The sequence below is a fragment of the Lactuca virosa genome, chromosome 6 (assembly GCF_052849685.1).
Source record: "Lactuca virosa cultivar CGN04683 chromosome 6, Lactuca_virosa_CGN04683_v6, whole genome shotgun sequence".
In the NCBI taxonomy this organism is placed as follows: Eukaryota; Viridiplantae; Streptophyta; class Magnoliopsida; order Asterales; family Asteraceae; genus Lactuca; species Lactuca virosa.
In genome coordinates this window covers 212,553,958-212,626,046 of record NC_136431.1, presented here as the reverse complement: position 1 = coordinate 212,626,046, position 72,089 = coordinate 212,553,958, and the positions used below count along the sequence as shown (strand labels likewise).

The window sequence follows — 72,089 nt, the reverse complement described above, 5'->3', positions numbered from 1 at the left end:
TAGCAGGTATCAGGGGAACCCTGGCAAGGCACACTGGAATGCGGTAAAGAATATCCTCAAGTACCTACGGAGGACTAAGGACTGGGTCCTTACCCTCGGTGGGGGTGATGACTTGAGAGTTGTAGGGTATAGTGATGTTGGCTTCCAGACTGATAGGGATAATTTCCGCTCTCAGTCGGGCTAGGTCTTTACCCTAAACGGAGGAGCAATCACTTGGTAGAGTTCCAAGCAGGAGACAGTAGCTGATTCCACTTGTGAATCAGAGTATATAGCAGCGAGCGAGGCAGCAAAGGAGGCAATATGGCTGAAGAACTTCATTGGAGACCTTGGAGTTGTACAAGCTATAAAGGAGCCTATGGAAATTTTCTGTGATAGTGAAAGTGTTGTTGCCTTAGCCAAGGAACCAAGGGATCACGGGAGATCCAAACACATCAACAGAAAATATCACTTTCTCAGACATCGCATAGAAGAAGGAATCCTCGTGGCAAAGAGGGTATCATCAGATGAGAACCCAGCAGATCCCCTCACGAAGGGACTGAGTCGGGTTAAGCATCTTCAGCATGCTCGGAGCATAGGGCTAAAGGATGATATTAGTTTTAGTAGTTATATAATTTTGGAAATTTGTAAAGTGTAATTGACATTTGATGATGAATAAAATTTGTGTTTATTTATGAGTAAAGTGTTGCTATCTTCTGTCAATCGTTTGCTATAATTTCTTTTGCATGTTTTGACTTCCAGAATATTATGTTTTGTTTTACATATTATTCAAATTTTCCACAGTCGGTCATATATTGGAAGTAGATATGAATTAAGACTGTCATGAAGTTGGTTGTAGGTGTCAAGTTTTAGGACAACACTTCATGAGTACTCATAAGTTCTGAGTACTGGAATCAACCCACACTCACTGGTATCACTTCATGGAATTTATCTCGAGTGATCGTGAGATGGTAACATCATATAAGTCTTCAAACCTAGAGATATGATTTGTTGCCTATGAGTTGGTTATGCATTAATTGTATGAAAACACATTGATAACTCGATGTTATAAAACGTGCTTTTGTGTATAATTCAACAAGTAGTAGAGCAAACATATGAGTCGAAGTTTATCTGTTCCTTCTTGGATTAGAAGCTGATATCTGGGCCCCTCGATGATTTTGTTTTGACCTATGTACCGGGCCCGGTCAGAACTAAGTTGATGTGTTCAATTAAGTTCTTTGTCAAACAAATCGGAAATCGGGAAACAAACTGCTGGACAATAAGTAAGACATTGTTCCATGTATTTGTCCTGCTGATATCTAGAACAGAGGATTATATGATCACTTATCTTAAATGACGTATCATCATCTTCTCAGTTCCGAGAGACCTTGAAAGAGCTACGATTTCCGATCGGTTCCTGAAGTCATACTTGCAGTTATAGTTATTATTCTTATCCAAGTGGGAGACTGTTGGATAAGGTGTCTAAGTCCATAACTATTTCTGGTATGTACTTGACCCGACCCGGCATGGTCCATTTGGGTTGCATGGCACCATGCATTGGATAAACTAAAGGACAAAAATAACACTTATGGTTTATTAATATATTATAAGTTCTAATATATTAATAATATTATTTAATTAGTTTGATCAAGAATTAATTATAATTAATTAAGTGATCAAAAGATAACTAATTAAATATATGGTTGATTATGTAAATCATCCATAACTTATATAGTGGGCTAAGAGGCTCCATGGATTATCAAGTTGGGTTCCACCCATAGGATGCTCCATGGATGCTCCATGGAGTTAATCCATGGATCATGGAAATGAAGAATCATGTTACATTAGGGTTTACCTAATGCAACACATTATATAAACCATGTGACATCTCCCAAAATCGGCTACACTAAGCAGAACAAGAGGGCTAGAGCCGATTTTAGTGTGTTATACATTCTCTCCAAGCTTACTCCATAACATTTGGTGTTGTGTGAAGCATTTGAGGCATCACACTTGGGGTGCTAGGCTCACAAGGTTTCAAGGAATCAAAATCAATAACAAGGTATGTTATTCTATCTTACATTTAAGTTAAATGTTCCCCATGTATGCTAGATAGGATCATGAACCTTGGAAATCATCTTGCATGAATTTTAGACAAACATAGATCCAAGGTTTATTAGGGTTGCATGTACACTTAGGAAGTGTTAGAAAGCTCAAAACCCTTCATATACAAGTATGGGTGATTTACACAATCAACCCATATATTTAATTAGTCTTCTTTTGATCACTTAATTAATTCTAGATTAATTCTTGATATATACTAATTAAATAATCTTATTAATATATTATAACTTATAATATATTAACAAACCTTAAGTGTTATTTCTCTCATTATAGTCTATCCAAATGCATGATGCCATGCAACCCAAATGGACCATGCCGGGTCGGGTCAAGTCTTACCAATTATAGTTATGGACTTAGACATTAATCCAACAGTCTCCCGCTTGGATAAGTCTAAAACTATTATTGCGTATGACTTCAAGAACCGACTGGCAATCGTAGCTCTCAAAAGCTTCCGTCGAACTCTAACCTTGTCGTTGATCTTTGACCTTTGTCAATGACTTGTCCATTAGATAAGTGATCATATATTCCTCCATTCTATATATCATATGGACTGAGACATGGATTGTAAATCATTCTCTCTGTCCATTTGTTGTTTCCCGATTTCCGATTTATGATGACTAACTGATTGAACAAATCAAATCAGTCCTGGCTTGGCCAAGCACTCACATGTGTCATCACTAAATCATCGAGGGGCCCACATATATCTCTTTTATCCCGAAGGTAAAAGGAATGGATAAACTTCAACTCATATGGCTTGTTCTATTACTTGTTGAATCATACACAGAGGCACGTTTTATAACATCGAGTTACCAATGCGGTTTCGTGCAATCAATGTAGCACCACTTTGTCCAACATCTTAGACCTCTACAAGCCAACCCATGACAGTCTTGATTCATATCTACTTCCAACATATGACCGACTGTGGATAGTTTGAATAACTTAGTTATTCAGGAAGAATGACCTAGTTTATTCTGGAAGTCAAAACATGCAAAGTGAAACACAAGAATAATTGAATCTAATATGGTATCAAAACCTATGAATATAAATAAGACACTTTTATTTATCACCATACTGATTACTCATTATTCATTGTTTCGGTTTTATCAACTTTATACTTGAATTAAAAACACTAGTTGTCCCATGCTCCAAGCAAGTACACTATGTTTTTCAAAACAATAGCTTTGCCATACACCAAGTATGCACTCTATGTTTTTCTATGATCCTTACTTTGTGAAATAAACCAATTAAACATAATTTCAATGATTCTAATTTCACACTTCCAAATCCTTATTGAAAAATGTGAGAATTTCAAATTCCTATCATTTATCGAAATCTGTTTAGATTTTAAACTTATATGCACTGACCCTCCTATAATGAATATGTACAAAGTCACAAAGACTTGTCAACAGTCATTATAAGGTATTCCAATGGAGATCAACTCCATGGAAACTAAGTCTCATATTCAAAGTACATTGCTTTGGACATGCTTCTTGCATTAAGTTTTCTAATCTTACACAGATAACTTCCACCTGTGGAGACAACTCCATATTCTCATTTTGACTATCACTTCTGAACAAGAGATGCCTCTTTTCAGAATATGTCAATATGGTCCTTCCAAAATTAGCACTATACTTCCAACTGTCCCTGAGCAACCAATCTTTGGTAAACCTTAGATTGTCCTCGACAATTGCTTAATCCTTTTAGTCATATCCAATTCTAGACCTTTTCCCTTCTTAATGCCCCATGCATTTGGAAAATTTTAGAAAGGACAAATATTATAGCACATGCAATCGATCCTGTACCCAAAGCAAATGGGACACGATTCATGATGTCTCACATAAAGACATGATTTTAGACCAGTCTATTGCTACAATATTTTTATTTGCCATGTTTTCAAAATTTGACTATGAAGAGGGATGTCGTAATCATAATCGAATTTTGAGAACACAATATATAGAATTTCCTTAAGTTGAACCAATCCAACATGAAATTCATATATATATTCTTGACTAAAGATGATTAAGGTCTCAATCTAAGCCTTTAGAACTGAAATGAAGTATATCCTCTCCCTTAATTATAGCAAAACAACTCTTTCAACCCATGCAGCCTCACGAATTGAAACTTTTGTTTTCTATAATTAACATTGCTAACTTGCAACACTAACATAATTATAATGCTCCCACTAACATGATGATTATTAGCATAACACTTATGCTCCCACTAGCTTTGACACGTAGTCCGAAATCAGCTGGACTTCTAGAAGTCAATACTTTACTGACTTTCTTACCAAAGTTCAGATTTCTGAGACGAGATTTCCTTGATAAGACTTTATCAAACTCATTCACCTTTCCTTAGATAGCATACATGTGTGTCTAAATAATTTCAGAACTATGAAAACGGATGTCGTAATCATAGTCTCAATTGTTTAGACCTTTTGCCATCTGCTTGAAATCTACTTGGTGGAAGTGTTTCCTCACCATCATTTTCATGAATCGGAGAGAAACCTTATGACCCTTAGATTTTATGGTGTATGTGTTCTTATCCATGTGAATCGTCAGCACCATAGTCACAAGACAAGGATAATGACAAATCCAAACACATATGGACTGAACTCAATCTTAATTTCTTACCACCTGGCAGCTCAAGGGCCTGTCATTGCTTCCAAGTTGTTATGCAACCAACTGAGAACTCTAAGAACTCATATCCAAAGCTAACTTTAACTAGAATGGGCACAGAAATAGAAATATGTCAACACGATAGGTTATAAACCTCAAGTCGTGTGCTAGTGAAGAACCTCGGGTTTTATTCTTGATTAGTTCTTGAGACTTTCAAGACCTTTAAGACTCCCAATGTCCTCTTGACATATAAGACTCTCTTGTCAAATATTCAAGGGATAGTGTGGATTCTTTATCAAGACAAACACTTCACACAGTTGGCCTTAGTTGGTCTTTGTTTAATCCAAAACATCGCATCTTACCAACTTCAAATGTACAAGAGTAGGACACTTTAACTCTTACATTTGACAAGTGTTATAAACCTTTCTTTAAGATATGTCACTCAACTTATATTCTTGGAGTATGACTCTAAGACTTGTTTTTGAAACGAAGTATGACTCATCTTCTTGATTTAACCATTTCAACAATTCATGACTCCTCTTCTTAGTCATAAGAATGCACTAAGATGTCCTTAGAAGACCAATTGTGATGTGGTTCTTTAATAATTAAGATGATCACAAAACATGATACTAAAGTACTCTCCCATCTTTTCAGATTTGAGAAACTTTTATCTATCTGCCTAATTTGATTCTTCCCATTCGTTCTGCCATACATTGAGACTTTTCCAATGTCTCAGAATTATACTTAAACTTGTAAGTAGAACCATATTTACTAAACTTTAGTAAATCATGACGAATAGTCTTAACGATCTTTGTGGTGGACATGACCAGTGCACAAGAATGTGTACTCGATCTCTTTAGTCCTTCACTTGATTCACACATCCATGTGAACAAGTCTTAATTTTCCAATGCTTGAAAGTTCTCATTCATCATACTATTCAACTTGCATGATTCCAAGTTTCTATCCAATTAAAGCCTTGGGAATGAGAATCTTTCCTTATTTGGTAAATTATGACACTACCACAAACGAAAGAATCAAGTCCATTTTTTTTTTCAAATATTGCTATCAATGGAATCATATAAAGAACTATTTTTCACAAATGCCATTGTAAGGATACTTAAAATAAATAAAAAATTAAAACCTTTTATTTTATTTCAAAACTTTGCGGAAAAAACTTATCCTTACAGTGCAAATGCATATGAAAAACTTGTTGTTATCTATTCCTAAGCAATATATCATAACTCCTAAGTAACAGCTTCAAAAATTCTGATCACCAAACCATGCGATCGAAATCCATCTTCGTGATCAGAATCAGCATATACTTCCTTTAAGTTTCTTCACTTTTCTTTGATTCTTAAAGCATCAACATGTGACCCAGTCACATCATGTAATGAGAATCTCATAATAGAAACTTAACAGCGTTAGATAGTGGACTTTTGAGTCAAACTTATTGACTTGATCAACTTTATGATCTTTCAGATAAATAGGCAGCTTCGCAATCAATGCCCCTTCCTTTGGCAAGAGAAACATATGGACTCTTTGGGAATGGTGTATTGCACTATCACAGACTAGCCTTTCTCTTTACCATTTGGTCAACCGAGTTGACTATGGCCAATCCCTTTCCATTGGGAAGCGAAAGCTTTTCTGGATATCCAATGTTACCATTTTCAAAGTCCATGGAAGTTTAGGAAGTTGATCTTCTAATCAAATTTGCTTTACTAGTCCTCCAAATCATTGTTGATTCAGTAGTACCAAGCAAATAGATATGATCATTAAGGTTCATGTCATAGTCTGTTTCATAGTAGTCCCAAAGGAACTCACTATGTGACTTAGAAAGTGATTGAACATCCAACTTTCTCAAGACTTTGACACCCAACTCTCCCGGCTTGTCAATATGTGACTTCATCTCTAAGATGTGATCACACATAGACCTTGCTTGCCATTAGGGTCTGAGTGACCTTAAACTTGTGGGTTAGGGAGAATAATTGGAAGAGGTGGAGGAAGTAAAGTTCCAAGAGATTTGGGAAGATCATAGATGTCTGAGCTAGACAACTTTTGGGAGATATTCAAGATAGTTGATTTAAAGTCCTTAATATAACACCCAATATGAAATATTCAGGCTAGGACCCAACACAATATTTTATAACTTGGAAGAGGGATGCCGTAATCCAGGCTATAAACTATTTGAAGGTAGGTGAATGACCATTCACCAATTTCCACCAAGATAAACGAAATAATTTATTAGGTTTTTAATTGGATTTGAAACTCCTAGATCTTTTGAGATTCATTGAACTTTTCAATGGCATGTTTCAATCTCGAGTGTGCCCTTCAGGTTTTGTGACTGGGATGCCGAGGATCACAAAACAAGGTGTGAAGTAACCATGCAAATATACTTGGTACCCTTAATAATTTACCCCTTAATCGATGTGCCAGTTAACCACACGCGCTCCACCGATACTATGATAAACATTAAGTTACCCTTTGCCTACCTTGTTAAATCCAGGTTAGTGTGCCGGTTAACCACACACGCTCCACTAACGGTTTAAACAAAGTGCAAAGTGTAATTTCATGGATTAGCACCTTATTCACATTTTCCTAAGTAACTAAGATTGGGAATTTATAAAGGTTTAGTTACTTAGTATTTATCATTAATACTTTTAATGAAGGGAGAATTATAGTCCTTGTCCTACCTTTTCAGCTAACGACCCTCCACCAGTCAAGGAAGCGGTGGGTGAGAGTGGACACCCATTAAGCTGCCATTTTATAGGCAACAACCTTATACCCCCCTTATAGACCGGCTTCGTGAATGAGGCCTACTAATGGTAAGACTGACTTGCTCTTATACATATATATATATATATATATATATATATATATATATATATATATATATATATATATATATATATATATATATATATATTATTAACTTATAATATTATAAAGTATAAGGGTTGAATTTTAACTTTTAAAATTCTAAGGGCTTAACTTGGAATTAAAGTATTCATAAGAGAAACTTTACAAATTCCAAAACTTGAGGGCAAGTTTTGAAAATATTCAAAACCATTTAATTCCATAACTTATGTGTTTAAAGTAGTTTTAATTAAAACTCTTCAAGTTCCATAACTTGAGGACAAGTTATGGAAGACTTTAAACTATTAAAGAATGTAACTCTTCTTCTTTTGTAACTTATGGAACTAATTAAGGTTACACATTTTTATTATTTAATGAAGTGACTCTTGAACTTCCATAACTTGAGGACAAGTTATGGAGTCATAAAACCATTTAATGAGGACAAGACTCTTCATTTTGTAACCTTTGCCAACTTTTATGAGTTTTAAGAAACTTAAATGTGACCTTTCATGTAACTTGAGGACAAGTTACACAAACACATTTTAGAATCAACTCTTAGATTAAAATGGATTAAAGACACCTAATCAATTAACTTTTTCTATTAATCTAAGCAACTCATATGAACAAGATAATTGGAATCAAACTTTTTCATGTAATTAGCATAACACTTAAACTAATACAAAACATGAATCTATTGACAATTATCTTTGAAATTGGATTAGTATGAACATTACCACATCAAAAACAAGTTTATAAGTTCAAAAACAGCTTAGGGTAATGTTCCTAGTCCATTTCTAGCCAAAACAGTCGAATATATGCTGTCAGGGGGTCCAACTCGGCGAGTGCATGAACCAACTCGGCGAGTTGGATGCATTTTGCCTTGGACTCTTCGAGTCCCTTCATGGACTCGGCGAGTCTGCTGTTCAGACAGCAACAAAATTCGATTTTTCAACCATTTTTGCAAGTATAACAAGAAAACAAGACTTGGCTCTGATACCACTATTGGGTTTTGAGCATTCTAACACTCCTAAGTGTACATGCAACCCTAAATAGCTTGGATCTATGTTTTCTCTATTATACATGCAAATATGAATATCCAAGGTATTATACTAACTAGCATACAAAAACTTTGATTTATATGAAATATAACAAGTTAGAATACATACGTCTTTGATGTAGAATGACTCCATGAAGCTTGAGTGCCTAGTGCCCCAAGTATGACACCTCAAATGGTTCACACAAAACCAAATACACTTGGAATAACTTGAGAGAACATACACACTTCATGAAAATCGGCTAGCCCTTATTATCACTCTAGTGGCCGATTTTGTCAACAATAAGATGCTTATATAGTTAGTGACAATTAGGGTAAACCCTAATTGTCATGGCTTTCCATTTCCTTGGATCCATGGGTTCAAATATACCATGGAGCATCAATAGAGCATCTTATGGGTTTTAGCCCAACTTGATAATCCATGGAGCATTAGCCCACTATACAAGTATGGGTGATTTACACAATCAACCCATATATTTAATTAGTCTTCTTTTGATCACTTAATTAATTCTAGATTAATTCTTGATCAATACTAATTAAATAATCTTATTAATATATTATAACTTATAATATATTAACAAACCTTAAGTGTTATTTCTCTCATTATAGTCTATCCAAATGCATGATGCCATGCAACCCAAATGGACCATGTCGGGTCAGGTCAAGTCTTACCAATTATAGTTATGGACTTAGACATTAATCCAACAGTCTCATGCATGACTTAAACACTAGTTAGGTCAAAAGATGGGTGAAAACATCAAGATTCAAATTTAGAGTCCAAAACTTGCACCAAAATCCAGATCCAGTGGTTCTAATACAACAAATGACTCAATGGTCCATAAAGTTGCCAACTTTATGGACTTCATGTATGATAATCCAAGATCTCATGCAAAGAAGGCAACCATAACCTAGATCTAGCAAGCTTAACTCAAAAAGATAGGATCTTAATGACTTACAAAAGCTCACAAGCTCATAAAATCCACAATGAAGGGTTTATCTCGTCAAAAGGAACCACCACAAGAGCTTCTTCTTCTTCTTCAAGGAAAACAAAACAGCATTAACACACCAATACCACCAACAATGGCTCAAGGACTCAAGAGGGCTGAATCTAGGGTTTTTCAGTGACTTGGGAGTGAAAGAGGCTGAGGATGGGCGACCCTAGACTCCTCATTCCGTTTTATACTCGATTTTTAGGGTTTGGAACCATCAGTCCTGGCTCACGTCGTGAGATCTTACGCCTCACGTCGTAAGGTTCGTGAACACGGGTCAAACGGTCAATGGTACTACTCACGACGTGACCATTATGGCTCACGTCGTGAGCCTCTTCTAAATGCAAAAATTAATATTTTTAATACCTCAGGATTCAGATGTTACAATTCTCCCCCACTTGAATCAGACTTCGTCCTTGAAGTCCGCTGTCTCAAATAATCCTGGATAATGCTCCCTCATCTCCTCCTCTGGCTCCCACGTCCACTCTGACCCCTTGCAGTGCAGCCACTGCACCTTCACTAACTGCACAACCTTGCTCCTCAAGGTTTTTGTCTTCCGATCCAGAATCGCCACTGGTTTCTCAACGTAATTCAGGCGATCGTCCACCTGAATATCCTCTAAGGGCACAACTACGGAGTCATCCACTAAGCACTTCCGCAACTGGGAGACGTGAAAAAGTGTTGTGGGTCTGACTAAACTCGGCTAGCAGATCCAGTCGATACGCAACCCGGCCGACCCGAGCCAAAACCCTGAACAGACCAATGAACCTGGGGCCCATTTTGCCCTGCTTCCTGAACCAGCTGACACCTTTCCAAGGTGACACCTTCAGGAGAACCATATCCCCCACCTGAAACTCCAGGTCCGACCGGCGCTTGTCGGCATAGCTCTTTTGCCGACTCTGAGCAGTCTGGATTCTGCTCCGAACCACTGAACGACCTCGCCCTAACAGATTGGGGTCCTACACTTTCTTCAGTAGAGCGTCTCAAAGGGAGGCCGATCTATGCTAGTATGGTAGCTGTTGTTATACGAAAATTCCGCTAACGGAAGATACGTATCCCAACTGCCACCAAAATCCAATACACATGCGCGTAGCATGTCCTCGAGAGTCGAATCGTCCTCTCGCTCTGCCCATCTGTATGAGGGTGAAAAGCGGTGATGAAGTGGAGACGAGTACCCATCTTGTCATGAAACCGCTTACAAAATCAGGAAGTAAAACGAACATCCCAGTCTGACACCACCGAGACAGGCACTCCATTTCATGCCACTACCTCACATACGTAGATCTCGGTCAGCTTCTTAGCTGATATACTCTCCTGGATCAGTATAAAATGAGCACTCTTGGTCAACCGATCCACGATGACCCATATCAAATCCACTCCACGTGCGGTCCTGGGAAGCTTCACGATGAAGTCCATAGTGATATATTCCCATCTCCACACAGGAATGTCTAGCGGCTGCATCTTTCCGTGTGGTCTCCGGTGCTCAGCCGTGACCTTCCTGCATGTCAAGCACCGCTCTACATACCATGCTACGTCGCGCTTCATGCAGGGCCACCAATAATCAGGGCGAAGATCCCGATACATCTTCGTCGCCGCAAGATGGATGGAGAACCTCGACTTGTGGGCCTCATCCATCAGAACCTATCATACCCCGCCCTAGTACGGAACCCAGACCCTCCCATGCAGGGTCAACAACCCACATATGTCATAATCAAATGAGGCCACCCGGTCTACGATCCACTCGCACTTTAGGCACTCTTCCTTCAGGCCCTCAACCTGCGCCTCTCTAATCCGCTCCAGCAATGGAGTAATCATTGTCATCCCTAAAAATATGTCTCGAATCGGGGCCGCCACTGCCTTGCGGCTCAGATCATCGGCTACCACGTTGGCCTTCCCTGGGTGATAAAGGATCTCACAATTGTAATCCTTCACCACATCTAACCACCGACGCCGCCTCATGTTCAGATTCGGCTGATCCATGACGTACCTCAAACTCTTGTGGTCCGTGTAAATGGTACAACGAACCCCATAGAGGTAATGTTGCCAAATATTGAGGACGAAAACCACAGCCCCTAGCTCCAAATTGTGCGTCGGATAGTTAGCCTCGTGAGGCTTCAGCTGCCTCGAAGCGTAAGCTATCACATGACCTCGTTGCATCAGTACCGCACCCATACCCGTGATCGAACTGTCACAGTAAACCACAAAATCATCGACGCCCTCCTGCAACATCATAATCGGTGCCTCGCATAACCTCTTTCTAAGAGTCTCGAAGGCTGCCTGCTGCTCAGGGCCCCAGCGGAATGTCAGCGACTTCTTGGTCAGTCGGGTCAGAGGAACAACAATATTGGAGAAATCCTGGATGAATCTCCAATAGAAACCCGCCAGACCAAGAAAACTCCAAATCTCAGATGGAGACCTCGGAACCTCCCACCGCATCACAGCCTCTATTTTGGCAGGATCGACCAGAATACCCTTCTGGTTAACAAGGTGGCCCATAAACTGCACCTCGCGCAACCAGAACTCACACTTGGAGAACTTTGCGAAAATTCTCTCCCTCCTCGGAGTCTCCAGCACCTCCCTCAGGTGCTCCTCATGCTACTCCTGAGTCTTGGAGTAAACCAAGATGTCATCAATGAAGACTATCACAGACCGGTCCAGCATCGGTCTGCACACGCGGTTCATGAGATCCATGAACGCGGCAGGAGAGTTGGTGAGCCCAAACGGCATCACCATGAACTCATAGTGACCATAGCGAGTCCTAAAAGTTGTCTTCTGCAAATCCCTTTCTCTGACTCGCATCTGGTGATAACTCGATTGCAGATCAATCTTGGAGAACCAAGATGCACCCTGTAGCTGGTCAAACAAATCATCAATCCTCGGGAGGGGATAACGGTTCTTCACCGTTACCTTATTCAACTCCCGGTAGTCTATGCACATCCTATGTGACCCGTCCTTCTTCTTCACAAATAGGATCGGGGCTCCCCATGGCAAACTACTCAGCCTGATAAATCCCTTGTCTAGCAGCTCTTGTAGCTGCGTAGACAATTCCTGTATCTCAGGAGGAGCCAACCGATATGGTGCCTTGGCTATCGGAGCCGCACCAGGGACTAGGTCAATCCTGAACTCAACCTGCCTCTTCGGAGGTATCCCAGGCAAATCCTCTGGGAATACATCCGGGTACTCTCGCATGATCGACACGTCATCCACTGTCGCCTTACCCTTATCCAGGGTATCCATCACATAAGCGACATAACATGTGCAACCCTGCTGAAGGTAGCGCATTGCTCTTGCTGCTAAACATAGGGTCAGTCCACCCTGCGGCCTCTCGCCCTGAATCACTAACCCTCGCCCACTAAGAGTCTGAACCCTTACTAGCTACTGCTCGTAGTCGATCACTGCTCCATTGGGACTCAACCAGTTCGTACCAATAATAACCTTATTCCCCCGTAGTGGAATAGGGACTAAGTCCACAGAAAACTGCTCATCAAACAAATGTAGTGTACATCCTCAATGAACCCTCGCAACCTGGACGGTCCTATCGTCTGCTATCTCTACATCTAGTGGACAATCCAGCTCCCCTGGAGCTCCTACGAATCGCTTGCTGAGCGCAAGCGACACAAAAGATCGGGTAGCTCCCGAATCAAATAAAACCAGAGCAGATATGTCGTTCACAAGGAACGATCCTATAATAAAACATATAAACATCAGCAATAATCATAATAAATAAAGAGATAAGGAGAAGATATATACCCATCACCACGTCGGGAGCTGCACGTGTCTCCTCTGCTATCAACTGAAAGGCCCTGCTCTTTGCCACTGACGCCTCTGTCCGGCCCTGTCGGCCGTCTGTAATCCTCAACGTAGCAGGAACGAGTGTCGCCACCTTCCTTGCTGCTGCCAAACTCGGACACTGGGACCTTTTGTGGCCCCTCTGATTGTACTGAAAGCAAATTAAATCAGATATTGTGGTGGTAGTGGTGGTAGAAGCAGCAGTACAATCCCTGCTCACATGCCCAGTCCGGCCGCACTTAAAGCAGGCCGAACTACCCACCTTGCACGCCCCATCGTGCAACTTGCCGCACTTGCCACAGTGTCTGCGGCCCTGCTGGCTCCTCTATCGGTGATCTGATACCTTGGGCTTCTTTCCCGCACTCTTTGACTGACCCTCCTCTGGTTTCCTCTTCTTCTCCATCTCCAAATCCAGCTCCCTCTCCCGAGCCCTAGCAATCATATCCTCCAGCGTCTTGCGTCTGGATCTGCTCACAAATTGGCGGATATCACTCCGCAGTATCTCATGATATCGGGCCTTCTTCATCTCCTCGTTTGCTACGTACTATGGAACGAGGATGGCCCTCTCCCTAAACATGGTGGTGATCTCTGTCACCGTCTCAGTCGTCTGTTGGAGATCCTGGAACTCCCTAGCAAGATGTTGCACCTCAATCACCGGTGCAAACTCGGCCCTGAACCTGTCCGAAAAGTCACTCCAAGTCATAGTATCTAGGGCTACATCATCCCCAATGGCTCGTCCGACCTCCTCCCACCAGTCGCGTGCCCTGTCCTTCAGAAGACAGGAAGCAAGTCGGACCTTGTCCCCCTTGGGATATCGGCTTGTACGGAAAGCGTTGGCGACATCAACCAACCATCTGCTGCTAGCAATGGAGTCCCAAGACCCATGGTAGTCTGGAGCTCCACAAGCTCGGAACTCCCATAATGTCAGTGTGCGCGACCCCATCATGGTCGTCACCTCATTGCGGAATACACTCAGTCTCTCATCTAAAAGCTCCAGGAGACCCTCATTGATCGTACCGAAGATCACAGGAGTCTGGTCTAAACTACTGTGTGTGACCTCATACGAAATGAACTCCCTCGTATGCTCGTCGAGCTGCCCGACTCCAGAGCTTGAGCCTGATCCCTCACCGAAACCGGAACTGTCGACTGGCTTAGTGCGTAGCGTCACCATACGGAAAATACACCATAACAAACATCAGTATACACATCATAACTCGAGGGATCTCACAAACTACAAGTTTCATGGATTCATCTCAGCATTCCTTAATTTGAGTACGGATCATCTACGTTCAGTAGTACGGGCCCATACTACCTTCCACATCTATCCGTACTTTCCTCAAGAACTGCCTTGACTCCACCAAGTCCCTTCTACTGCTACTGCTGATCTCATGCTTTCAGTAGTACGGGCCCATACTACCTTCCTAGAAACATCGTCATTTCTCCTAGAGAGCTCATCTCAAACCTCATCTTCATGACCTTTTCAAAATCTTTGCATAATTCATCATTTGTTGACCCAAAAACGATATCATCCACATAGATTTAAACAACAATGAGGTCTTTCTTCACTCTTTTGATAAACAGTGTCTGATCAATCGTGCCTATTTTGTACCCATGAGTTAATAGATGCTCGGTCAAAGTGGCATACCAAGCTCGAGGGGCTTGATGAAGACCATAAAGTGCCTTGTCCAACTTGTACACATGATTTGGAAATTTTGAGTTGACCAAACCTGGAGGTTGATCAACGTAGATTTCCTCTTTTACTTCTCCGTACAAGAAGGCAGTTTTGACTTCCATCTGATATACGGTGAAACCCATGTAGGAGGCGTATGCTAAGAAGATACGAATTGCTTCCAGTCGAGCCACGGGAGCATATACCTCTGTGTAATCAAGACCTTCTATTTGCCTGAAACCACGAACAACTAAACGCGCCTTGTTTCGCACAATCACCCTGCTTTCATCTTGCTTGTTGCGAAAAACCCATCTTGCGTCAAGAGACTTCTTTCCTTCAGGAAGTTCTACCAGTTGCCAAACCTTCAGCTTCTCAAATTGATTCAGCTCTTCATGTATGGCATCCACCCAACTTGGTTCATTAAGAGCCATCCCAACGTTCTTTGGCTCGATTTGGGATATGAAGCACGAATATAGACATTTGTTAACATATCCGCTCTGGTTTCTGGTTTTGACTCCATTTGCCAGGGAACCTATAACATTTTCGATGGGATGATCGTGTTGAACCCTTGAATAAATCTCATGATCCACTGCTTTGATGGGTTTTGCGCATTCTAACACTCCTAAGTGTACATGCAACCCTAAATACCTTGGATCTATGTTTTCTCTATTATACATACAATTATGAACATCCAAGGTATTATCCTAATCTAGCATACAAAATAATAAATATAACAAGATAGAATACATACCTCTTTGATGTAGAATGTCTTCATGAAGCTTGAGTGCCTAGTGCCCCAAGTGTGACACCTCAAATGGTTCACACAACACCAAATACACTTGGAATAACTTGAGAGAAACTTGAACACTCCTTGAAATCGTCTAGCCCTCACACTCACACATTAGTGCACGATTTCTTGAGCCATGGGATTCTTTTATATGGTGGCTATTAGGGTTACACCATGTAACTCATAACTTTACCCATTCCTTATGCTCCATGGCTTTTAACCTCCATGGAGTATCCATGGGTCACCCCATGGACGTAGTCCAACATAAGGAATCTTGGATCACAAGCCCACATATATAAGAATGAATGATTTACACAATCAACCCATATATTTAATTAGTCTCCTTTTGATCACTTAATTAATTCCAAATTAATTCTTGATCAATACTAATTAAATAACCTTATTAATATATTAGAACTTATAATATATTAACCAACCTTAAGTATTATTTCTCTCATTATAGTTTATCCAAATGCATGATGCCATGCAACCCAAATGGACCATGCCGGGTCGGGTCAAGTCTTACCAATTATAGTTATGGACTTAGACATTAATCCAACAGTCTCCCACTTGGATAAGTCTAAAACTATTATTGCGTATGACTTCAGGAACCGATCAGCAATCGTAGCTTTCAAAAGCTTCTGTCGAACTCTGACCTTGTCGATGAACTCTGACCTTTGTCAATGACTTGTCCATTAGATAAGGGATCATATATTCCTCCATTCTAGATATCATATGGACTGAGACATGGATTATCAATAATTCTCTCTGTCCATTTGTTGTTTCCCGATTTCCGATTCATGATGACTGACTAATTGAACAAATCAAATCAGTCCTGGCTTGGCCAAGCACTCACATGTATCATCTTTAAATCATCGAGGGGCCCACAGATATCGCTTTTATCCCGAAGGTAAAAGGAATGGATAAACTTTGACTCATATGGCTTGTTCTACTACTTGTTGAATCATACACAAAGGCACGTTTTATAACATCGAGTTACCGAATGCGTTTTCGTGCAATCAATGTACAACCAACTCATAGTAACAACTCATATCTCTAGGTTTGAAGAATATAAGATATTATCGTCTCATGATCACTCGTGATAAAATCCATGAAGTGATTCAAATGAGCGCGGGTTGAATCCAATACTCAGAACTTATGAGCACTCATGAGTGTTGTAGCACCACTTTGTCCACCAACTTGGACCTCTACAAACCAACTCATGACAGTCTTGATTCATATCTACTTCCAACATATGACCGACTGTGGATGGTTTGAATAACTTAATCATTCAGGAAGAGCGACTTAGTTATTCTGGAAGTCAAAAAATGCAAAGTGAAACACAAGAATAAATGAATCAAATATGGTATCAGACCCTATGAATATAAATAAACACTTTTATTTATCACCATACTGATTACTCATTATTCATTGTTTCGGTTTTATCAACTTTATACTTGAATTAAAAACACTAGTTGTCCCATGCTCCAAGCATGTACACTATGTTTTTCTTAAACAATAGCTTTGCCATACACCAAGTATGCACTCTATGTTTGTCTATGATCCTTACTTTGTGAAATAAACCAATTCAACATAATTTCAATGATTCTAATTTTACACTCCCAAATCCTTATCGAAAAATGTGAGAATTTCAAATTCCTATCATTTATCGAAATCTGTTTAGATTTTAAACTTATATGCACTGACTCTCCTGTAATTAATATGTACAAAGTCACAAAGACTTGTCCACAGTCATTATAAGGTATTCCAATGGAGATCAACTCCATGGAAACTAAGTCTCATATTCAAAGTACATTGCTTTGGACATGCTTCTTGCATTAAGTTTTCTAATCTTACACAGATAACTTCCACCTATGGAGACAACTCCATATTCTCATTTTGACTATCACTTCTGAATAAGAGATGCCTCTTTTCAGAATATGTCAATATGGTCCTTCCAAAATTAGCACTATACTTCCAACTGTCCCTGAGCAACCAATCTTTGGTAAACCTCAGATTGTCCTCGACAATTGCTTAATCATTTTAGTCATATCCAATTCTAGACCTTTTCCCTTCTTAATGCCTCTGGCATTTGGAAAAATTTAGAAATGACAAATATTATAGCACATGCAATCGATCCTGTACCCAAAGCAAATGGTACACGATTCATGATGTCTCACATAAAGACATGATTCTAGACCAGTCTTTTGCTACAATATTTTTATTTGCCATGTTTTCAAAATTTGACTATGAAGAGGGATGCTGTAATCATAATCGAATTTTGAGAACGCAATATATAGAATTTCCTTAAGTTGAACCAATCCAACATGAAATTCATATATATATTCTTGACTAAAGATGATTAAGGTCTCAATCTAAGCCTTTAGAACTGAAATGAAGTATATCCTCTCCCTTAATTATAGCAAAACAACTTTTTCAATCCCTGCAGCCTCACGAATTGAAACTTTTGTTTTCTATAATTAACATTGCTAACTTGCAACACTAACAATAATTATCATGCTCCCACTAACATGATGATTATTAGCATAACACTTATGCTCCCACTAGCTTTGACATGTACTCAGAAATCAGCTGGACTTCTAGAAATCAATACTTTATTGACTTCCTTACCAAAGTTCAGATTTCTGATACGAGATGCTTTGATAAAACTTTATCAAAATCATACACCTTTCCTTAGATAGCATGCATGTGTGTCTAAACAATTTCAGAACTATGAAAAGGGATGTCGTAATCATAGTCTCAATTGTTTAGACCTTTTGCCATCTGCTTCAAATCTACTTGGTGGAAGTGTTTCCTCACCATCATTTTCATGAATCGGAGAGAAACCTTATGACCCTTAGATTTTATGGTGTATGTGTTCTTATCCATGTGAATCGTCAAAACCATAGTCACAAGACAAGGATAATGACAAATCCAAACTCATATGGACTGAACTTATGCAATCTTAACTTCTTGCCACCTGGCTGTACAGGGCCTGCCATTGCTTCCAAGTTGTTATGCAACCAATTGAGAACTTTCAGAACTCCTATGCAAAGCCAACTTTAACTGGAATGGGCACAGAATATGTCAACATGATAGGTTATAAACCTCAAGTCGTGTGCTAGTGAAGAACCTCAGGTTTTATTCTTGATTAGTTCTTGAAATTCTTTTTAGGATCTTTAAGACTCCCACTGTCCTCTCGACATATAAGACTATTTTGCCAAATATTCAAGAGATAGTGCGGATTCTTTATCAAGACAAACACTTCACACAATTGGCCTTAGTTGGTCTTTGTTTAATCCAAAACATCACAACTTACCAACTTCAAATGTACAAGAGTAGGACACTTTTACTCTTACATTTGACAAGTGTTATAAACCTTTCTTTAAGATATGTCACTCAACTTATAGTCTTGGAGTATGACTCTAAGACTTGTTTTGAAACGAATTATGACTCATCTTCTTGATTTAACCATTTCAACAATTCATGACTCCTCTTCTTAGTCATAAGAATGCACTAAGATGTCCTTAGAAGACCAATTGTGATGTGGTTCTTTTATCATTAAGATGATCACAAAACATGATACTAAAGTACTCTCCCATCTTTTCAGATTTGAGAAACTTTTATCTGTCTGCCTAATTTGATTCTTCCCATTCGTTCTGCCATACATTGAGACTTTTCCAATGTTTCAGAATTATACTTAAACTTGTAAGTATAACCATATTTACTAAAATTTAGTAAATCATGACGAATAGTCTTAACGAGCTTTGTGGTGGACTTGACCAGTGCACAAGAATGTGTACTCGATCCCTTTAGTCCTTAACTTGACTCACACATCCATGTGAACAAGTCTTAATTTTCCAATGCTTGAAAGTTCTCATTCATCATATTATTCAACTTGCATGATTCCAAGTTTCTATCCAACTGAAGCCTTGGGAATGAGAATCTTTCCTTATTTGGTAAATTATGACACTACCACAAACGAAAGAATCAAGTCCATTTTTTTTCAAATATTGCTATCAATGGAATCATATAAACAACCATTTTTCACAAATGCCACTTGTAAGGATATTTAAAATAAATATAAAATTAAAAACTTTTATTTTATTTCAAAACTTTGCGGAAAAACTTATCCTTATAGTGCAAATGCATACGGAAAAACTTGTTGTTATCTATTCCTAAGCAATATATCATAACTCCTAAGTAACAGCTTCAAAATTCTGATGCGATCGAAATCCACCTACGCGATCAGAATCAGCATATACTTCCTTTAAGCTTTCTCCATATTCTTTGATTCTTAAAACATCAACATGTGACCCGGTCACATCATGTAATGAGGATCTTAGAATAGAAACTTAACAGAGTTAGATAATGGGCTCTACCTGAAGTAGAGTCAGACTTATTGACTTTAACATCCTTAGGTAAACTTGGCAGCTTTGCAATCAACGCCCCTTCCTTTGGCAAAATAAACATATGGACCCTTTGGTAATGGGACTATCTCAGAATTAGCCTTTCTCCTTACCATTTGGTCAACCGGGTTGACTATGACCAATCCCTTTCCATTGGGAAGAGAATGCTTTTTCTGGATTTCCAGTGTCACCATTGTCACTGTCCATAAAGTTTTTGGGAAGTTGATCTTCTAATCAAATTTGCTTTACTATCGTTCCAAATCATTGTTGATTCAGCAGCACCAAGCAAATAGATATGATCATTAAGGTTCATGTCATAGTCTGTTTCATAGTAGTCCCAAAGGAACTCACTATGTGACTTAGAAAGTGATTGAACATCCAACTTTCTCAAGACTTTGACACCCAACTCTCACAGCTTGGCAATATGTGACTTCATCTCTAAGATGTGATCACACATAGACCTTGCTTGCCATTAGGGCTTGAGTGACCTTGAACTTGTGGGTTAGGGAGAATAATTGGAGGAGGTGGAGGAAGTAAAGTTCCAAGAGATTTGGGAAGATCATAGATGTCTGAACTAGACATCTTTTGGGAGATATTCAAGATAGTTGATCTAAAGTCCTTAATATAACACCCAATATGAAATATTAAGGCTAGGATCCAACAACCTATTTATAACTGGAAGAGGGATGCCGTAATCCGAGTTATAAAATAGTTGAAGGTAGGTAAATTCCACCATGAAAAACGAAATAATGTAATTAGGTTTTTAATTGGATTTGAAACTCCTAGATTTTTTTGAGATTCATTGAACTTTTCAATGGCATGTTTCAATCTCGAGTGTGCCCTTCAGGTTTTGTGACTGGGATGCCGAGGATCACAAAACAAGGTGTGAAGTAACCATGCAAATATACTTGGTACCCTTAATATTTACCCCTCAATCGATGTGCCGGTTAACCACACGAGCTCCACCGATACTATGATAAATATTAAGTTACCCTTTGCCTACTTTGTTAAATCCAGGTTAGTGTGCCGGTTAACCACACACGCTCCACTAACGGTTTAAACAAAGTGCAAAGTGTAATTTCATGGATTAGCACCTTATTCACATTTTCCTAAGTAACTAAGATTGGGAATTTATAAGTGTTTAGTTACTTAGTATTTATCATTATTACTTTTAATGAAGGGAGAATTATAGTCCTTGTCCTACCCGTTCGGCTAACGACCCTCCACCAGTCAAGGAAGCGGTGGGTGAGAGTGGACACCCATTAAACTGCCATTTTATAGGCAGTAACCTTATACCCCCCTTATAGACCGGCTTCGTGAATGAGGCCTACTAACGGTAAGACTGACTTGCTCTTATACATATATTTATTATTAACTTATAATACTATAAAGTATAAGGGTTGAATTTTAACTTTTAAAATTCTAAGGGCTAACTTGGAATTAAAGTATTCATGGGGAAAACTTTACAAATTCCAAAACTTGAGGGCAAGTTTTGAAAATATTCAAAACTAATTAATTCCATAACTTATGTGTTTAAAGTAGTTTTAATTAAAAAAAACTCTTCAAGTTCCATAACTTGAGGACAAGTTATGGAAGACTTTAAACTAATAAAAGAATGTAATTTTTCTTTATTTTTGTAACTTATGGAACTAATTAAGGTTACACATTTTATCATTTAATGAAGTTACTCTTGAACCTCCATAACTTGAGGACAAGTTATGGAGTCATAAAACCATTTAATGAGGACAAGACTCTTTATTTTTGTAACCATTGCCAACTTTTTATGAGTTTTATGAAACTTAAATGTGACTTTTCATATAACTTGAGGACAAGTTACAAAAACACATTTTAGAATCAACTCTTAGATTAAAATGGATTGAAAACACATAATCAATTAACTTTTCTATTAATCTAATAAACTCATATGAACAAAGATAATTCACATCAAATTTTTTTTCAAGTAATTAGCATAACTTTTAAACTAATACAATTCGATTTTTCAGCTAATTTTGCAAGTATAACAAGAAAACAAGCATTGTCTCTGATACCACTGATGGGTTTTGCGCATTCTAACACTCCTAAGTGTACATGCAACCCTAAATACCTTGGATCTATGTTTTCTCTATTATACATACAATTATGAACATCCAAGGTATTATCCTAATCTAGCATACAAAATAATAAATATAACAAGATAGAATACATACCTCTTTGATGTAGAATGTCTTCATGAAGCTTGAGTGCCTAGTGCCCCAAGTGTGACACCTCAAATGGTTCACACAACACCAAATACACTTGGAATAACTTGAGAGAAACTTGAACACTCCTTGAAATCGTCTAGCCCTCACACTCACACATTAGTGCACGATTTCTTGAGCCATGGGATTCTTTTATATGGTGGCTATTAGGGTTACACCATGTAACTCATAACTTTACCCATTCCTTATGCTCCATGGATTTTAACCTCCATGGAGTATCCATGGGTCACCCCATGGACGTAGTCCAACATAAGGAATCTTGGATCACAAGCTCACATATATAAGAATGAATGATTTACACAATCAATCCATATATTTAATTAGTCTCCTTTTGATCACTTAATTAATTCCAAATTAATTCTTGATCAATACTAATTAAATAACCTTATTAATATATTAGAACTTATAATATATTAACCAACCTTAAGTGTTATTTCTCTCATTATAGTCTATCCAAATGCATGATGCCATGCAACCCAAATGGACCATGTCGGGTCGGGTCAAGTCTTACCAATTATAGTTATGGACTTAGACATTAATCCAACATGCTTGTGAAGAGGCTGGAAGATTCGTGATGTTTTGTACCCTGCCTGTGGCTTAATCACATCTATCCGATGATCGAAAGTCGTATGAAGTACTCACCACATACTCATCAGGAATTCTTTCAGGAAAGAGAAAATCGATAAAAGTAGAATCAAAAGATTCTGCAGAGTCAGAGGTGACATTTGCAGTAGAAGCGACATTTTCTTCCAGAACCAATGAATCGGCAGCCCCTTTTGAAGATTCAGCAGGTGTGTCATTATCTGATGGTTGGGAATCCGTAGTGCCATCATTTAAGCTTGAAGATTCATTCTGCAGTATTAATGGCTTGATAAATTCAGCGATGATCACTTCTTCTTCATCATCTCTACTTGATCCACACGAGTTTGGATGGATACCTGAAACATTATCATAAAACACATAAAATGGTTTAAAAATTCAGCAAAATCAAATAACCAATCAAGGCCGACTCGAGCGTCTATCTCATTTTCTTTTAGCCAGCGGACATCAAAGGATTCCACGATCTGCTAGGTAGCTTTATTGTAGACCCGATAAGCAGTGCATCCAGTATACCTGACGAAGTAGCAGTCATCAACCTTTGAATTGAACTTTGGAATGGCTTCGAGATGAAGAAGAGTGCATGGGCATCCAAAAGTGCGGAAATGAGCAACAGTTGGTTTGTGACCGTAGAGGATTTCATACAGAGTCTTCATTTGATGTTTGTTGATTAGGATTCAGTTCTGAACATAACATGCCGTATTGATAGCCTCAGCCCCGAAGAACACTAGTAATTTTGATTCAGGCAACATTGTTCTAGCAGCGTCAATTAGGGTTATATTCCTTCTTTCAGCAACACCGTTTTGTTGAGGTGTGCGAGCAGCACTATATTAGCATTGTATCCCTTTTTCAGCACAGAAATGGTCCATAATAGAATTCTTGAATTATGTCCCATTGTCACACCGGATGCCTTTCACCTTCTCATTGGTCTGATTCTAAATCAGGATGATGAACCTCTTGATCAGCTCTGCTGTCTCACTCTTATTCTTCAAAAAGAATACCCAGGTAAAACGTGAGTAATTGATATGTGCATTTTTAGTCATATATTTTGTCTAATATCTTAATACTTTTTGGCTATTTTGTCTCATTAATTGGACAAAAGGTACTTAATTATGTTTAAATTGTATTTTCAGCCTAAAAGACATGCTCGAGTTAAAAAGGAAGCAGGATTAGAAATCGGAAGCTCGGGAATTGAAGAAAGAAGAAATTAAGATAAAAAGGTGAAGGACTCGGCGAGTTGGTCCTCAACTCGTCGAGTAGATAGGAATATTCGCGAACAAATCAAGACTTGTCGTACACGGGTTTTTAAGTGATGGACTCGAAGAGTTGCCCCTGTTTTCAGAAAACTATATAAAGGGCATTAATCCCAGAAACCAAAGATTTCCCCTGGATCTTTTGGCGACTTATCTGCGATTGGAAGGATTGCTGAAGCTCTGGAATTCGAAGATCAACCCTAGAGACCAATTTGAAAGAGATCGAAAGGCAAAACATATTCTCTTTTCTTAATCCATTGTTTACATTATGCTTTTATCTTTGGATTTTGTTTTTTAGATGTTAGCTGCTATAAATATGAGCTAAAAACTCATCACTTCTGTTTAGGGTAGATTAGCTTGTTTATATGGATTGATCAGATAGTACGAGCTTTTGTTGATGCTAAGAACATTGACTGGTCCAAAGAGATCCATATGAAGCAATTGAAGAAGTGTGTCGATTGAGTTGACTAGATTTGGCTTGTGTGGTTTTCGATGATGCTTTCCCTGTGCACAGGCCACATACTTCTCGAAGGTGAAAAAATCTTTAATAGGCAACCCTCGAACAAGATCATTTTTGGCAAGACGATTTAGATTCTTTGCATTTGCATGACCAAGGAGACGATGCCAGAGTATAGCATTCTATTCAGAAGTCTTTGAGAACATGCAAGTAACATTCTCTGGGATGTTGTGATTCATGTCGATGATATAGGCGTTGTTTTGACGTTCTGATCTCACTAAGATCCATTCTTCTGGTATGACGATACCAGGCTTTAGAATTAAGCACTCCTTCTTGGTGAAATGAGTTGAGAAGTCTCTATCGCATATTTGAGAAACGCTCAACAAACTATGCTTCAATTCAGGAACGAAGTTGAAGTTTTCGAAATTCAACACACCATTAGTAACAGTCCCTATTTGAGTGATCTTTCCCTTTTCTCCTCCCGCAAAGTAGACATAACCACCATTAACGTTTTGAATGTCGTGCAGTTGGGATATGTCTCCTGTCATGTTCCTGGAACAACCACTATCAACATACCAATGTCTGATGATATTCCTCCATAGATGTTCCTGTACAAGTTGCGGGATTAATTAGTTTTGGGAACCCATTCCATCTTGAAATTGGGTTGACCATTACTATCAACTCGGGATACTCTTACCCATACCATATCTTGTTTATCAAATAATGATTTCAAAGAATTTGTAGAACTTTTTCGACCAATTGATGATTTAGAAGAAAGGACTTTAGGTACCTATTGGTAATTTGGTTTGTGTACTTTCTTGTTGGACTGAATGGGACCATTTTCACTTGACTTTGGGATGGGAATACCTTTCAGTTTAGGCTTGTATTGTAAGTGTGAGCTAGAAGACGACCCTTGAGATGACTTTGACCTCACCTGATTTGATTTGGTTGAGCCATCTCTTGACTTAGCTTTTGTTTTGTCGTTGAAGGCCTGATTCTTGGCCTTGTCATCATTCCAATTGTTATTATGGGGATGTGACCTTGAAGGATTTCTTTTGGAAGATCTCCCACTTGGCACTTTCGTCCATCCGAATTCAGAAAAGGGAGCATGTGAATGATGTGCATAGTTTCCAGCAATGTGACCTGGAGTCCCACAATTAAAACAAGTCTGTGTTTTCAAGAAACTGTTATTGGAGCTTGGTCCTGGCCCAAAAGAGTCTTGTTTCAAAGAATTTCCACACGCTCATTTACATTTATCAGACTCTTTCACAAATTTATGTGGTTTAAATTTTTCAAAAACAAGACTATTTGAATTTGAATCAAAAGCAACATCACCATAACTTTTAAAAGAATCTAAAACATCATTTTTAATATCTTTGTTCACATAATTATTTGAAACAGAAGAAAAAGAAACGTTAGTCTTTGAAAGTTTTTCAACAGAACTAGCATTATTAATGTCCTCCTTGTCCTCATCTTCCACTAATACTTGATCTGCACATAAGGTAGAGACATCAGTATCGTTCACCTCAACACTTTTAGTGGGGTCAGATTGTTCAGTCTTAACTGAATTTGATACAGGGGGATGGTCATATTGAGCAGGTTTTTCTATTTCTATAGTCTCAGAGGTAGAAATATAATTATCATTAAAAGGAAGTGGAACACTATGATACCCTAAGTCATTTTCTGGTTATCTTTCCATTTCAATTGTTTTTCTATCATAGATTCAACTATCTCACTTGACACATCAAATTTCTTAAAGTTAAATTCAGCATCTTTAAATTTAGCTTTTAACGAATCAAGTTCGGTAATTAATTTGGCAATTTCCTCTTTAGCATAACGATGGTGAACATATTTGGTGCTATATTCCTCCCTAAGCCTAATTAAATCTTTATTTTGAGCATGTAGTTTTTCTTTAAGAGGCTTGTTTACTTTCTTAATTTCATAGATTTCATTTTTAAGATCGAAAACTTCTCTAACTAATAACTCATTTTGCTCACAATATTTATTAACTTTATCTACGCAAGATTTAGAGCATGAAACTTCACTAACCTCTTTGATGGTAGGAGTGGTGGAGACCATGAAAGCGAACTGCACCTCCATCATCTTCTCCTCAGCCAAAACAACATCCTCACCATCTTCAATCTGGGCAAGATTAGCTCCTCCATCTTCAGTAAGATTGAGAGTCTGCATCTGATCTTCCTAGGAAAACTGTTGTGCCACCATAGCATTCTTATTATTCATAGGCGCTTCTCTGTTGTTTCCAGCTGGAACCAAAGCCCTCTCAACATTATACTCCACTCTTGGCTTGCTGCACTCACGAGCAAAATGACATGCCTCGTGACAGTTGTAACACCTCAGCTTACTCTTGTTGAAGCCCACTTTCTTATCCACATTCACTCCCCAGTTATTCTTTCCAGTTCGCTGAGTGAACTTCTTCGCCCTAAACACCACCATAGCAATTTGCCAAGATATGTCCATCTCTTCAACATCCTCATGGTGAATTTGATCGAGTCCTCCAATCATAAATGGAGGAACTAATTCACCGGCAACAAAGGCATTGTAGTATTTCATGAATCCAGCCATCATAGCCATGTTTTCTTCAGCTGCTTTGGCAGCGGATGGAATCTGCGAGGTGGATTTGGTGGTGGAATTAGACGCAGAGGAGTTGGGAGATGTCATTGGTAGACCAAATGATGGAGGAGCATGATGCGATGGTACAACTGAAAATACATTGTTAGAGGATGCTCCTAAGCTTGCAGTTGAGTAGGAATTGACATGATTAATTTCTCTCTGCTTGTCATCCATGCCACATGCCTTGATGATAGTCATCACTTCAGCAAGAGAGAGTTTGCTCAGGTCCTTTGTCTTTTTTATCACAGACACATTCATATCCCAATTCCTGGAAAGTGAATTGAGCAGCTTCTTATTTATCTCAGAGCGAGACAACACAATTCCAGTAGTGCTCATTTATGTGTTGAGAGTAATAAGACGCTGCAACTGGACTTCCAGAGTCTCCCCAAGAGCATGATTAAACATGTTGAATCTTTGACGAAGCAAATCATGTCTGCTTTGCTTCATATCCTCATTCCCTTCATACACCTCAATCAAGGCTTCCCACAGAGCCTTAGCAGATTTATATTCCCGGAAACCTTGAGCAATGTCAGGGGACAAAGCCATGGTAAGAATAGCCAGAGCTTTCTCATCATCTTCAATCTTGTCGAAATCCTCATTAGTGTAATCCTCGATTGGCTTATCAACCATAGCTTCATCATCCAAATTGGTTGTGATCTTGACTGGACCTCTCAGGAAGCTTCTCCACACATTGATATCCTTCATCTTAACATACTTCTCAAATCTGAATTTCCACTCAGGAAATCCATCAGCAGTTAGCAACCGGGGAATTCGAGTTGTTGTCCCCATAACTGAATCAAGATCACTTTGCATAGTTGAAAGAGAGGTGTTGTATGAGTCCATTGAAAACCGAAAAGTATATGATTTAACCGAAAACTACTAGGTTTGACCAAAAAGTCAAAAAGTCAAGATTGTTGACCGAAAACCCGTTGACCGAAAATGTTGACCGAGATCGTTGAACGAAAACTCGATCTGAAATCTTGTCTAACCGAAAACTAGACGTTTAACCTAGTTGCTGACCAAGAACTCCAGTAGCCGCCGAAATCACTTGACCTAGCCGAGAACTTGAACTTCGCCACCGAAAACGTCCAGACCTGACTAAAAAACTCCCAAAAGCACCAAAAACACAAAATTGGAAATTTATTAAAACCAATTTCGATCAAAGTTTCCAATGTAGTGACGAACACGAAGAACAACAACAACAATTTTTCGTCAAAAAGAACTCAAAAACACCAAAAAAAAATTCCAAGAAATGTTTAATATCTTGCCAATTCAATTGATACCAATCATTGCTCTAATACCAATTGTAAAACCCGATCTAATGTATCAATCGAAATCACTAGAATTGGTGCAGAATCCTAATCTAATGATTAACGCAAAACATTTATGATGAATTAAGAACACAATATCGAATCTTCAATGCACACTATATTGATCAATAGTCTAGTACATAAGATCTCTATGTCTCTCGGTTCTCTCTATCTCTCTCTAAACTCGAAATCAGCTAAATTAGAATCAACCAAAACTGAACATGGCTGAATCAATACATTATATATACCTAGACCTAATTACAAAAGCCCAGCCCAAAACCCAACCGAAAGCATCATCAAGCCCACCGAAATCACATGGTGATTTCGGTCCAAACACCACCGAATTCATGGTGTTTTCGGTCCTAGACCGAGAACTCTAAAGCTGTGTAAAGTAAAGTATAAAGCACAAATCATGTCCTAACAATAACCATCAGAGATAAATGGTGCAGGCCCCCACAAGTCACGGTGAATCAAATCCAAAGGGTGCAATGAACGTTTAGAATTTAAATTAAATGATAAATGTTGACTTTTAGAAATTTGACAAGGTTTACATGAAATCGGTTTAGGCAAGACAGAAGTAACATGTAAAACACCCAATTTATTTAGTAATCTAATAACCTCAAAAGAAACATGTCCTAAACGATTGTACCATAATTCAAAAGGAGCTTTCTTCGAAACACCAGAAGTTGCCATGAAATCCATTGGAATGTCTCGGAGAACATACAATTCGTCTTCACATAGGTCCTGTGCGATCACTTGTTTTATTTTCCTGTCCTGAATGTGAAAGAAGGGTTGAGAAAACAAGACATCAAATGGGTGATCTTGCTAATTGATAATAAGCTTTTGGTCAATTTGGGAATAACAAGAACATCACGTAATAGAAGGTTTTTCGAAATAGAAGAGTGACCAATATGAGAGACAGGTAAATGATTACCATTGCCAAAGAGAACTTGCATATTACCAGTGTGAAGAGCCGTTTGAGAGATATTATTAGTACAGGCTGTCATGTGAGTTGTGGCCCCAGAGTCCACGTACCAATTGGGACTTCCATTATTGACATGAAATTGAGATATGAACGCTTGTGCCAAGTTGGAATCATTCACAGGGGCATTATTGGAATAATTGTGCAAGTTTGGGCATGAGGAGGCATAATGCCCATTATTTCAACAAAGCTGACAGTGAGGAGGGTGGCTGCCTCCCCTTCCTCGTTTGCTGTTTGAAAACCCTCGAGCGTTGCCACCATGAGAACTGCCACGACCATGGTTTTTGGAGAATCTGTCCTGTTGAGAAACAAAGGCAACTGGTGGAGTAGTGGTTACGTGTAGATTTTGGAGAAATAATTCATCCCCCTCGGCTTTAGCTACAAGATCACGAAAACTTGGTGTGGGTTTGGAATTACTTATGGCGGTGGAAAAGGTCTCAAAAGAAGCACCCGGTCCACAGAGAAACCAATGGATTTTATCCATGTCATCAACCGGGTATCCAATTGCAGACATGTTGTCACATGAATGTTTAAACTTTCGACTATAATCAGAAACTGAAGAAGTACCTTTGGTCATGGTTCGTAGAGAGTCACGTAGAGAGTGAATATGTTCAACAGAGGAGTTGTTGTATGCTTTTTCCAGGGAAGACCATATGACATATGTTGTAGATAGGCCAAGGATCTCGGTTGTTTCTTTTTCGGTGAGAGATAAATTTAGAAGGATCAATGCACGCTGGTCCAGTTCTAGCCATGTAGAGTAGGCAGGGTTGGGGTGGATTTACCTTCAACCTCAATCTGTTTTGGTGGGGCAATTGAGGTGCCATTAATATGGGAAGCAAGCTTTTGATAGAAAAATAGGGGAATCATTTGATTCTTCCAGAGCAAATAATTAGTAGAACAAAGTTTGATAGGAATCATGTGTAAGAGGGTATTCATGGTAAAAGTGTCGTCCTGTGAAGCAGACATGATGAAGGTACCAGGAAGGAAGAAAAAACGATATAGGGTTTGAGGAAGAAGAAGAAAGACGAAGAGGAATATGATAAGAGAGTTTGTTAGGCCGATACCATGTGATGATAGATTAAATGAACCACACACATAATCTCGTGTGAGCTTTGTATATATAATGAATAATTACAAACTAAAATACAGGATAAATACAACATTTAACAGCTGTAAATCGACATTATCTAGTAGTAACCAGTCTTCATCTCCACTTCCGAATAAGCGATAAATTTAAGGCATCAAGGCTACCAATGCCTAGACCACCTTTGGTTTTAGATAGGGGTGTTCAAAACCGGATATGCAAAAAGTCGGATATCCGAATTTCGGATAGTGTATATTTGATATCCGAATCCGTATCCAAAATTTTGGATATCCAAAATTTCAAATACGGATTCGGATACTAAAATCGAATATCTGAAATTCTTACTTTTGGTCAATATCAAATATCAATCCAATTAATTAAACAAACACTATTAAATTTTATCAGCATTGATTACCAGTTTGAGACACATTAAACTATCAACCACTAATAAGTTGATAGCCTACTTGATTAAACTTAAATTAAACAAATTCAAAACCATTGATCATTAATTTGAGACACATAAAACCCTGAAGCATTGAGGTTGAGGGTCAAGTCCCGTCGTGGACATAGGTGGATTAGGTGTTAGTTTAGGAGTAGAGCATATATATTTGTATTTTTAACGGTTCAAAAATAAATTAAGTATTAACGAAAAATATTAATGATGAAACTCCATTTTTAAAAGCTCAAGGACTCATAAATTTAATTGTTGTATATTAGAATAGAGTAGCATGTTATTTGTCATCGGAATATGATTGCATGATTTAAACAAAAGAAATATCTATCATCTTTAACAATTTGTCATGATATCACCTAGGCATACACATTAATCCTAACATTAAATCTTCTTATTTTATATTTTTAAATAATAGCATAAAATAATAAAAAAACATATAGAAAAGTGTATATTTTTGTACATCGGTTATTCGAAATATCTGAAATTTTATAAAACTAATATCTATATTCGAATCCGAAAAGCGGATATCCGAAACTTCAGATAATTTCAGATCGGATTTCGGATTTTTCGGATTGGATTTTCAGATACGGATATTTTTGAACACCACTAGTTTTAGAAGCAAGAATCAAGTTCTAGGCAATCCAAGTAATTTTTTTTTTCGCTCTGGTCAGAACCCCAAAAGAACTTAGATCGGGTAGACTCTAATTTCTTTTTAATTTGAATCAGCATGCGAAATAAAGAAAGGTAATATATACCAAGAGACCTCAAGAAAGTTGAAACCAACACATAGCGACCACCAATTGAAAGCATACTAGCTTGCCATCTATATACCCTATTATTAAATTTCTCAATTATAGGATCCCAACTTTTGAACCTCGACATATTATTGCCAACAAGGTGACCCAAGTAGAAAAAGGAAAGTTGACCTGCCTTGCATCTAGTAACTCCAGCAAAAATTTTGACATCTTCAAAATCTACACCTACACCATCTAGATTAGATTTATGCATAATAAGCTTTAGGCCAGAGACACGGTAGAAACAATGCAATAATTGAACAATCTCACGTATATTAGAGCGATCTCAATCACCCAAGAATAACACGTCATATGCATAAAGTAAATGAGAAATTTCAAGAGAACTAATCATAGCACCTCAAAAGAACCCTGCAGCTAAAACATCATTGACTGCAACATGAAGAGCCTCCATAACTAAAATAAAAAGAAAATGAGAAAGATGATCTCCTTGACGTAACCCTCTTTAAAGGGAAAACTCCATAGAAGGACTTCCATTGACTAAGACAGAAGTGTTGGCCGAACCAAGCAGCTACGGGCCCACAAACACCATTTGGAACCAAATCCCAAGAAAATCATCACGCGGTCAAGAAAGTCCCAAGATACCAAATCGAACATTTTTTGAAAGTCTACCTTGAAAATCATGAGTTTTTTTTGTACCAATCCATGTATTATAAATTTATAACATTAAAACACATAAAAAAAAACCATTTTGCCTATTTGTATATGAGTCTCTTTGGAAATCTATATTTGTATATAAGTATCTTTGGAAAATTAATTGGTAGATATTAGGTGAATGTTAAAAGTAGAAAGTTACTAAATATAAATCGAAAATTTTAACTTTTATTTATTAGGTGAAAATTAAAAATAGATAGTTACTAAACATAAACCGAAAACTTTAACTTTTATTTATACAAAATTATTCGGCAACAAGCCAACAACTTCTATTTATATAGAAATTTTCTACAATTAATTGGAAGTTTTTAAAAGTATAAAATTACATAAAAACTAAACTAAGTATTAAAAGCTTCATGCCCCTTTACATGGGGCGTTAAGGATTTACATGAGGCGTTAAGGAGGTCAAGTTAGATAGCTGAATATGATCCAATTTTTTTTATTATATATTTTTATTTAAAAATAAAAATTTATAATAACGATAAAGACTTTTTTTTTCTGTTTCGTCTTCGACCTTTAAGAATATTTAATTTCTCAGGATCGGTCATGCTCCCTTATAGTGTATTTTTTATAAACATCTTTTGTTATGTTTAAATTGTTATACGAATTCAGAAAAGTTTACAATTATTTTATAAATGACCGATTGATATTTTATTGTATTAAATGATTAGACAAATCTCATATAAATGGATAAAATGACATAAATATACAGATTTTATGTTAAAAATAAAAGAGAATTTAAAATATTAAAAAAAAACAGTGATCTGTGAAGCAGTGAAGGACTGAAGGGAGTAGAAATATAAAACCTTCTCTCTATCATCTTCCCCAAATTCCACACCCACTCTCTTCACCTGCAAATCAATCGAAAATGGCAGCAGCTGCTTCTCTCCACACTGCTTCACTCTCCTCTTCTTCCACTCTCCTTCAGGTAATGCCCTCACATATCCTCAACAAAATTCTTTTCATTTACTTCTAGTTCACCCGTTGATCAACTCATCAATCACCAGCACAACAGAAGATCAACAATCCCTGTTCGATCCGTATTACCGATTCCCGCCTTCAACTCTCGCAGATCATGCACTCAAATCCGAGCCTCCTTCACCGATTTCTCCGCTTCTCCCAACACCGGTAGATCAAATTTAACTTTCGTTTGTCAAATTGAGGAAATTCTAACTGTATTAGTTAATTAATTTCTTCTTTTAATTTGTAGGTGGAAGGACTGAATTAGACGCTTTATCACGCTTTAGCGAAGTCGTTCCGGATACAGTTGTCTTCGATGATTTCGAGAGGTTGTATATATTCAATTGATGAATTGATTTTATGCTTTACTGTTCTTCAAACTAAATGATTGCCTTCTGAACTACACATAGGTTTCCTCCAACTGCTGCAACTGTTAGTTCATCTCTTCTATTAGGCATTTGCAGCCTCCCTGATACAGCTTTCAAGGTAAAACTTGTGTTTATGTATACTATCAATTTGATTAAACTTTGTTTTCATTTCCAGTTATAGCAATTCTTCTATGTTCACCATTTATGTTTAGGGTGCTGTGGATACTGCATTAGCAGATAAACACTGCTATGGTCTAGAGAGCCCAGAAGCTCGCATGACATGTTTTGTGAATAAGGTAAATCTTCCATTTTTGGCATCAATAATCAACTTTTTACTTTCTTTATTCATTGTTTTTGATGAGTAAATGGCAAACAACAGGCTTTAGTAAATGTTGGTGGTGAGCTATCAAAGCTAGTACCTGGTCGTGTTTCAACTGAAGTTGATGCTCGTTTAGCATACGACACCCATGCTATTGTTGGAAAGGTATTACTACAAATTATAATTCTTGACATTTATACCCTTTATACCCTTTATAAATTACTGATGTGTAGGTTGAGAACCTGTTGAATTTGTACAATAGTATTGATGTCCCTGCTGAGCGTTTATTGTTCAAAATCCCTGCCACCTGGCAAGTGAGTAAGCAATGAGATATTTAAATTTTCTAATTTTTTTTTATGTCATTAAAGTTTTATACAAGATAATTGTTTTCTTAAGGGAATTGAAGCAGCAAGATTGTTGGAATCTGAGGGTATACAAACACATATGACTTTTGTATACAGGTATCAATTATTATTTACTCATTTAACTTCCATTTAAATTTGTCATTTTATTTCTTTTTACTGTTTTTTCAGCTTTTCTCAAGCTGCAGCTGCTGCTCAAGCTGGTGCCTCTGTTATTCAAATATTTGTGGGTCGCCTTAGGGTAATTAAACTATTAATTAATTTTTTACTTTTTATTTTATTTTTTGATATCATTTATTAAATTCCAATATGGTAAAAGTAGTAATTAGTAAACCCTAATTTTATACATTTTAAGGATTGGGCTCGCAACCACAGTGGTGATCCTGAAATAGAAGCTGCTCTTAAAAGAGGAGAAGATCCTGGATTGGCTTTGGTTAATCTCATAACTCATTATTTAATGACAATTAAATGACAATTATAGAAATTGTCATTTAATAAAAGCTCCTTTTTTTTTGTAGGTGACAAAAGCTTACAATTATATTCACAAATACGGGCATAAATCCAAATTAATGGTTGCTTCAGTCCGAAACAAACAGGATGTTTTCAATCTTTTAGGGTACAATTTATTTAATATCATATTATAATTTTTTTTGAAATATATTATATATGTAATAATTTTACAGGGTGGATTATATAATCACTCCATTGAAGATATTGCAAGCATTAAAGGAATCCACTACTCCTGATGATGATAAATATACATTTGTGGAAAGACTCTCCTCAAAATCAGCTGTTGCATATAACTTTACTGAAGAAGAGGTGAAGTATTGACAGAGTATGGATCAGCTCAGGGGTTACTGAAAGAATAACAGTGTATTTGATATTTGCAGTTGGTGAAGTGGGACCAACTTAAGTTTGCGTCTGCGATGGGGCCCGCGGCATTGGAGCTTTTGGCGGCGGGGATGGATGGTTATTCGGACCAAGCAAAAAGGGTGGAAGAGTTATTTGGAAAAATATGGCCACCACCAAATGTTTGAGTGATTTGATCAATATCAAAAGTTTCATAATGGAAATATGGAATCCCATATATGTTTATGTTGTTTGTGGTTTGTAACTTTTATTTAAAAGCAATTCGACTCTTTTTGTATCCTTTGTTTTTTTAATCGTATACATTCCACCAACAATCAATCTCTTGCGAAATGGAGATCACGTAGCAAAAGGATCATACAATATTTCCATAATATTAATATCTTCACAAACATAAAAGAGAATCGACATTACATGTATCCAAAATACAAACATCAATGAAGCGTCTGCAAAAACAACTAAAGTGTATTTTAGTTTGATTATAAATCAAGAAATTATTAAATTGTAATGGAATATTTAGATACTTGATTACCATTTACTTTCTACCAAAGTGTATTTTCGTTTTTTTTTTTTTTTGGAAGATTTAGTATAAGTAATGTCAAATCAAAACTTGCATAGCACTTTTTAATATATTAATGCGCTTTTAGAGGCCTTTAAGATCGATGATATAGTAGACCCGTTCATTTCTTATTTTAACGGATTATTTGATCATCATCATTCAATAACAAAACTCCGAAAACCCCTTGGAAGTACAATTATAATAATCAATAACGATTTTTTGAATTGTTCTAATATTAAAAGTAATTTAAGCTCTACTTCTTTGAAAATATTTTGTTGATGTAAACTACACCATAAAATAAGGAAAATGTCAGAAAAACGCATTCTAACACCTATTTTGTGTTCTACATTTTCTCTCCACCAAACATGTTTCAAACTCTCCCTATATTTCTCCAACACTCTTCTGTTCTACTTCATAAAATTAAACCACCATATTAACCTCAATAAGTTGAAATACAAGCCACCATAACTCCACCAAACTAACAAATGCCATAAAGTTTTAACAAATGACATCTCAAACTTCATCTGATGTCGAAAACCCAACTCACTCCTCTCTTATTGAAGCCGATCACGGCTATGTCCCATTGTTAGATGCGAATCTCCCTTCTCAAGCTCAAGAAAATGACCAACAACCCAGTAAGTCACTTCTACTACTAATATCTGGGTTGTTGGCCACCAGCTTGGTGGTGGCATTGATCGTCGGAAACATCCACATTCACACACATGACAATGATGTTCAATTACCAGAAAGGATGGATCCAGTCGAACAAGGTGTGTCAGATAAATCTTTCATATTACCTGCAAACGTATCTTCTTTTTCGTGGGATACCGACATGTTGGATTGGCAAGCACCCGCCTTCCATTTCTATCCAGGGGAAAATTGGATGAATGGTAAAAATCTCAAGATCTAATCCATTTTTCTATTTTTTTGAAAACAATCCATTACATATATCTCAAGAAATACTAATTTATTTCATTTTCCTTATTTGATTTTATGGTGGTTTGGCTTCGTTTTGATGGTGTAATTTTTTTAAAGATCCAAATGGTAAGTTAGTAACTTATTTACATATTTCTTGATTAAATAACTATTTTCTAATGTTAGGTGATGTTATGGTTCTAAATGTGTAATCATTTTTATGATAGGTCCGGTATTTTATAAAGGGTGGTACCATTTATTTTACCAATATAGCCCTGAGGCAGCCGTGTGGGGTCCAATCGTGTGGGGTCATGCTGTATCAAGAGACATGGTTCATTGGCGACACCTTCCAATAGCAATGGAAAGGGACGAATGGTATGATGTCAATGGTGTTTGGACCGGATCCACAACCATTTTACCAAATAACAAACTTGTGGTACTCTACACCGGTTCAACCAACGAATCGGTTCAAGTCCAAAACCTAGCATACCCGGCCAACCCATCTGACCCGCTCCTTGTCAATTGGGTCAAGGACCCGGCGAACCCGGTCCTGGTCCCACCATCATGGATCGACATAAAAGACTTTCGTGACCCCACCACCGCATGGTTGACCCCCGAGGGTAAGTGGCGGATGGTGATTGGTTCAAAAGTTAATAGAACCGGAATCGCTTTATTGTATGACACCGATGATTTTAAAAGTTATGAGCTTCAAGATGGGTGGCTTCATGATGTCGCTGGAACTGGAATGTGGGAATGCGTTGACTTTTATCCGGTTTCAAAAGATGATTTTGGGCTTGATACCGGGACTTTTGGGCCCGGTGTGAAACATGTTCTTAAAGCTAGCATGGACGATGATCGATGTGATTATTATGCACTCGGGGATTATGATTTGAGGGAGGGAAAATGGGTCCCTGATGATCGTTCAATTGATGTTGGAATCGGTTTACGATATGATTATGGGATTTACTATGCATCAAAAACGTTCTATGATCAACATAAGAAAAGAAGGATCTTGTGGAGTTGGATTAAAGAGACTGATAGTGAAAAAACGGATATCAAGAAGGGTTGGGCATCTCTCATGGTATGCATTTCTTTGGTTAGATTTGTTTTTATGATAATCTTCATTAAGTTTGTTAATTTGTAAATGTTATTAGGCACTTCCAAGAACGGTTGCTCTAGATCCAAAGACAGGTAGTAATTTGCTCCAATGGCCGATTGAAGAGTTGGATAAACTAAGGTCAAATCTTAAAGAGTTTAATAAGGTTAAACTTGAACCGGGGTCTCTAGAGCCACTCTCTGTGGGCCCAACATCTCAGGTATGTTAAATGCAAAACCATAAACTCACAAGACTCTAAACTTGTATATATTCAAAAGACTTCTAGTTTTTATACGTAGATGATATTTTAGTTACAAATTCTCTTATTCACAGTTGGATGTTATGATTGAGATTGAGGTAGATAAAAAGGTTGTTAGCGGTTTAAAGGTAGGATCCAAAGTGCCATATAATTGTGCGCATCATGGTGGAGCCGGTGTGAGAGATGCATTGGGACCATTCGGTTTATTGGTTCTAGCAAACAAGAACCTCACCGAATACACACCTACTTACTTCTACATTGCCAAAGACAAACGTGGAGATCTTAGTACATTCTTCTGTATCGATCAATCAAAGTATTGTTTTTCTTCTCTCCTTGATCATAGACATGTTGTTTGTGCATCAACTGTGTACATTTATAACCAATGTAGCATCTTGGATGGTTTTTAGTCGTTTTTTTTTCTAATTATTAGTTAATGTTACTATTTTGTTAGATCTTCCATTGCAAAAGATGTCGATAAGTCTATTTATGGTAGCACAGTTCCCGTCCTGAAGGACGAAAAATTATCCATGAGAATTTTGGTAATTTTCTTCTTTTTAAGTCATTCATGCTTAATACTCAAAACTATAGATCATAAATTGGTTCTTTAGACTTGATATACAAATGTTGGACTTTTTATAGGTGGATCATTCGATAGTCGAGGGTTATGCACAAGGAGGAAGAACATGCATTACTTCACGTGTTTATCCAACAGAAGCGATCAACGATGATGCTCAAATCTTCTTGTTCAATAATGCAACTAATGTAACTGTGACTGCTTCCCTAAAAGTATGGCAAATGGGTTTAAAGACAAAGAACGAAAGCGGATGGGTTTGGCTAGGCCCATCACTTATCTTACTTGTCGTGTTTGGTTTCGTGCTATGGATGTGGCAAAACCAGAAAAGAAACAACGAGATCTAAAAAATGAAACAGACAGCTTAGCCCATAGCTAGAGCTTGAGCCAATCTGGTCTAGGGTTGGGCTAAACCGAAAAAGAACTTCTTCTTATAGTAATAAGTTGACAAGATTCATCGGTAATAAACTTCATAATGTGAAGATCATGGTCTCCGTGTACTTGAGGAAAAGCCCGTCCAAAAATGAAAAACAACGTATTTACTATTTAGGACACATAATTAGGCTTTCTTTGGGCCTAGTAGGGGATATGGGCTAAAGGTTGAATAGATCATTGTAGAGTTGAGTTTCTTTACTTTGGGCTGGGCTGGCCCATCTAATGCAGCCTGTTACTTGGGTTGCAACCTAAGGAGTTTTGTAAGTTAATTTTTTTTTTCCATACTCGCATTATCCCATATGAAATGTTATATACATTTATGTGAATTTTGTAAGTGTTTGGATTTTTGTTCAATATTCCTAATTATGATATTTAAGAAGACATAAGGAAAATACAAATCAGAAGAAGTAACTTTTGTTTTAAATTTTAAAAATAATAATTATGTTAAGTATGATAAAAATATATTATTTCTTAAAATAAATCTATTTAAAGGATGTTGTGCATTTGTATATACTTTTGGCTATTTTTCACAAATTTGACCTATTTTCCTTTTCCTTTTATATGATTTAGATGAGTGTAGAAATATTTAGTTGTCAATCATGTCGGTATTACTGTGAGCTTTCTTGCATATATGAACAAAAAAAGATTTTGCTTTACATTTTTGCGAAGTATTTTTGACTTTAACAACAAAACCAATATCTTTAATGAATTTATCAAACGTACTTCACATGTAATGTAATATAAGTCGCTACTAGCAGACAACCTTAGTTTTTTTTAACAGAATTAAAAAAATTCCAAATGAAAGATGTATAAAAAACTGAATTATCATATATAATAACATATATGCGGTCGTTTAAAAAAAGAATCTTATCTAATAACACGACAATAAATAAGTATCGACGCATGTGTTTATTGCATTATTGTTTGGTGGCCACATTTTTTTTCTACAGAACCCTTTAGCGTACCGGTGCGACGGAGGAATGTATTATTCATATCTGAATATAAAGATAAGTATATCATCGCGTTTGCCACCCCCACCATCGCAACCACCATCGCCACCACCTCCGCCACCAACCGTCATATTCATATATGAATAATCACTTGAGAATAGACAGATACTCATTCATATATAAATATAATTAAATATTCATCTGTGGATATAAATGTAAGTATAGTCTCGCGTTTACCAACTCTGCGACCGCAACCGCCATTGCCATAGCCACCGCTACCCCTGCCACTACCACTAGGAGTGAGCACCGGAACAGGGTACCCGCTTTTGGAACCGGAACAGGGTACCTCTAAAAACGAAATTGCATGAAACTCATTAGCATGTTAAGCCTTTATAACATATAATAAGTTACGAACTAGTTGGAGTGGAAATTCGGATATTTAATATCCTGTCTTTTAAATTTGAACATTGAATCACAGAACTTTTAAATATTTTTTTTTTGCTATCAAATTCAAATCACTGTTTCTTTGTCTTCTTTTTTTTTATTAGTTTGTAAAACGTTTACATATATATTATGTTTGTTTAAATTACCTCAAACTTTTGCTTATCTTTCTTTGTAAATTAAAGTTTTCATCGTCAATGTTTATAACATTTAATAGTTTTTTATTTACGTCGTAATCGTCAATTTTTATAAAAAATATAAAAAACAACCGAGTAACCGGTTCCGGCGGTTTCGGGACCGGTTCCAAAATCTGAAAAACCGTTGTAACCGGTTCCGGTTCCTACATTTCAAGAACCGCCGGTTCCGGTTCCGGTTCCGGTTCCAGACAATTAAGGCGGGTACCCGCTTATGCTCACCCCTAACTACCACCACCTCCGCTACCAACCACCATATTCATATCTGAATGTCCGTCATCGTCATCAACACCTCCCCCACCATTACCACCACTGCCATGATTTCATAATTGTTTTCGTGTTCCCGATTTCATAATTGTTTTCATTTGAATCTTATATATAATACGAAAAAATTGTTATGTTATAATTATAAAAAATATTGATCGTTATATAATTTATATTTCATATAAAAAACATTGATTGTTATAGTTATAAATAAAATGCAATTAAATATTTAATAAAAATAATTAATTAGTAAATAAACAAAAAAATATATATAATTATCAGCACTCAATACAATTTATAGTTTATTTGCTTTTTTATTATATACTTCGCTTGTTTTCTACATCTAATATATGCCCTTTTAATCACATTTTATTTTATCCCTTAATCATATTTTAATTATAAATATTTTTGATAAATTCGTTTCCGTCTAAAAGTAGATTACGTTTAAACTCGTGTGATTTGCGTTTCATAAAAATATATAAACACAATTTTCATATTTTGCCAAAAAGAATGAATTTCACAGTCTTTGTTAAACCAAAAATTAACTTAACGGTGAACAACATATGGTCAGAATATTTGCAAAATTAAAGATGATCCACAAACTTTTTGTAAAACATTACTTTGTCAAGAAAAAAAGTAGTTTCATAAAATTTTGGCATTTCATAAAGATCCATTTTTCAAGATGAATGTTTTTATTTTGTGATAAATGTTTAAAAGATAGATATTTTATGACAAAGGGTTATTTATTTATTTGTCTAATATTATTTTTCTGCAAATAGCCATTAATTTGTTATATAATGTAACATCCATAAAATTTCATAAAATTTAAAATTTTCAAAACAACCATTTTTCTATAGAAGAGTTTACAAAACCCATTAATTCCAAAACATTATTTTAAAATCAAAACCTTCCTCAACATAGTTTTTAAAACGTTCACATTACCAGAGTTTCCCAGAAATCATAACTCCAAAACGCGAGGATGTGTACGGTTACGCCTTCACCTTGCCACGACCCATTGAAGTACCTGAAACCATAAACCAAAACTGTAAGCACGAAGCTTAGTGAGTTCCCCCAAAGTACTAACACCCAACAGATAACATATACAAATAACATCATGTATACTGAACCTTCATCATGTCTAGACCGCCTCACCAGGCCTACAACCTGTCTGGACCGCTCCTGAGCCTTCAGCATGACTGGACCGCCTCGCAGGGCCTACAACCTATCCGGACCGCTCCCGAGCCTTCGGCATGACTGGACCGCCTCGTAGGGCCTACAGCCTATCCGGATCGCTCGTCGGGCCTTCGGCATGACTGGACCGCCTCGCAGGGCCTTCAGTCTATCGGGGCTGCCTTGGGTCTGTTGGCCTTTAGCACAAAGCAGGGCCGCCTCAACCCGACCACACACACACATGTCGACATGTACATAACACTAAACATATAACCAGTAAACAGATAAACAGGCAGATCTTACAGATCACTAAGCATAGCATCATCCTATCTATCAGGATTCATATTTAACAGATCATAACAACATAGTAACATCCTATCTACCAGGATACCGATCTAATAGATCACTACATCATACAAGCATACGATAAACCAGAATAACAATCCAAAAGGATCGACATTGGTGTCTTCGACCCATAAGCACAGTAAGGAAAACTCACCTCGCACCGCCGAATACACAAACGATCTCTGGTTGTTGGCTGCCAGATCCCCGAATCGCCAGCATCCAACACCCCATCAGCAACTGATTCCATGAACAGTTACGAAAATGACAATCCATCAACATCTAGCCACTGACTCATACTATGAGTCCAATTCGGGGTAAAATACCTTTTTACCCTTCCTCAGGCATGGCTAAAGCTAAGGCCCAACTAATGACAAAAGGCCCGACATCAAAATAAACTCCTTAAGTCTGATTATGGCCCAATTTTCCAAATTGGGCCTAATTCCTTTCATGGCCTTCACTCAAGAAGATCTAGCAAGCCAAAAGCCCAAACCATAAAATCCCAGACGGCCCAACACAACCCAATGTAAACCAAACCTGAATCTTGATCCAAAAAGGCTCAAATTACTTCAAGGCCCACACTTAGCCCAATTTTCCAAATTGGGCCCAACTCCTTATTGGGCCTTATCCAAGGTCTGATTCTCTAATTAGCCCAAAAAAAACACTTATCCAGATAGTCCATTAGGGCCCAAGTATCAAAGCCCAACAGATGGCCCAATCCCCGAAGCCCAAAGCAAAGGAGCCCAAAACAGTCGCATATGCGGGGCGTATGCCGGAGGTACGCTCAGCGTACACGAGACCTCGCATTGACCACCATCGGGGTGGCTGACCGAGTACGCGGGGTGTACTCCTCCCTACGCAGGGCGTACCCTCGCAGATCCAAAAGTCCAATATGTGCTTAATGGCTTAAGCACTTAAGCCCAAATTGCAGATCCATGGTCCAAATGCACAATAGAGTCATAAAGTCTCCAACTTTATGACTTTAGATGTCCAAAAGTTCTTAATACAAGGTCTTAATCCATTAAGACCTTTCTACCAAATGCATGGGACACTTCTAGCCATTGGAACCTCATTTTTATGATTAAGGACCCCTCCAAGGGTTTGAAAGGATAGCTCAAATCATCCAGAACATGCCATGTTCAAAATACCATGCGAGTTGGAGGCTTAGAACTTGCCGAGTTGAGTCATTTTTCAACCTATAAATACCATGCGAGACTCACTCATTTTCGTCACACCTCAACCCTTTTTCTCTCTCTCTCTCTCTCTCTCTAAACCTCCCCAACCTTTAGTAACTTCTAAGTGCTAGAGGAAAGCCCTAGGAGCGCCAGAAGGCTCTGAGAAAAAGAGCTTTTCGGCTTGGAAGTTCTGTCCCCGCAGAACCCGGTTCCTAGCCAAACCCCGGTAAGTGAGATATGCTTACCCTATAACTTATGTTTAAGTTTATTATCGTTATTATAAACTTATAAACAATAAATATATTATAAAATATAATATACAAAGTGTTATTATAATATCTTATAACTACTCGCACTACGGGGAATCTGGTTTGAAGGGCCGCATAGGGTTGTTTGATTTTAGAAGTGTTATAATGCCAAAATGGCCATGCCCTCCGGTGTTTCATGTATGGCCCTTGTCTGTACATAGTGGTTGAAAAGTATTGTTTAACACTTATAAAACAATATCGCTCGTAAATAGTCGCTATAAATAATAGATTAAATCTAGCGGTAATGATACTAGGTTTCGCCGAAGAAAAATAGAATTGTTAGAAGCGAAGCGCTTCCCGATTTTGGAATCATCACTTTAACAAGTGAGTGCATAGTCCCTTTCATGAAAATGATTTTAAAACAAGTATTAATTAAAGTATTAAATATCTGTTAAAGAGTTTATGTGTGTGTGCATAGTCCATTTCATGAACATGATTTTAATACAAATATTAATTAAAGTATTAAATATATGTTCGTGTGTGAAATATTTGATATTGCCTGAAATACATGTTAAGAGCATATCTGATAATATATGATGATTTAGGATACAGAGTAAACCTAAAATAATTAAGAGGAATATTGGGTAGTATCTCCTTATGAGTATGAGTGAGATATACACGAAGGGTAGAACTTTAAAACTTGTCATTGATCCGAGAGCATGGATTAGACTTAGTTATTTGTTCTTAGTCCGAGAGTACGGAGAGGACATAGTTATTTGTCATTAATCTGAGAGCATGGATTAGACATAGTCAATTGTCCCTAGTCCGAGAGTATGGAATAAGCATAATTATTGATCCGGGAGCATGGATTAGACATACCCGATCCGTGAGTATGGATTAGGTAAAGAAGTTAATTTTAGATTCGGGAGTATGGATTAGGTAAAGAGGTTAATTTTAGATCCAGGAGTATGGATTAGGTAAAGTGGTTAATTTTAGATCCGAGAGTATAGATCGTGTCGTTGTAAGGATCGACGGGGTGGGGTAAAAATTGCTTATATGAGGTGAAATTGTATATGTTGTGAGTTCTAAAACACACACACACACACAAATATATATATATATATATATATATATATATATATATATAACATTGTGGGATTGAAATCCCTATGTACTCACCATGTTTCCCAACGTGACCCACTTAGTTTATTTGTACCACAGGTATCGATACGAAACTACTTTACACTGAGAGATTAAAGGAGATGTAGATCACTAGTGTAAATGAATGTAAGATCTGTTTATGTTTATGTTTATATATTGACGATGACATCCCAAAGTTTTAATATAAACAAAATACATTTCTTCGGAAATGTTTTGATAATATGTTTATCATGTTTTTCTGGGAACAAATTCCGCAATATTATTCTTTAAAAATGAATACTCTGATTTTCAAGTAAGCATAAATAAAATTTTTAAAATGACCATGAATTTGGGGATGTCACATGAAGACAACCATTATGATTTGGAGGCTCTTGATCCATGGTCCGAAGCACTGCATTTTGCCCGTACTGCCCCTGTTGGTGTTGCCCCTTTAAAGGTTGAAGCTACTTTAAACATGGTTGTTGTCACTTGGATGTTGTCGCCCCTAACCTCCTTTCATGGCTAAGACTCTTGGTGTCTACAACTATACAACTATGACATTTTTGCCCTTGGTGCTCACAAACTTAGTCGTTAGTTTGGTTTCCATTACAAATCGACAAAATTGCAAGTTTGGTCCCTGTGGTATGTCAAAAATTGGATGTTTGGTCCAAAAAGTTTTGGGGTTGCACCGGTGGTCCAAAAGGTTTGATTTGTTGTGGAACTGGTCCAAAGGCTTAACAGCCGTTTGTGTCCTCTGTTTGTGTGAGGGTATTTCTGTCCAACTTCCAATTCTCCACTCAAACTTCAAGACTCAACAACACCTATGGCTAGTAAAATCACCACAGTCTCACCACCGAAAACCATCCAATCTCAGCCCCTCCAACTGCAGGACCGGGTTGCAATCGTCACCGGCGGCTCTCGCGGTATCGGCAAAGCCATCTCCCTCCACCTAGCATCCCTTGGAGCAAAACTCGTCGTCAATTACACTTCTAATTCCTCTAAAGCAGATCTAGTCGTTTCAGAAATTAATTCCAAATCTCAATCTGAATCCCCACAAGCTGTTTCTTTTAAAGCCGACGTATCAGATCCGATTCAAGTAAAAGCCCTCTTTGATGTAGCTGAATCGATTAGGAGGAAGAGGAGATTGGAACGGGAATGAACCGAAGGCAGTCTAGAAGAAGGCACACGAAGTCAACGAAGGTTCGATCGTTCTTTTGGCTGAAGGAAGGGGGTCTGATGGCTTCTGATTTTTCGTCGATTGATTCGCAATCGGTGATGGCCTCCGGGATTCGACTTAGGCCGAAGAAGAGGAAGGGAAATGAGGAGGCAGCGAGGGGTGTTAGGAGGTGGTAGTCGACGACTCATTCTTCTTCTACTCCAGTCGTGAGGTGCAATGGGGGAAAACGAAGGGCACGGTAGTAGTGACTGGCGCCAGTGGAGGCTGTGTTTGGTGGTCAGGCAACCACGGGGAGGGGAGGTGGAGGCGATCGGTCGTTGGCTGGGAGAAGCACCTCCGGTACTTCACTATTTCACAGAGGAGAAGACGAAAGCAGCAATGACGGCTTAAAGGCGCCTCTTCTGTCTCGAATGGAAGGTATAGTGGTGAGGAATCAAAAGAAGGGGTGTGAATTGACAGAAATACCCTCACACAAACGGAGGGCACAAACGGCTGTTAAGCCTTTGGATAAATTCCACAACAAATCAAACCTTTTGGACCACCGGTGCAACCCCAAAACTTTTTGGACCAAACATCCAATTTTTGACATACCACAGGGACCAAACTTGCAATTTTGTCATTACAAATCTCTAGTCATCATTAAATTTGTCTGGTTTAGTTACACATTCAAGTTTCTTATGGTTTCATTTTCTTTATGTACTATTTTTACCCAGCTCCCTGCTGACTTTCTTTAATATATTACTTTTTGCCGTTAAAAAAAAACATTTTTTTTTCTCAAAATTCTACAAATGTTCTTCGGATTTCGGACCTGTTCTTGAAATTCCAAAGTTTTTTTTTTCGAAATCTGAAATTTTAGTCCGAAATCCATAATGTTGGTCCGAAATGCCCCATTCCAACCAAAGTGGTCATTTAACAAAAAAAAAAAAAGAATTTGAGCTATTTTTTCAAATATACATAAAAAAAAAAAGTGGTTAGATAACTCAATTTGCCAATAGTTTAGCTTCCCATGTGTCTTGATGAAACCGTGATTATGAAGCAAAGTATGCATATGAAACACGCAAAGAAAGATTACGAACATTAATTAACACATAGATTACTGATGTCAGGTGTACGATATATTTTATCTTCCTGTTACTGCTAAAATGCGCGTAGTGGTGTCATTTTGAACTGGCCTTAGCTGTCACCACTGGCCATACAATCCTTCCGTTGCTTTTTGCAGAATTTCGTTTCAGTCCTTAAACAATATACTTATTACAATCTTTTTTCATATTATCATTACTTTTTCAAATTTGGTCCAAAATTGCAATTGAAGCATAGTTATACTTGCTCTTCATGACATCAAAATTTGAGTTAAAAGTCTTAAATTTATGAAAACGTATTAAAATAACAGAAAGTGAATTAGAAATTTTAGAATAAGTCAAAACTTGAGGGGAGGAGAATGTAACTTCATGGCTTCCCTCAATTTTGCTATATGCCCACAGGAAATTGATACCAAAAATCTAAAATTGATACCAAAAATCTATCCCTATCAATCAGACAATTATCATGCATTAATGCATGCCAAGAAAGCTGAAAATGTGTTTTTTCCTTTATACAACATCATAATTTATTTATTATTATTTTTTTGAACCATATTTTTTCCATTCTATTTAAAATGTTAGTTTATTTTAATTTTATTTGTTATAATAATATTTTATATTACAATTACTGTATTGTATTATAATTTTATATAAAAATTTGGTAACATATTGTCCATAACTGGAAAAAAGTTGTTATATTAGTAAATTTTATATAAAAATTTCAATTAAAAATTTTGAAATTATGTTTTGATACAAAATAGTTAATTTGTAATAAGTGTAAAACTAAATTACAAAGATGGCCATTCCATCCAGTTACATTTGTTTCTTGCGCTGCTCATGACCACACGCCTCACACACAAGGGCATGCCTCACACATGAGGGCACAATTGTCTTTCATTCTCACCATTTCCTTTGACGCTGCCTCAAAGTCGTGGGTAATTATGAACATTTAGGCTTACGTCAAGTTTATCATCCCAAGCTTGATTGATCTCTTCATCTTCTTCTACATAAATCTGTAAGAAATAACAATAAAGTCGAATGAGGTCATTCTTCATCTTCTCTTTTCTTCAATCCAGATTAAAGAACAAATGTATTTTCTTGATTAACGATGGTTGTAAATCTTCGTATGATATTGACTATCGACATACGCAGTTAATCTTCTTATGCTACTTGGTTACCGAAGTTCAGACACACACTAACGACGTGTTCTTAGTTATGACCTCCTTTGACATTATTGTTATTTCTTATTGAAGTTGTCGCAATAGAAATATACCTTGTATATTAATATATACCAGAGTTGTAAAAATCCCGACTAGGTCTCGATTAATCTACAATTAATCTCTAGGCGCTACTCGAACGATTAATCTCTGCATACACAATGAGTAAAACAGTAGATAATGATAAAGTTTTAACAGTTTGAAGAAGTTCCATCTCAATATAAATTATTTGAGGTTTGATTAGTGTTGTATTAATCATATTAACTTATTATATTATGATATTAGTTGTATTTACGAAATTTGATATGATATTAGTCATATTTAATTTTTTAAAATTCAACAAATTAGCATGCAATTAATGGTCCCCGATTAGTTCCCGTCTACCCGATTAATCCCTTAACCTAATACACCGACTAGCTAACATCGAACGTTTTTTATGACCTTGCTATATCAAATAGGACATTATCAAGTCGAGTTTATTTATTTAACTTTTTAAATGGTTGCTTTGGGATGTCATTAAAATTGTCTGTTGCCAATTTCATTATATATACCAATGTAGTTTATTAGCAATAACAATGTCCTTTATTAGCAATGTCAAGCTCTTTTTGTCCATATTTCCTTTTTTTTTACGATAACAAAATATCTTACTTGTCAGCTACTTTAGCGAGCATACATTAGATCCAATTTGTTGCAGCATAGATTCCGTTGTTTTAACAACATCAAAACATCATACATGTCTACTAGTTTTAACTTCTAACTAACATGATCATTGTATTCTTTCTGCAATATCATAACACAATGAATTCTTTTTGCACTATAGTTTTTATTCACATACATTATTAACAATGTGGGGAGGAAGAAAATTAGAATAAAAAAGTCATATATAGAGAATTTCATTAAATGATGAGAGAAAAGACTATTATGCCCTTTGCAGTGGTCATGACTAACAGGAGAAAACAAAGGTAATTTGGACAGAAGGACCATTGGTGCAATATATTACATCCACATGGCTTAGATAGAGATAAAAAAATAAAAGGGACTTGGAGTGCAATCTCAGAATAAACACATGGACCATTTATGTCTAATAAATTTAGTCTAAATTTTGATGATTGCAATAAAAAGAGCCGTTTGTTCTTTGTCCCCACACTAAACGCTTCCCATCTCTCTAAAATTCATTTACTTTCTCTCTGTAGTTGATATGTAAAACCCATTAAAAAGTGCTGAAATTTCATTGATTTCATTGTTTGCCTTCTTTTAGAGCAGCAAAAAACCTTCAAAAGTTCTTTCCCATCCATGGCTACTTCTTCTAGCTTTCTTTCTTGTGCTCTTTTCATCTACATTTCCTTGTTTCTAAGCTTCACTTCAGCTGAAGATCCAACCGTTACATACCATTTTGATATTTCTTACATCACTGCTTCACCTCTTGGAGTCCCGCAACAGGTATACTAGCAGATTTTTGTGATTTCCCCAGTTGGATTTTGTTGATTTTCGAGAACTATGGGTTAGCTGTAGATTCGGTCTTTTTCATTGCATTTTGTGTTTTTATTTTCAACTGGGTTTTCGCTCAATGCTCATCCAACGATTGATGTCTAAGTGTTAAAGCTCTCTTTTTTAGTGTTCGCATGTGGGTTTTGCTAAATTTCTGGCACCAATCGATGGGTTTGTTTAAGATTTTCCTAACATTAGAGATTTTAGCTTCAGATCTGGATTTTGACAATTGTTTAATGAGGATGTTCTTGATGGGGATTGTTATGAATTTAAATCGTGTAGGTTATTGCTATAAATGGGAAATTTCCAGGCCCTACAATAAATTCAACTACCAACAACAACGTTGTTGTCAATGTGAGGAACAAATTAGATGAAGACCTTCTTCTTACTTGGTAATATTCGTATACTATCATTGTTAAATCAGAAATCTTGTAATGAATACTCACAAATCCAGATTGAAATATGGTAAATCGAACGAATTTGAAAGATGTATGATTGAATCGTATATCTCTCTCTCGAAACAGGGCCGGCGTACAGCAAAAACGGAGTTCTTGGCAAGATGGTGTTCTTGGTACTACTTGTCCAATACCCCCAAAATGGAACTGGACTTACAACTTTCAAGTTAAAGATCAAATCGGGAGCTACTTCTACTTCCCCTCGCTCAATTTTCAAAGAGCATCCGGTGGATTTGGTGGATTCATAATCAACCCACGCTCCGTCATTCCTATCCCATTTGACAACCCAGCTGGCGATATCACAGTCTTGATAGGTGACTGGTACATAAGAAACCACACAGTAAGTGTTCGATGAAATGCCTCAGTGAACATTTTCACCATTTACGTTGTATAACATAACATTGACTGTTTTGGGTTTGTAGGCTTTAAGACACACTCTTGATGCTGGACGTGATCTTGGAATGCCTGATGGTGTTCTTATCAATGGCAAAGGCCCATATAGATACAATGACGCTCTTGTTCCTGATAAAATCGATCATGAAACCATAAATGTTGAACCAGGTAATGATCACAACCCACATCTCACAACTCACAACTCACAACATCAATGAAATGTTTATTAATCTTTCTTTACTCATTACAAGTTGTTAAAGATCTTTAACTTTATAATCTTCAGGCAAAACGTATCGCATTCGTGTGAGCAATGTTGGAGTATCAACTAGTTTGAACTTTAGAATTCAAAACCATAACTTGCTTTTAGCAGAAACAGAGGGCTCATATACAGTGCAACAAAACTATACAAGCTTAGACATACATGTGGGACAAACATACTCCTTTTTAGTCACAATGGATCAAAATGCAAGTAGTGATTACTACATTGTTGCTAGTGCAAGATTTGTTAATGAGTCCACCTGGCAACGTGTTACTGGTGTTGGTATCTTGCATTACTCCAATTCCAAAGGGAAAGCATCTGGTCCTCTTCCTCAACCTCCTCAAGATCAGTTTGACAATACTTTCTCCATGAATCAAGCAAGATCCATTAGGTATGTAATATGTTCACCACTGCTATTATGAGTAAGGAATTATAAGTTATATTGTTTGTTATGCTTAAAGAAATGTAAGTATGTTGCTATTGGTAAAAGGGGTAAAGTACATTGTTAAAACCTTGTTGATTGATGTAGGTGGAATGTGTCAGCTAGTGGGGCCCGCCCAAACCCGCAAGGGTCATTTAGATACGGGTCTATAAATGTGACTGAAGTTTACATACTTAAAAACAAAGCACCCGTGACAATTAATGGGAAAAGAAGGGCAACCCTGAGTGGGATCTCATTTGTGAACCCCACCACACCAATTCGGTTAGCAGATGAGTTTAAAGTTAAGGGAGCGTATAAACTTGATTTTCCAACTGAGCCACTCACGGGACCTTCTAGAATGGAAACATCGGTTATTAATGGAACATATCGTGGATTTATGGAAGTTATATTACAAAACAATGAAACCAAAATGCATAGCTACCATGTGGATGGATATGCGTTTTTTGTTGTTGGGTATGTGAATTTTTTTATGTTTTGTAAAGTTTTATTGGGTGAATTAGAAAAGAAAAAATTGTTGTAGTTTGGGAAGTTTAACCTCTAATACTTTGTTTTTTCCAATCAAACGGTAGAAATTACCGATGAAACCTGTTATATCAGGTTTCATCGATAATTTTCCAAATTAACCATTTTGACAAGTAGACATTGTCAAAATGGTTAATTTGAAAAAATGTTGGAATTTTTTATGGTTTGATTGGAAAAAATTAGTTATAAGTGGTTAAATTAACCATTTTGACATGTTATATCAAGGTTTCACAAGTAATTTGTTATGTCAAAATGGTTAATTTGAGAAAATATCAGAATTTTTGTGGAAAAAATAAGGGTTAATCTCAAAAAAAGACCTAATATTGTGTTTTTTTCGGATTAAACCTCAAATTTATTTTTTGCCTGAAAAAAAAACCTTGTATTTTTTCATTTTTCCCGATTTGGTCATTTTTTGCCAAAAAAAATTGTAAAATGTGAGGGTTTTTTCGAGAAAAACTAACAAAAGTTGAGGGTTTATTTGGAAGCATTTAGAAGGTTGAAGGTTTTTTTCGGAAAAAAAATTCAAAGTTGAGGGCTTTTTTCGGAAAAAATAAAAAAATACAAGGTCTGTTTTAGGCAAAAAATAATTTTGAGGTTTAATCCGGAAAAACACAAAATATAAGGGTTTTTATTTATTTATTTATTTTTTTTAAAAGAATGGACTTTTGTAAACTACAAAATTGCCCAAAACATAATGGACTTTTGTAATTTTCAAGTTTTATATTATTATTATTATACTTGAAAATGTTTTGTGATGTTTTTATATTGATGCTTGTTATTTGATCTTAGAATGGGGTATGGTGAGTGGACAAGTGATAGCAGGGGACAATACAATAAGTGGGATGGTATTGCTCGTGCAACAACACAGGTATTTTTTTTTTTTAAAAGAATGTATAACTTTTAAAAAATTATAATGGTTTATAATTTTATATAATATATGTAGGTGTATCCTGGCGCATGGACAGCAGTCTTGATCTCTCTTGACAACGTAGGAATTTGGAATCTAAGAACAGAAAATCTCGACTCATGGTATCTTGGTCAAGAAACATATATTAGGATTGTTAATCCTGAAAAAAACAACAAAACAGAGTTGCCAATTCCCGATAATGCCCTTTTCTGTGGTGCCCTTAGCCGTATGCAAAAGTAAGTAGTAGTGAAAATTATTTTCTTCATTTGCTTTCACGTCTTTTTGATTTAAATTGATGTTTGTTTGTTGAAATTGAAATTAATGAAAATTATTTTTCAGGCCACAAGATATTTCTTCCGGATTAAAAGGGCATGGATCGATAGTGGTGTTGAGTTTGAGTCTGCTAATGGCGATTTTGAGTGGTTTTGTGGTCTAATTGATTGAATCTTTAATTATGTTGCGTTTAGTTATTTGGTAAATTCCTAGGAATTGGTGTTTTAGGTTGTGGGGATTTCTTCTCATCATTCTTTTATTCTACTTAATTGGTTGTGTTTGTGTAGTTGAGGGGGATGTTGTGTAAAATGTCGTATTTAATCTTTATAAGCAATATGCTAAATTATTTGAAAGAAAAAAAGAGTTTTTGTTATTGTTGATTATAATGAAATGTTGATGCTAATTTTTTCTTTTATCTCATTGTTTTAAGAATTTGATTATTATTACATTTGTCCAACTCATAAACTTTCAATATATAATAGGCCCTAATCCTAAGTTTTAGCATTTTGTAAACATTTTAAATAATTATTTTTATTTTGACTATTATATTTATTCTGTAAATCTAAGTTTAAAATTATCATATATATATATCCTTTATAAAATTTCAAAATATCATATTTATCTATTATAAATTTCAAAATATCATATTTATCTAAAAGTCCTTAGATGAAAAATAAAATCCTAACGAAGCAATTCCATACCATCGTTGCTTTTATTTTATTAAATGGTTAGATTAGTTGTATTTATTAAGGATAGTAAAAAAAATCAAAACCAAATAAAAAATGGATTAACTGTTCGGGTTATTTAGTTTTTGCCTTTTGGGTTGCTTATTCGGTTAACCGCAAAATGTATAATCTTTTAGTTGTTTCGGTTAATGGTTTGTTAATTGTTAAACCGATTAATCTGAATCAAATTAATAAAAAAAATTCAAGGGTGTTGGTGTTTGAGATTGTTTTTTCAAAATAACTTATTGATTTTTTGAAAAAGATAAATCAAAAATAATGTTTTGACAAACTTAGAATCACTTTTGAAATATGAGTTTCAAAAAGGAGATTATGAAAAAACATATAAAACTTTGATTTTTTCATTGATTTGGTTTTTTTGGTTAAAATAGCTTCAAAAAGAAAAATTTAAGGGATTTTAAGCTAAATATTTTTTAACTTATTTACTAGTTGACTTTTATCATTATTTATTCCAATATTTTTTATTTATTTTTAAATAAACTCATTTTACAATCAGGTAAGTCGATAAACATTTTTGCTTACTCACAAACACCCTGTCAATGTCGTAGTGATGTAAACAGAGTAGTTACTTTTCATTATCAAGTCGGGAGGGGAAAGGGGAAACACCAAATTAGGTCGTCTTGACCACCGATTTCATTTTCTCTTGTCGAGTCGTCGGCGTCATCAACCTCACCTCCGAGGCTCCAACTTCTTCTCCGCCGCAAGCCAGTCCACTATCCCACCTTCATTCAGAAACCGACGGGAAGCCGAAGCCCAATTGTAGCTGCCAGCTACCATTTAGGTCAGAAGCCTGCCCCTCTTTCTTCGTGTCTCCATGTCACTTAGACTATGTGTTTGTGTTTTTATATGACATCGGGTAGCTGTGATGATATTTGATTTCTGTTTGTTTGTGTGTTTATACTTTATATCAATCTGTAACTGTGATGATACTTGATTTGTGTGTGTTTGTGTGTTTATATCAATCTGCAACTGTGTTTATATCAATATTGGGTTGTCTTTTGTGTGGGGTCTGGAATAAATCAGAAAAAGAGAATTGCATCAGTAAACGTCTTGATCAATCTGTAATCTGTAACTGTGTATATATAAATCTTAGATTTGTGTGTGTTTGTGTGTTTATATCAGTCTGTAACTTTTGTATCTTCTCAGCTTATGTTCTAGAATGAGACAATTTAAAATGCAGCTAACAACTGAGTATGGCTTGGGTGCTCTTTAAACGTCTTGATCTGTAGCTAAAAAGGTTGATTTGATATGTTCAGATTTCAGAAGAATTTGCTTCATAGTTAAGTTTCTGGCGATAATTCTGCACCTCTTGATTTGCTACAATATTTCTGTGGGGTTTATGTTTTCTGTTCATTGCATTTATAGCTTCTTTTTATGTTTAAAGGGGATTATGCTTCTATATGGTTGATAAAGACTACGATTTACATCTAAGTGGTTGCTAATTCGGTAATTCCCTATTTGCATTCTGAATAAGGTTCATAACAAACACATTTTTAAAGTGTTTGTACAATTTGAGTAATAGTGTAAATAGTCTAATTACCAATACATAATTAGTAGTAATTATGGTGAAAGAAGTTGTGCCCAATTACCTCTCTACTCCTTTGAGATTCAAATTTTAAACCTAGTGAGCTTTATATTCAAAGTAAACATGAATGCTTATGCATTTAATACCTATTTTTTGTACATGAAGTATTTTTTTTCAAATTTTCTTCAATAGCTAAGTTCATTCAGATCAACAAATAAATTGAAAAATAGTTTGATTGACCTTCAAAAGTCAGATGGGAGGACTTAATTGAGTCTTTACTTTGTCTTCCAGGAATACCACAAAATCTGTCCATGTCGTGTATATATATTTTTAGGTGTAAAAATTAAAAGTCAATGAGATTAGTAGTGCTTCCTCCATTATAATATATAGTGATAATTACTGGAGGGGGCAAAATCGGTAATTTTTTAATATGGACCAAACTGGGCCTGATGAGGTTAGGTTGATCCACTAATACTTTTTTTTTTCGAAACAGCAAAGCATTTATATATAAAAAACCACCATTAGCAAGAAGCTAAGGTGAAAATACAGGGAATACAAGAAAACTGGGGATATTTAGCCATCAAATGGAGAACAACTCCATTCTGTCCAGCTTTTTCCCCAATTACCCCTGAATTTAAACCACTGTTTGACCCTTTCTATCTTTATACAATCTTGTAGATTTTACCAATTTAACCTTGGAATTGAAGTCTAAACCAAAATAACCCCCCCATTTTAGGTAAATGGGTGAAAATTGTCACCTCAGTAATAATCTACACATGTGCTTATATTTTCTTATTAAAATCAGGTTGATGTTTTTAGCAATTTTGGTTGGTAGGGTTATAAACGAGTCGAGCTTTTATTGACTTATTCAATCTTGACTTCTTAGCCTTTCATATTCAAAGTTGATGTTCTTTTTAAATAATCTGTGACATATTTATATCACATAAATATTTCACTGTTAGTATTTATTTCAAAGAAAAACTGTATAAATATCATTTTTTTTTCCGAAAATGTTAAATTATGTAAATCTTGGAATTGGAAAAGTAGTCACTTTGACTCACAAGTCAAAGCAAACCTCCTTTCTTGGAAATGAGGTAGTGCTATATTTCTCCATTAACAATCATCAAATAATGTCTATATTCATTTGTGGAAAATGAATATATATTTTCTTTTCCATGAATCATTTTAAATTCAATCTATCAGGAATAAAAATATCATGGAGGACAAAACAGTCAAAACAATCGATTTTCTTCGTGCACGATTACTAGCAGAAAGATCTGTCTCAAGAACAGCAAGACAACGAGCTTACGAATTGTCAAAAAGGGTATAACCAATTTTTTTTTTGTTTATCTTTTTCCTTTTTTTTTTCAAAATCTTATAAATTGTTTTGCATCAGGTATCAGAGTTAGAAAAGCAGCTGAAATACATATCCCTTCAAAGAAAAAAAGCAGAAAAAGCAACAGTAGATGTTCTTCTAATTTTAGAAAACCATGGCAGAAACGATCTTTCTGAACAATTCAATTCAAGCTCAGATGAAGACGAAATATCCAGTCAGCATGCTGAAACAGAAACATCAACACAACTACAACATGTGAAATCAAAACCCCAGGAAAGTGAATTCTCAAGCTCCGAGGTTGAATCTTCTAGAAGCTTATCCTGGAAAAGCAGTAAAAATTCCTCCTCACGTTTTCTTGAAAAAAAATACACAGAAGCTTCTAGAAGAAGACGTAGTAATAGCTTTACATCAACCGGTTCTTCACCAAGACGCGTTGGTAAATCATGTCGCCAGATCAGACACAGAGAACATAGGGCACAAAATGATGACGTGGCACAAAATGAAGGGCGGGAAAGTGTGAAAAATGATGGAAGTGAAAAAGACATGGAAAGGGCGTTGGAACGTCAAGCTCAATTTATAGCGCGATATGAAGCAGAGGAAAAGGCTCAAAGAGAATGGGAGGATAAATTTAGAGAGAATGTATGTCATCTCATTTCTTTACTTTTTATTATGCATGTCATGACATGACAGGTTAGTATTGTGTTTATTTAATGTTCATGAGTATGTGCAGGACTGGTGTGACCCTGGGACCCACTCAGATGTAACAGAGGAAAGAGACGAAATTAAGGGTGCAGCTCCTCCGGTAATACCATCACCTTGCTGTAATGACAAAACTACCCCTGGAAGTGGAAGTGAAGAAATTGATGCCAAATTAAGTGAAGAACCCAACATCAAGATAGAGACTGAAGACCCAAAGAACAGTGACATGGACAACAATGTCTATGTGTCAGATAATCAAATTCAAAACCATCCACAGCCTTCAGATTTCATCCCAGGACACGTGTCATCTTCTCAAAACAGTGGCTTGTTGTATAAAGGTGAACAAACTTCAGGTAATAAGTCAAATGAAACTAACGTTGGAACTCATGAAAATTCGGGTGAATTGGGATCTGTTCTTGAGGCGCTTCAACAGGCTAAATTATCACTTAGATCCCTTGAAAAAATTCCATTGTTACAAAATGGTCCCTCTGTTCCTACGTACAGATCCATGGAGAAATTCCCTGTTCCTTTCAGCTCTGTTGGGCTTTTCAGGTTACCAATTGAGTATGAATATGGAGCTGGAGTTAATAATAATAATAATAACGCCTTAACTTATGATTCTAGATTAAGTTTGACTAGTCAACAACACACTGGGCCTTCTGGAGGTCAACTTGGTCAATTTATTACAGAATCCTTTTCTAGTTCATCTGCGTCTCTTGATGATCGATTTCGCATGGTCCCCACCTTCCCTTACCAAGAAACCGGCCCGTCTGCCCTTGACCCAAGATTCGGTGTGGGCCCACCTGCCCGTGACCCAAGATTGGATGTGGGTTTTGGCCTGTCTGCCCGTGATCCAAGATTTGATGTGGGCGCCTGTGACCCAAGATTGGATGTGGGTTTTGGCCCGTCTGCCAATGATCCAAGATCAAATGTGGGTTTGGGCATGTCTGGCCGTGATCCAAGATTTGATATGGGTGCCCGTGACCCAAGGTTGGATGCGGGTTTGGGTCAGGCTGCCCGTGATTCGCGATTGGAAATGGGCCCGACTTTTCAAGCCCGTTCATTATATGGTGATTATATCCGACCAAATATGTACAAGTAAGATTGCATGGAACAATGTGTATAGTTTTTAATATGTTTGGTAGTTAAAAGGTGGGTTTCTTTGTTTTTTGTTGGGTTCTGAATTTATAAGCTAATTATACAATATACTTGTATCATTGTGATTTGTGAAATAGACTAGATGTATTCATGTTGTAGATTCATCGGTATCTGTGTTGATTTGACACCAGTTATTATATTAAAGTTTGACTTTTAAATACAATTTGAAAAAAAGAATGTTTGAATTATGTAATTCATGTTCTTAAGCAATGGAGCCTATATGGCATAACAAACACGTGTCCTGTAGCATGACAAACTGGCAAAGAGACTCGACACTACTACCGAGTCTCTCTCCTTCCTCTCTACTCACAACTCTCTCTCTCTCTCTCTCTTTCTCTCTCTCTCTCTCTCTCTCTCATAGTCTTCTGTACGGCTGTCATGGTCATCCCATGGTCTTTCATACATGTGTCATGGACCTTTCATGATCTTTTATATAAGTGCCATGGTCATCCCATGGTCTTTCATGCTAAAGTTACAAAAACAGTCTAGCAACTTACATAGTATAGTGAGAAGACTCATCTGAGCTACTCAACAAAACTCAACATCTACCTCAACAACAAAACAACTACCCAAGCTACCTAACACCAAACTAAGACCATTCCTTAGCCAGAAATTCAATTCTACCCAAATTTGACAAAGTCAACTCAGTGGACCACCACACCGTGGCCAAATCAGGACAAAAAAAAATCAAGAGGTAGAGCACCACCATGCCGTGGGCCTTCCTTGGCCACGTCGTGGTCTCTGGCAAAATGCCATTTTTCCTTCATCAAGAGCTTAATCCATAAAGACCAAGGCTCAGAATATCAGATCTGGTACCTAATAGCTTTATAATGGATAAACTTTCTAATTTTATCCATTAGAATGGTCCAAACAACCAAAATCTATATTTTAAGTCTCAAAGGGACAAAAAATGCATCTTTCTCAACTTAATCCATTAAATCCAAAGTCTCCAACCTTCATATTTGAATCAATATGATGTTTAGATGGATAAAGTTTCAAGCTTTATCCATAATAATGCCATAAACTGTCAAGATCTAAACTTTAATACACAAAAATGACCTAAACGAGCAAGATAACTTGTATGGATTAAAGGGAAGACAAAAGATCATAACTTTCCTAGTCCATGAGGTCCAAGAAACATTCCAAACTGATTAAAAGATGTTGGAGTCCACTCAACTCCAAGACCAGCCATAAAATGGACCAAAAGTGCCAAAAACCACAAATGACAAGATCTAATGAACTAAAGAGCAAGATATGGACTTTATACTCACAAATGGAGTGAATCTGATGGGTCCAAACTGGTAACAACATTCCTTGCAACCAAAAGAACTTTCTTGATCTTCAAGCTTCATCAAAACACCACCAAAAGCATCCAAAAGAGGAGAGATGAGATGTAAGGAGCTTAATCTAAGAAGGGTGGCTAAGGTTTGCTAAAAATAGGGTTTCTTGGTGCAATGGAGGATGGAAAATGACCTAAAACAAGGGGTTGAAAACCTTAAATACGAGTTAAACCCTAATTTAATGGGTTTGGGCTCCATAGCGTTCCACACTGTGGAGAACCCGATTTTCCCACAATCCATTTCAACTCCAAACAGCCATAACTTCTTCTTATCAACTCCATTTTTAGTGATCTTTATATGCAACCGAAGGTATTGAAAAGCCCCATATTTATATCTAATTACTTTTGACTTAATGAATATCGAACTTAATCAAGGAGTCCAAATATAGCTTTCCAATTCTACCCTTTGGATCTAAAATACAATTTAAGAGCTTAACTCACTTAACCAATAATATCCACGTCCAATAAGGTCTAAAATTTATTCCATTAAAGCCCAAGGCCTTTGCATGCTCGAATTATGGTCCAAAATCCCAAAATAAGAAACATCCCTAAACTAGATGTTACAACTCTCCCCCACTTAAACCAGATTTCGTCCTCGAAATCCATCTCGGTTAGAATTTCTAAAAATAGCACCAACACAATCCATATGCTCCCTCTAATCGCTTTATAAAAATTAAAGCACCCATAAAGAAAACTCAAGAGACCACTCGGAACCCAACTAATGCCAACAAACAACCCAACACTTGAAAACACTCAACTGCAAGACTACCGCTCCTTCCCCAACTATAAGACCCAACTCAGAGCGGAAACCACTCCAACCATGAAACTCTCAAAATTGCAACTACACACCAACTCTAGCATCATACTTCACAAAACTGGGAATCCATAAGCCTAAAACTCCAGAAACCATACCTAAGGACTGATGGTCGCCCATCTATCATACCTACCCCTAGTACCTGACTAGGAACACCACCAAACATGCATAACGAACACCCAAAAATCCCGATCGTGAATTCCAACAAATCAGGAAATTATGTCCAATAGACCTCAAATACATACTTGACTTCCTGACAAGTAATCACAAATCCACCGCTTCCACGAGCGTAATAATGGTCAATCCAAGAATCACACGTAGCATCCAATTCCACATCAACTCAGGTGTACAATCACATGACAACCATTCAATACATGTACAACGAACTTCATAACCCGAAGTTTCATAACCAAAACCCAATATTGGTAACCAAACTCCTAATATACAACACATAAGCAAACAGGGGGGGGGGTCTACATGTAACGCCCCGTTTATTTAAATAAAATAATAAATGTAAGTCCCGGACTAATTTGTGAAGAATGTTAGAAGTCGAGGGTTAAAAGTGTAAGTTTCAGATTAGTTTTGTAAGTATTTATGAAGGCAGGGACTAAATGGTAACTAATGGGACTTCTTTTGAAAATATTTTAGAGGCTAAGGGGCTGTTTGGTAAGTTTTGGACTTAAAATGAAATGAATTTATGGAATCGGGGTCCAAGGAGTAAATTCTGGACTTCTTTTGAAGAGATTTTAAATGGCTGGGGGTTAAAGGGTAACTTATGACTTATTTTGTAAGAAAAAGAAGTTGGAGGGGCTGGTTTCGCTATTATGGGAAAATGTTAAGGGAGTCGGGTATATTAGCCAACTGCCGTCAAACCCTAACCCTAAATGATCTCATCCTCCAACCGCCACTCTAACCTCACCCATTACGGGCATCCATCAAGTGCCGCCATTCCCGTGACTCTTGGCTGTTGAGGTTGTCGTGAACGAAGATCAAAAAGGGGTCATCTTCAGTTGTTGCTGCTGCTGCCATTAGCGAAGTCTCAACCCTCCTTCTCCATTTCTCCGGTGTGGCGCCGTAGTCACGACTGTCGCCGCCCGTAGGGCTTGCTCTTGTTGCTCCGGCCAACAGCCACCGCCCCGAGGAAGGTTGCAGTGGACGTTTCAGTTTCTGGGTCGCATGTATGTGTGTAATCTGATGTTGTTGTTCGTTTTGTTGGTGTTTTGCGTGGCTAGAAAACCTAGAAGGCCACCACCACCACAAGCCACCGCCGGCCACCACTAGGGTGGCTGTGTGTGTGTGATAGAGTAGTTAGTGGGTGTGTTTATGTAACGACGTAAATTTCCAAAACAATTTTTCATTTTTAAATCATACTTTCAATTACACGATAATCACAAAACATAATGTATCCACTGTGTCATAATAACACATGTCCCGAAATCTCAATAACATAAACTCTATAAGTGTGTACGAATCATGCCGGCGCCTTCCCACGATCATCACTAGTGCCTGAAACACATAATATAACAACTGTAAGCATAAATGCTTAGTGAGTTCCCCAAGATACCACATACAACACATACGCCTTTCCAGGCCATAACTCTGTAGGATCTTCCGATCCATGTGTCTCAGGGGACTTCCGTCCAGAATCCCGGTAGACCTTCCGGTCCTACCCGTATCGACCTTCCGGTCCGTAACCACTTGACCTTCCGGTCCATATCATCTTGACCTTCCGGTCCTTATCGTACATAACATACATAACACATACATATCACATAACAACATACATCTCATACATCTCATAGCATATAAGACCTTCCGGTCACATATAGGTACCCTTCCAGGTACAGTATAGTGAGAAGACTCACCTCAATGAAGTCGGATAAACTTTCGTGCTCAACGTCCCGACTTAGCCTCCCCCTATTATTCAAATAACATCCCCGATCAATATTCTCTCGTGATCTCATCTCTACAGATTGGGTAGAAGGCCATTCTACCGTTCCCTGAACTCTCTTGAATCAGTCTTGACCAGAACCCTAAGGTCAACGAAAGTCAACGGTCAAACTTTGACCCGACTCGTCGAGTGCACAAGGGCGACTCGGCGAGTCCATGCGGGTCCTCTGAATCCTTTCAGCCTCTCTTGGCTCGTCGAGTCATCCTTCCACTCGACGGGTTACACCTGTCACGAATCGCGGGGCAACCCCGACTCGACTCGTCGAGTCCATTTATGGACTCGGCAAGTTGCTCCCATAACAACTCTCAAATGACCTTCTGAGGTCAGATCTGCTTCTCTAAACTATAGATCTGGCCTTCAAGTGCTCAAAGGTCACGTAAAGGTGCAAACTTTACGTGCATGCAACCCACATCAAGTCATAAATGGAGAAATAATGCAACCTAGTCTCCAATCCTCCATGAACAAGCATAAAGCAGAATGGGAAAGGTTCTCTGGACCTCTATGGGTCCAGATCTGAGGTCTAACCCAGCAAGGGACCATAACCTCAACCTTTCAAGCCTAAAAAGGTTTATAGAAAACCCTAAATCATAGATCTTAACCCAAAACAGAAGGGAAGTTCGATTTGATACCTCAATAGTGTAGATCTGAACTTGAAAACCCTGGATCCACAGCTCCCTTGACCTCATCTTGTTGGAAACTACTTCTCTTTTGCTAAAACACACAAGAAATGGTGAATTAGCCTTCCTCTTGCACCACAAACGTTCTCTTTCTCTCTCTAGGGTTTCTCAGGGGTGAAGTGGCCGCAATGGAGGCTATAAAGGCCTTTAAGTAGGCCACAGGCCCCGAGAATTAGGGTTTCACTTAACAGCGCGGACTCGCCGAGTCCACGCATCGACTCGTCGAGTCCTTCATTAAATCAGACCAGAAATGCGCGATCCCACTCGGCGAGTCAATACAAACAACTCTGGATGCTGCTCCCGCATCTCCAACTCCGGCTCCCAGGTCAGCTCGGACCCTTTCCGATGTTGCCACTGGACCTGCACCAGGGACACTTCCTTGTTCCTCAGAACCTTGATTGCGATTGGTCTCTCAGCATAATTCAGGCTCGCATCCACCTGAATATCCTCCAGCGGTACCACCGCCGATTCGTCGGCTATACACTTCCTCAACTGAGACACGTGAAAGGTATCATGAATCTGTCTCAGCTCCTCAGGTAGCTCCAACCGATAAGCTACCCTGCCCACCCTCGCGGTCACCCTAAATGGCCCGATATACCGGGGCCCCAGCTTGCCCCTCTTCCTGAATCGGATCAATCCTTTCCATGGAGATACTTTCAGGAGTACGAAGTCTCCCACTTGGAACTCAAGCTCGGATCGTCGCCTATCCGCATAACTCTTCTGACGACTCTGAGCCGTCAATAACCTCTGTCTAACCTGCTGTATCTGCTCTGTCGTCTGAAGCACTATCTCAGTGCTACCCATCACACGCTGTCCTACCTCTCCCCAGCAAATGGGAGTCCGACACCTCCTACCATACAACAACTCGAAGGGAGGCATACCAATACTCGAATGGTGGCTGTTGTTGTAGGAAAACTTAGCCAACGGCAAGTACGTGTCCCAACTTCCTCTGAAGTCCAACACACATGCTCGAAGCATGTCCTCGAGTGTCTGAATCGTCCGCTCACTCTGTCCGTCCGTCTGGGGTGGTAGGCGGTACTGAAATGCAACCTCGTACCCAACTCCTCGTGGAACTTCTTCCAGAACCTGGAAGTGAAACGTACATCTCGATCTGACACAATCGAGATCGGTACTCCATGACGCGATACCACCTCCCTCACATACAACTCTGCCAACCTCTCAGCAGAAGAGCTCTCACTGATAGCAAGAAAATGCGCGCTCTTCGTCAGCCGGTCGACGATCACCCAAATTGCATCGACACCCCTCGCGGTCCTCGGCAATTTGGTGATGAAATCCATGGAAATTTGTTCCCACTTCCACTGGGGAACCTCAAGCGGCTGCAACTTGCCATGCGGACGCTGGTGCTCGGCCTTAACCTTGCGACAGGTCAAGCACCTCTCGACAAACCACGCGACATCCCTTTTCATACAGGGCCACCAATAATCTTTCTTCAGGTCCAAATACATCTTAGTGGCCCCGGGATGGATCGAGAACCTCGATCTATGCGCCTCCTCCATCAGAATGGTACGTGCCCCGCCTGCATACGGCACCCAAATCCGACCTTGAAAGGTCATCAGCCCTCGACTACCGGTAACGAACTCGGACACCTGCCCGATCACCCGCTCCCTCTTGCGGTTCTCCGGTATCACGGCCTCTGCCTGGGCCTCCCGAATGGTGTCCAACACCGGAGTCATCACTGTCACTCGCATGCAAATGTCTCGAATCGGGGCACTCTCCGCCCTACGACTCAGGGCGTCAGCTACGACATTAGCTTTGCCCGGGTGGTACAGGATCTCACAATCGTAATCCTTTACCACGTCCAACCATCTCCTCTGGCGCATATTCAGATTGGGCTGATCCATCAAATACTTCAAGCTCTTGTGGTCCGTGTATATGGTACACCGAACCCCATATAAATAATGACGCCATATCTTGAGGGCAAACACCACTGCCCCCAACTCCAGATCGTGGGTGGGATACCTCGTCTCATGAGGCTTCAGCTGCCTCGATGCATACGCTATCACATGCCCTCTCTGCATAAGCACCGCACCCAACCCTGATATCGATGCGTCACAATACACCACAAAATCCTCCATCCCTTCCGGGAGGGCTAACACAGGGGCTTCGCATAACTTCTGGCGAAGTGTCTCAAACGAGGTCTACTGCTCCGGACCCCATGAAAAAGCAACACCCTTCCGGGTCAACCTGGTGAGAGGCACGGCGATCTTGGAGAAATCTCTGATAAATCTCCGATAGTAACAGACCAATCCTAGGAAACTCCTGATCTCGGTGGGAGATCTCGGCACCTCCCAACTCATCACTGCCTCAATCTTGGCCGGATCGACCAAAATCCCATCCTGGTTGACGAGATGCCCCAAGAACTGGACCTCCCATAACCAGAACTCGCACTTGGAGAATTTGGCATAAAGCCTCTCCGTCCTCAATACCCCGAGGATCTCTCTCAGATGCTCCTCGTGCTGCTCTCTAGATCTCGAATACACCAGTATATCGTCGATGAACACGATCACCGAACGATCCAACATCGGTCTACACACCATGTTCATGAGATCCATGAACGCTGCTGGTGCATTGGTGAGCCCGAAAGGCATCACCACGAACTCGTAATGCCCATAACGAGTCCTGAACGCCGTCTTCTGGATATCCTCATCGCGCACTCTCATCTGATGATATCCATACCTCAGATCAATCTTGGAGAACCAAGACGCTCCCTGCAACTGATCGAACAAATCGTCGATCCTCGGTAATGGGTAACGGTTCTTGACCGTCAACTTGTTCAACTCCCGGTAATCAATACACATCCGGTGTGAACCATCCTTTTTCTTGACAAAAAGGATTGGTGCTCCCCAAGGGGAACTACTCGGTCTAATAAACCCCTTCCCCAGCAGCTCCTGAAGCTGCGAGGATAACTCCTGCATCTCTGGCGGCGCAAGGCGATAGGCGCTGCCCCCGGAACCAAATCGATGTGGAACTCTACCTGCCTCTCGGGAGGCACACCCGGCAACTCCTCGGGAAAAACATCCGGGAACTCATGGACTATCGGAACGTCATCCATCGAACTTGGCCTCCCAGCGGCCTCTCGTGCGTCCATCACATAGGCTACAAACCCGCTGCAGCCCTGCTGTAAACTCTGTCTCGCTCTGGCTGCCGAACAAATCGCCGACCCACATCGGGTACCCTCGCCGTACACCGTAAGTACTCCCCCACTAGGGTCTCGTATCGTCACCAACTTTCGCTCGCAGTCTATAACAGCCCCAAATTGGCTCAAGCAATCCATGCCCACTATGACACATACGTCCCCCATCGCTATCGGGACCAGATCTATCGGGAACTCAACACCGAAGATCTCGAGTACACATCCTCGTATCACATCCGTAGCATACACCGCTCGCTCGTCAGCTATGGAAACTCGCAGAGGTCGACTCAACGCCTCTCGTCTTCTACTGATGTGTCGACTAAACGCTATCGACACAAATGATCGACTCGCACCCGAGTCAAATAACACTAAGGCAGGTATAGAACTCACAAGAAAAGTACCTACGCATATCATCATATAAGCACAATATCTCAACTCAGCATAAATAAATAAGAATACATACCAGCCACTACATCGGGCGCTGCGCGGACCTCCTCCGCTGTCAACTGGAAAGCTCTCCCGCGAGCCTTCGGTGCCTCGGCCTTCGCTGGCCGAACCTCGGTAACCCTAGCAGCAGGGGCAGATCCCTGTGCTGATCCCTGATGTAACTACGGGCACTCGGCCTTCCGATGGCCAGTCTGGTTGCAATGAAAGCAAACCATAAATCCCTTGGGGCAATCCTTGGCGATATGCCCCTCCTTGCCACATTTGTAGCAAGCACCTGATCGACAGACCCCATCATGTCCCTTGCCGCACTTCCCACAAGTGCAACCCTTCTGGCCTCCAGATCTCGTATCAGCGGACTTTGCCCGCTTGGCTGCCGGCTGAGACTGTGCCGGCCGCCGATCCATCCTCTGAGACTCGGCCTCCTCCCTGGCCTGAGTCTCCAACTCAATCTCCCTCTTCCGGGCATTTGCCTGGAGCTCAGCAAATGTCTGGTAAGTCGAGTTCGACACGAACTCTCGAATATCCCTCCAAACGCCCAAATACCGGCTCATGCGTGCCTGCTCAGTAGACACCTGCTCAGGGCAGAACATCGCCCTCTCATGAAACTTCCTGGTAACCACAGTAACCGAATCAGTACCCTGCTTGAGGGTCAAGAACTCCTAAACCAACCGTTCCCTCTCCACCGGGGGAACATACTCGTCTCTGAACATGGTGGTGAACCTCTCCCAGGTCACCTTGTCAATCAGAAGGATATTCTAATCGATCTGGCCAAGATAGAGGTTGTGATGCAGTGGGAGATTCCGAGGTCTCCAATTGAGATTCGGAGCTTCCTGGTTCTAGTGGGTTATTACCGGAGATTTATTCTGATTTTTAGAAGTTGTGTGATCTTTTGGATTAGCTGGTGTTGAAACACTAGCAATGGTAAGCGTGGTTTCTAGCAGATTGGTCATGGGTGATAAGAAGGATTGAGAATCCTTCCAGTATTGTGTGTTGTGGAACGTTAGTTGAATCAAAGTAGGGGAGAATCATCCAAGGATTCAGAAGTAGGAGCAGTTTTGAAACTGGGATAAGTTTCACATCCTTATGTGGAAGGAAGACAGCCCAAGCGGCTGTATGGTTGGAGGATAGTGTGAGATGGAAGTTTGAAAAAAAAAACTTGCCAATAAGGAGATCGCGTTCCCGTAATGTTTGCTAGGAAGCCTTAGGGAATCAGGTTGGGGATTCCAGTTAGGACATGAGTTCAGCTGAGTGCGGGTCAAGCGCGTGTTCGATCCAATATAGATAGTGTTAGAGTGTTGTAAGTCTGCGGGTGCAGCCGTAACATTCACTAGCAGACGGAGAGTGTTAGAGTGTTGTAAGTCTGCGGGTGTAGCCGTAACATTCACTAGCAGTCAGATAGTGTTAGAGTGTTGTAAGTCTGCGGGTGTAGTCGTAGCATTCACTAGCAGCAGATGGTGATAGAGTGTTGTAAGTCTGCGGGTGTAGCCGTAGCATTCACTAGGTTGGTAGATAGCGTGAGTGCGTTGTTAGGACGCGGGAAGGACAGTAGTACCCACCAGTTAGGGTGTAGCAATGAGGATATGGAAATCCACAGATTGGATTTCGGAGTTTCCCAGACGAATTAGACATGGTTAAGCTAGTGATAAGACTGTAGAAGTGCCACTACAGAGAAGAGAGAAAGGAAGCAGTGGACTGCTTAAGGTCATTTATGACATAAGGCTACCAATGGTCATGTAGCAATCACTTTTAGCTTTGGGTTTGGTGACGTCAGGATTCGACGTATGGAACCAATCAGTTAGATCAGAAGGCCGTTAGGGCCACAGTGACAAGATAACTAGTAGCATCTAGTCCAGAGGAGGATTTCGTTCAGAGATCGGGTCAGACGACTAAATATGGAGTCCTTTGGCTCCGCAGCCGGACTGGAACCGGGTATTTCAGATGACTGATGAACAATTTGAGACCATGGAGGTCTTGGTAGATTTTGGAAGGTGGCCAAGGCGCAACATACTACTTCAGACAGTTCAGTGTTTCAGGAATTTCGATGCTTCAGACAGTTCAGTGTCTCAAACAGTAATGGTATTGTGGGATTTCATATATGGTTAGAGTCACAGATAGCTTGGGATATGCTAAGTCACTTACAGTAGGATTATCTGAGTTTTGGCCAGTATAAGTGAATCACAAGGATAAGTGGATCTGTGATTTTGTTTTCTAGTGGGAGCTTTGAGTTATCAGGAGATGAGTAGGCAACTGAGAGACAAGTAGAATGGATTCGGCAATAATGATTTAGTAAGAGTGGTATGTCAAGGATTTAGACCATCTCGAAACAACATAATTCAGATGAAGTAGATGTGATCTTGTTGCGAGGAATTAGTTTGCCTGCAGATGTTAGGGCTTTGTGATGGTTGGTCACAGCTACCCTGAGAAGGCTAGGGTGTACCCAGGATTATGGCCATGTTACTTGAGTAGTTAGCGTGTAAGGTATGATAAGGAATGATTTTGAGGACGAAATCTAATTTAAGTGGGGGAGAGTTGTAACGCCCCGTTTATTTAAATAAATTAATAAATGTAAGTCCCGGACTAATTTGTGAAGAATGTTAGAAGTCGAGGGTTAAAAGTGTAAGTTTCAGATTAGTTTTGTAAGTATTTATGAAGGCAGGGACTAAATGGTAACTAATGGGACTTCTTTTGAAAATATTTTAGAGGCTAAGGGGCTGTTTGGTAAGTTTTGGACTTAAAATGAAATGAATTTATGGAATCGGGGTCCAAGGAGTAAATTCTGGACTTCTTTTGAAGAGATTTTAAATGGCTGGGGGTTAAAGGGTAACTTATGACTTATTTTGTAAGAAAAAGAAGTTGGAGGGGCTGGTTTCGCTATTATGGGAAAATGTTAAGGGAGTCGGGTATATTAGCCAACTGCCGTCAAACCCTAACCCTAAATGCTCTCATCCTCCAGCCGCCACTCTAACCTCACCCATTACCGGCATCCATCCTGCCATCATCGTCCGTTGTTCCGGACGTTCAGGGGCCCGTCGCCGCCATCCCTTTGCCGTCAAAACGCCTCAGCAGCTTCCTTGTCGGAGCCGTCGCGTGCATCGGAGGATCGCCTAGGCTGCCGGAAAGGATTCAGGGCGGTGTTGCTGATATTATCAGACAATCCTCTCCCTTCTTCTTCTTCTGGTTCGCGTTTGGGTGGCTGCCTTAGCCTACGACCGCCGTTGTAGCACTGTGGAGCCCCAGCGTTGCCGTCAAGTGCCGCCATTCCCGTGACTCTTGGCTGTTGAGGTTGTCGTGAACGAAGATCAAAAAGGGGTCATCTTCAGTTGTTGCTGCTGCTGCCATTAGCGAAGTCTCAACCCTCCTTCTCCATTTCTCCGGTGTGGCGCCGTAGTCACGACTGTCGCCGCCCGTAGGGCTTGCTCTTGTTGCTCCGGCCAACAGCCACCGCCCCGAGGAAGGTTGCAGTGGACGTTTCAGTTTCTGGGTCGCATGTATGTGTGTAATCTGATGTTGTTGTTCGTTTTGTTGGTGTTTTGCGTGGCTAGAAAACCTAGAAGGCCACCACCACCACCACCACCGTAAGGTGGTGGCTGCCGCCACAAGCCATCGCCGGCCACCACTAGGGTGGCTGTGTGTGTGTGATAGAGTAGTTAGTGGGTGTGTTTATTTGTGGATTAAAAACTGTAATTGTAATTAGCAAATTGAATAATAAAAAAAAAACGCAAAACCACCACCGTGAGCTGCCGTTGACCACCACTACCCGAGGTGGTAGTGGGTGGTGCCCCACTAGCGAACCCTAATGGGCTTAGAGATTAGATTTGGGCCTATTGGGCCATGTTTGGGTGGAAAACCCTAATTGTGAGTATTTGGGCCTTGGACTTATTTGAACCCACTTTTGAGTCATTGGGATTGGATTGTGTATTAAGCCCAATTATTCCATATCACTTATCTAGTAGAGTAAAGGACTTAATATATTAAGTCCTTAGTGGGTTAAGTAAGAAACACTTAACCCTAATCGTCATTTTATGTGAAACCCTAATTTCACTTGGGCTTTGTGTTGGGCCATCCAAGAACAAGCAAATGGACTAGAACAATTTACTGGGCTTTAGGGTAAGGCCCATAGGAGGGTTTGGGCCCAATTTGGAAAATTGGGCCATAGATGGGCCATAGTTTGGGCCTTAATGATTATATGATATTGGGCCATTAGAAATGCCAAATGTTTGGACTGGACTAAGTAGTTGGACCTTTACTTATGACCATGTAAAGGTTTGGGCCCAATTTGGAAAATTGGGCCATATGTTGGGCTTTGAGCCATAGTTGTGTTGGATTAGTGTCTAAGTCCGTAACTATATTTGGTATGTACTTGACCCGAGTGTGCATGGTCCTTTTGGGTTGCCTTCACCAAAGCAACTTGACAAGGTAATTTGATATGAGAGAGAAGATATTATGGTTTATTAATATATTATAAGAATAATATATTAAAGGAGAAATCATATTTATTTAATTAGTATTAGTCATAAATTAATTAGGAATTAATTTGGTGACTAAAAGAGATTAATTAAATTAAAGGGGTATAAACTGTCAAATGTGTGATAGTTGAGTTTTGGGCTGGGAAACCTAATGGACTAAGGGGGAACGAAATTATGAT

At 38.5% G+C, this 72,089-nt stretch overlaps 4 protein-coding genes and 1 pseudogene across 7 annotated transcripts; all 5 read left to right on the top strand.

Annotated features, from left to right (window-relative positions):
• The first annotated feature begins 33,514 nt into the window (after positions 1–33,514).
• On the top strand, positions 33,515–35,947 carry LOC145119911 (Aldolase superfamily protein). Its single transcript, XM_079055678.1, has 13 exons — positions 33,515–33,682; positions 33,762–33,882; positions 33,965–34,043; positions 34,125–34,200; positions 34,295–34,378; positions 34,462–34,566; positions 34,635–34,715; positions 34,798–34,862; positions 34,935–35,004; positions 35,119–35,196; positions 35,282–35,379; positions 35,447–35,582; positions 35,654–35,947. The coding sequence occupies exons 1-13, from the start codon at positions 33,623–33,625 to the stop codon at positions 35,798–35,800; spliced, it is 1,200 nt and encodes a 399-aa protein (XP_078911804.1). The 5' UTR covers positions 33,515–33,622; the 3' UTR covers positions 35,801–35,947.
• Positions 35,948–36,622: 675 nt separating this feature from the next.
• LOC145119913 (acid beta-fructofuranosidase 2, vacuolar-like) lies at positions 36,623–39,799 on the top strand. Its single transcript, XM_079055681.1, has 7 exons — positions 36,623–37,079; positions 37,225–37,233; positions 37,332–38,185; positions 38,259–38,420; positions 38,534–38,772; positions 38,911–38,998; positions 39,099–39,799. The coding sequence occupies exons 1-7, from the start codon at positions 36,695–36,697 to the stop codon at positions 39,375–39,377; spliced, it is 2,016 nt and encodes a 671-aa protein (XP_078911807.1). The 5' UTR covers positions 36,623–36,694; the 3' UTR covers positions 39,378–39,799.
• A 6,413-nt stretch (positions 39,800–46,212) lies between these two features.
• On the top strand, positions 46,213–46,548 carry LOC145122271 (NADPH-dependent aldehyde reductase-like protein, chloroplastic pseudogene; annotated as a pseudogene).
• A 3,462-nt stretch (positions 46,549–50,010) lies between these two features.
• LOC145119978 (monocopper oxidase-like protein SKU5) lies at positions 50,011–53,974 on the top strand. Its single transcript, XM_079055762.1, has 9 exons — positions 50,011–50,302; positions 50,633–50,742; positions 50,875–51,145; positions 51,228–51,366; positions 51,482–51,848; positions 51,987–52,352; positions 53,211–53,289; positions 53,365–53,564; positions 53,668–53,974. The coding sequence occupies exons 1-9, from the start codon at positions 50,156–50,158 to the stop codon at positions 53,762–53,764; spliced, it is 1,776 nt and encodes a 591-aa protein (XP_078911888.1). The 5' UTR covers positions 50,011–50,155; the 3' UTR covers positions 53,765–53,974.
• A 909-nt stretch (positions 53,975–54,883) lies between these two features.
• On the top strand, positions 54,884–59,166 carry LOC145119637 (transcriptional regulator ATRX). Of its 4 annotated transcripts, XM_079055331.1 has the most exons (6): positions 54,884–55,125; positions 55,491–55,623; positions 55,729–55,790; positions 57,073–57,193; positions 57,266–57,844; positions 57,936–59,166. In XM_079055331.1, the coding sequence occupies exons 4-6, from the start codon at positions 57,086–57,088 to the stop codon at positions 59,004–59,006; spliced, it is 1,758 nt and encodes a 585-aa protein (XP_078911457.1). In that variant the 5' UTR covers positions 54,884–55,125; positions 55,491–55,623; positions 55,729–55,790; positions 57,073–57,085; the 3' UTR covers positions 59,007–59,166. The 4 variants fall into 4 exon arrangements, with proteins under 4 accessions (XP_078911457.1, XP_078911456.1, XP_078911455.1 ...); XM_079055330.1 differs by having other exon boundaries at positions 55,525–55,790; XM_079055329.1 differs by having other exon boundaries at positions 55,491–55,790.
• Positions 59,167–72,089: the final 12,923 nt, after the last annotated feature.

Coding starts and splice junctions, on each gene's coding strand:
- LOC145119637 (XM_079055330.1), top strand. CDS start 57,086: ATGGAGGACAAAACAGTCAAAACAATCGATTTTCTTCGTGCACGATTA. Junction 57,194..57,265: donor CTTACGAATTGTCAAAAAGG/GTATAACCAATT, acceptor GTTTTGCATCAG/GTATCAGAGTTAGAAAAGCA. Junction 57,845..57,935: donor AGGATAAATTTAGAGAGAAT/GTATGTCATCTC, acceptor GAGTATGTGCAG/GACTGGTGTGACCCTGGGAC.
- LOC145119911 (XM_079055678.1), top strand. CDS start 33,623: ATGGCAGCAGCTGCTTCTCTCCACACTGCTTCACTCTCCTCTTCTTCC. Junction 34,201..34,294: donor TCCCTGATACAGCTTTCAAG/GTAAAACTTGTG, acceptor ATTTATGTTTAG/GGTGCTGTGGATACTGCATT. Junction 35,380..35,446: donor GATGTTTTCAATCTTTTAGG/GTACAATTTATT, acceptor ATAATTTTACAG/GGTGGATTATATAATCACTC.
- LOC145119978 (XM_079055762.1), top strand. CDS start 50,156: ATGGCTACTTCTTCTAGCTTTCTTTCTTGTGCTCTTTTCATCTACATT. Junction 50,743..50,874: donor GAAGACCTTCTTCTTACTTG/GTAATATTCGTA, acceptor CTCTCGAAACAG/GGCCGGCGTACAGCAAAAAC. Junction 53,565..53,667: donor GCCCTTAGCCGTATGCAAAA/GTAAGTAGTAGT, acceptor ATTATTTTTCAG/GCCACAAGATATTTCTTCCG.
- LOC145119913 (XM_079055681.1), top strand. CDS start 36,695: ATGACATCTCAAACTTCATCTGATGTCGAAAACCCAACTCACTCCTCT. Junction 38,773..38,910: donor TTCTGTATCGATCAATCAAA/GTATTGTTTTTC, acceptor CTATTTTGTTAG/ATCTTCCATTGCAAAAGATG. Junction 38,999..39,098: donor AATTATCCATGAGAATTTTG/GTAATTTTCTTC, acceptor GACTTTTTATAG/GTGGATCATTCGATAGTCGA.